This window comes from Watersipora subatra, chromosome 4 (assembly GCF_963576615.1).
Source record: "Watersipora subatra chromosome 4, tzWatSuba1.1, whole genome shotgun sequence".
NCBI classification, from domain to species: Eukaryota; Metazoa; Bryozoa; class Gymnolaemata; order Cheilostomatida; family Watersiporidae; genus Watersipora; species Watersipora subatra.
The window spans coordinates 45,325,929-45,398,017 of NC_088711.1; the positions used below are offsets into that span (position 1 = coordinate 45,325,929).

Here is a 72,089-nt window from a genome sequence, read left to right on the forward strand (position 1 = left end):
AATACTGAGTTGGTCTTCTTAGTAGTGAGAGTCATATGACCCTTCATAGACTATTTAGTTACCGTCAAGATGGGTTGGTCTGGCATGATGCGAGTCATGTGGCCTATGCTTGAGATAAACTTGTTATCTATGACTTTCTATTAATACAAGCTCCAAACACCATTTATCTGCTGATACTCCATGGCCTTTGCTCGCTTCAACAAAAGCTCTGTTTGCTAAGCACCAGGCGTGTGCATAAGATAGCGCTCGTCTAAACTAGTCAGAATATTTTGAGCAACAGTTGGCTTGTGGTGAGAGTCATGTGGCCCATTATAGAGTATCTAGTTATTTTAATACTGAGTTGGTCTTTTTAGAAGTGAGAGTCATATGACCCATTATATAGTCTCTATTTGTTGTAATATTGAGTTTGTCTTCTTTGTAGTAAGAGTCTTATGACCCATTATAGAGTATCTAGTTATTGTAATGCTGAGTTGGTCTTCTTAGTATTGAGAGTCATATGACCCATTATAGAGTGCCTAGTTATTGTAATACTGAGTTGGTCTTCTTAGTGATGAGAGTCATATGACCCATTATAGAATATCTAGTTATTATAATGCTGAGTTGGTCTTCTCAGTAGTGAGAGTCATATGACCCATTATAGAGTATCTAGTTATTATAATGCTGAGTTGGTCTTCTCAGTAGTGAGAGTCATATGACCCATTATAGAGTATCTAGTTATTGTAATACTGAGTTGGTCTTTTTAGTAGAAAGAGTCATATGACCTTTTATAGAGAATCTCGTTATTGTAATGCTGAGTTGGTCTTTTTAGTAGTGACAGTCATATGACTCATTATAGAGTATCTAGTTATTGTAATGCTGAGTTGGTCTTCTCAGTGGTGAGAGTCATATGACCTATTATAGAGTACCTAGTTATTGTAATACTGAGTTGGGCTTCTTAGTAGTGAGAGTCGTATGACCATTATAGAGTATCTAATTATTGCAATACCGAGTTGATCTTCTTAGTAGCTAGAGTCATGTGACCTATTATGGAGTATTTAGTTATTGTAATAATGAATTGGTCTTCTTAGTAGTGAGAGTCATATGACCTTTTTATAGAGTATCTAGTTATTATGATGCTGAGTTGGTCTTCTTAGTAGTGAGAGTCTTATGACCTATTATAGAGTACCTAGTTATTGCAATACTGAGTTGGTGTCCTTAGTAGTGAGAGTCGTATGACCCATTATAGAGTATCTAGTTATGGTAATACTGAGTTGGTGTTCTTAGTAGTGAAAGTCATATGACCCATTATAGAATATCAAGTTAATGTAATACTGAGTTGGTGTTCTTAGTAGTAAGAGTCATATGACCCATTATGGAGTATCTAGTTATTGTAACACTGAGTTGTCGTTCTTAGTAGTGAGAGTCATTTGACCCATTATAGAGTATCTAGTTATTGTAATGCTGAGTTGGTCTTCTTAGTAGTGAGAGTCATATGACCTTTTATAGAGAATCTTGTTATTGTAATGCTGAGTTGGTCTTCTCAGTAGTGAGAGTCATATGACCGATTATGAAGTATTTAGTTATTGTAATACTGAGTTGGTCTTCTTAGTAGTGAGAGTCATAAGACCTATTATAAAGTACCTAGTTATTGTAATATGAGTTGGTCTTCTTAGTAGTGAAAGTCATATGACCCATTATAGAATATCTAGTTAATGTAATACTGAGTTGGTCTTCTCAGTAGTGAGAGTCATATGACCTATTATAGAGTATCTAGTTATTGTAACACTGAGTTGTCGTTCTTAGTAGTGAGAGTCATTCGACCCATTATAGAGTATCTAGTTATTGTAATAATGAGTTGGTCTTCTTAGCAATGAAAGTCATTTGACCTTTAATAGAGTATCTAGTTATTGTAATGCTGAGTTGGTCTTCTTAGTAGTGAGAGTCTTATGATCCATTATAGAGTATCTAGTTATTGTAATGCTGAGTTGGTCTTTTTAGTAGTGAGAGTCTTATGATCTATTATAGAGTATCTAGTTATTGTAATGCTGAGTTGGTCTTCTTAGTAGTGAGAGTCATATGATCCATTATAGAGTATCTAGTTATTGTAATGCTGAGTTGGTCTTCTTAGTAGTAAGAGTCATATGACCCATTATAGAGTATCTAGTTATTGTAACACTGAGTTGTCGTTCTTAGTAGTGAGAGTCATATGACCCATTATAGAGTATCTAGTTATTGTAACACTGAGTTGTCGTTCTTAGTAATGAGAGTCATATGACCCATTATAGAGTATCTAGTTATTGTAATGCTGAGTTGGTCTTCTTAGTGATGAGAGTCATATGACCCATTATAGAATATCTAGTTATTATAATGCTGAGTTGGTCTTCTCAGTAGTGAGAGTCATATGACCCATTATAGAGTATCTAGTTATTATAATGCTGAGTTGGACTTCTCAGTAGTGAGAGTCATATGACCCATTTCAGAGTATCTAGTTATTGTAATAATGAGTTGGTCTTCTTAGCAATGAAAGTCATTTGACCTTTAATAGAGTATCTAGTTATTGTAATGCTGAGTTGGTCTTCTTAGTAATGAGAGTCTTATGATCCATTATAGAGTATCTAGTTATTGTAATGCTGAGTTGGTCTTCTTAGTAGTGAGAGTCTTATGATCCATTATAGAGTATCTAGTTATTGTAATGCTGAGTTGGTCTTCTTAGTAGTGAGAGTCATATGATCCATTATAGAGTATCTAGTTATTGTAATGCTGAGTTGGTCTTCTTAGTAGTAAGAGTCATATGACCCATTATAGAGTATCTAGTTATTGTAACACTGAGTTGTCGTTCTTAGTAGTGAGAGTCATATGACCCATTATAGAGTATCTAGTTATTGTAACACTGAGTTGTCGTTCTTAGTAATGAGAGTCATATGACCCATTATAGAGTATCTAGTTATTGTAATGCTGAGTTGGTCTTCTTAGTAGTGAGAGTCATATGACCCATTATAGAGTGCCTAGTTATTGTAATACTGAGTTGGTCTTCTTAGTGATGAGAGTCATATGACCCATTATAGAATATCTAGTTATTATAATGCTGAGTTGGTCTTCTTAGTGATGAGAGTCATATGACCCATTATAGAATATCTAGTTATTATAATGCTGAGTTGGTCTTCTTAGTAGTGAGAGTCATATGACCCATTATAGAGTATCTAGTTATTGTAATACTGAGTTGGTCTTTTTAGTAGAAAGAGTCATATGACCTTTTATAGAGAATCTCGTTATTGTAATGCTGAGTTGGTCTTCTTAGTAGTGACAGTCATATGACTCATTATAGAGTATCTAGTTATTGTAATGCTGAGTTGGTCTTCTCAGTGGTGAGAGTCATATGACCTATTATAGAGTACCTAGTTATTGTAATACTGAGTTGGGCTTCTTAGTAGTGAGAGTCGTATGACCATTATAGAGTATCTAATTATTGCAATACTGAGTTGATCTTCTTAGTAGCTAGAGTCATGTGACCTATTATGGAGTATTTAGTTATTGTAATAATGAATTGGTCTTCTTAGTAGTAAGAGTCATATGACCCATTATATAGTCTCTATTTATTGTAATGCTGACTTGGTTTTCTTAGTAGTGAGAGTCATTTGACCCATTATAGAGTATCTAGTTATTGTAATATTGAGTTTGTCTTCTTTGTAGTAAGAGTCATATGATCCATTATAGAGTATCTAGTTATTGTAATGCTGAGTTGGTCTTCTCAGTAGTGAGAGTCATTTGACCCATTATAGAGTATCTAGTTATTGTAATATTGAGTTGGTCTTCTTAGTAGTGAGAGTTGTATGACCCATTATAGAGTATCTTGTTATTGTAATACTGAGTTGGTCTTCTTAGTAGTGAGAGTCATTTGACCCATTATAGAGTATCTAGTTATTGTAATATTGAGTTTGTCTTCTTTGTAGTAAGAGTCATATGACCCATTATAGAGTATCTAGTTAATGTAATACTGAGTTGGTCTTCTTAGTAGTGAGAGTCATATGACCCATTATAGAGTATCTAGTTATTGTAATGCTGAGTTGGTGTTCTTAGTAGAAAGAGTCATATGACCTATTATAGAGTCTCTAGTTATTGTAATATTGAGTTGGTCTTCTTAGTAGTAAGAGTCATATGACCCATTATAGAGTATCTAGTTGTTGTAATATTGAGTTTGTCTTCTTTGTAGTAAGAGTCATATGATCCATTATAGAGTATCCAGTTATTGTAATGCTGAGTTGGTCTTCTCAGTACTGCCCTCTGTTGGTAAAACTAGTTACCAGACAAAATTTTAGTATTTTTCCTTGCCACCCCAGAGATTTCAAGCAACTTAGATGATTTTCACAACATACATGTATTACAAGACAAAGAATTCTCATCTTTGTTTAGACTAATCCAAGTCAAACATAATCCTTAATAATCCAATTAAACTAGTTATGCAAGCAGAATGTTGAGTAAGTTGGTCAGGTATTCTGCTGGAATAACTAGTTAGCAACACTTACAGAGTTATGAATGCAGTTATGCAATGAATGAAGCTGTGGTTTCTGCTGGTAAAACTAGTTACGAGGTTTGCAAAAGGTTTTATTATTCATAAATTACATCAAAATTCACATAATCACGATATATAAAATTGAGAGCCATGCCACACTGTCACATCGCATTTTGTGACTCTCCAAACATGGCCGAGAAAAGTACCGTTAGCCGTAGACGTGCGTTAAAAGACAAGCTGCAGCATGGAAGGGAAACACACTGTTTGAAGGAGCCATGCAGTGAGAGTGAGTGTCAGAAAAAATGCACTGCGGTCATTCATCAGCGCCGGAGAATTCAAATTTATATCGAGTTTTGGAGCATTGCTTACGTTGAGCGAAAAAATTTTATTTATCATTCAGTTGACAAAACATCAACCAACCCGGGGATAGGCGGCACACCAAAAAGATCCGTAAGTGCTCTGTTCTACAATATTTTATTACAACAACATCAGCCATGTCTGCATACTGTCCTAAGCAACAACATTTGCCTTCTGTGCAGTCATAATTTTTAGTTGTATAACACATAACATCACAAAATTTGGCAATATTATTTTTGCACTTACAATGTTGATGCACATCAATTAGCCTACAATGTAATTTGTAACACAATCCAAGCTACTCTTAATCAAACCAACTCTTGCAGTAATGTTATATACCAATGTTTATTCTGATGACTTCATGAGCTTTAACTTTTTTTAACGCATATAATATTTTCAACATGTACATGCAAGTTGGATATTCTTATTGTAGGTTTATTACACCTACCACTTGACTGATGATGCTGGCAAACGTCATATTGTCTGCAAGACATTTTTATGCACACCTTGGGTTATCATGTTGGCTCGACAGTGGTAGCGACAGCAACAGCGAGTTGTAATGCTGAGTTGGTCTTTTTAGTAGTGAGAGTCATATGACCCATTATAGAGCATCTAGTTATTGTAATGCTAAGTTAGTCTTTTTAGTAGTGAGAGTCTCATGATCCATTATAGAGTATCTAGTTATTGTAATCCTGAGTTGGTCTTCTTAGTAGTGAGGGTCATATGACCCATTATAGAGTATCTAGTTATTGTAATACTGAGTTGGTCTTCTTAGTAGTGAGAGTCATATGACCTTTTATAGAGATTCTCGTTATTGTAATGCTGAGTTGGTCTTCTTAGTAGTGAAAGTCATATGACTCATTATAGAGTATCTAGTTACTGTAATGCTGAGTTGGTCTTCTTAGTAGTGAGAGTCATACGACCCATTATACAGTACCTAGTTATTGTAATACTGAGTTGGTCTTCTTAGTAGCTAGGGTCATATGACCTGTTATAGAGTATTTAGTTATTGTAATATTGAGTTGGTCTTCTTAGAAGTGAGAGTCATATGACCCATTATAGAGTCTCCATTTATTGTAATATTGAGTTTGTCTTCTTTGTAGTAAGAGTCATATGATCCATTATAGAGTATCTAGTTATTGTAATACTGAGTTGGTCTTCTCAGTAGTGAGAGTCATATGACCTTTTATAGAGAATCTCGTTATTGTAATGCTGAGTTGGTCTTCTCAGTAGTGAGAGTCATATGACCGATTATGAAGTATCTAATTATTGTAATACTGAGTTGGTCTTCTTAGTAGTGAGAGTCATATGACCTATTATAAAGTACCTAGTTATTGTAATACTGAATTGGTCTTCTTAGTAGTGAAAGTCATATGACCCATTATAGAATATCTAGTTAATGTAATACTGAGTTGGTGTTCTTAGTAGTAAGAGTCATATGACCCATTATAGAGTATCTAGTTATTGTAATACTGAGTTGGTCTTCTTAGTGATGAGAGTCATATGACCCATTATAGAATATCTAGTTATTATAATGCTGAGTTGGTCTTCTCAGTAGTGAGAGTCATATGACCCATTATAGAGTATCTAGTTATTATAATGCTGAGTTGGTCTTCTCAGTAGTGAGAGTCATATGACCCATTATAGAGTATCTAGTTATTGTAATAATGAGTTGGTCTTCTTAGCAATGAAAGTCATTTGACCTTTAATAGAGTATCTAGTTATTGTAATGCTGAGTTGGTCTTCTTAGTAATGAGAGTCTTATGATCCATTATAGAGTATCTAGTTATTGTAATGCTGAGTTGGTCTTCTTGGTAGTGAGAGTCTTATGATCCATTATAGAGTATCTAGTTATTGTAATGCTGAGTTGGTCTTCTTAGTAGTGAGAGTCATATGATCCATTATAGAGTATCTAGTTATTGTAATGCTGAGTTGGTCTTCTTAGTAGTAAGAGTCATATGACCCATTATAGAGTATCTAGTTATTGTAACACTGCGTTGTCGTTCTTAGTAGTGAGAGTCATATGACCCATTATAGAGTATCTAGTTATTGTAACACTGAGTTGTCGTTCTTAGTAATGAGAGTCATATGACCCATTATAGAGTATCTAGTTATTGTAATGCTGAGTTGGTCTTCTTAGTAGTGAGAGTCATATGACCCATTATAGAGTGCCTAGTTATTGTAATACTGAGTTGGTCTTCTTAGTGATGAGAGTCATATGACCCATTATAGAATATCTAGTTATTATAATGCTGAGTTGGTCTTCTTAGTGATGAGAGTCATATGACCCATTATAGAATATCTAGTTATTATAATGCTGAGTTGGTCTTCTTAGTAGTGAGAGTCATATGACCCATTATAGAGTATCTAGTTATTGTAATACTGAGTTGGTCTTTTTAGTAGAAAGAGTCATATGACCTTTTATAGAGAATCTCGTTATTGTAATGCTGAGTTGGTCTTCTTAGTAGTGACAGTCATATGACTCATTATAGAGTATCTAGTTATTGTAATGCTGAGTTGGTCTTCTCAGTGGTGAGAGTCATATGACCTATTATAGAGTACCTAGTTATTGTAATACTGAGTTGGGCTTCTTAGTAGTGAGAGTCGTATGACCATTATAGAGTATCTAATTATTGTAATATTGAGTTTGTCTTCTTTGTAGTAAGAGTCATATGATCCATTATAGAGTATCTAGTTATTGTAATGCTGAGTTGGTCTTCTCAGTAGTGAGAGTCATATGACCCATTATAGAGTATCTAGTTATTGTAATATTGAGTTGGTATTCTTAGTAGTGACAGTCATATGACCTATTATAGAGCATCTAGTTATTGTAATACTGAGTTGGTCTTCTTAGTAGTGAGACTCATATGACCTTTTATAGAGAATCTAGTTATTGTAATACTGAGTTGGTGTTCTTAGTAGCAAGAGTCATATGACCCATTATAGAGTACCTAGTTATTGTAATACTGAGTTGGTCTTCTTAGTAGTGAGAGTCATATGACCTATTATAGAGTATCTAGTTATTGTAATACTGAGTTGGTCTTTTTAGTAGTGAGATTCATATGACCCTTCATAGACTATTTAGTTACTGTCAAGATGGGTTGGTCTGGCATGATGCGAGTCATGTGGCCTATGCTTGAGATAAACTTGTTATCTATGACTTTCTATTAATACAAGCTCCAAACACCATTTATCTGCTGATACTCCATGGCCTTTGCTCGCTTCAACAAAAGCTCTGTTTGCTAAGCACCAGACGTGTGCATAGGATAGCGCTCGTCTAAACTAGTCAGAATATTTTGAGCAACAGTTGGTTTGTCGTGAGAGTCATATGGCCCATTATAGAGTATCTAGTTACTGTAATACTGAGTTGGTCTTTTTTAGAAGTGAGAGTCATTTGACCCATTATAGAGTCTCTATTTGTTGTAATATTGAGTTTGTCTTCTTTGCAGTAAGAGTCATATGACCCATTATAGAGTATCTAGTTATTGTAATGCTGAGTTGGTCTTCTCAGTGGTGAGAGTCATATGACCCATTATAGAGTGTCTAGTTATTGTAATACTGAGTTGGTCTTCTTAGTATTGAGAGTCATATGACCCATTATAGAATATCTAGTTATTATAATGCTGAGTTGGTCTTCTCAGTAGTGAGAGTCATATGACCCATTATAGAGTATCTAGTTATTACAATGTATAATGCTGAGTTGGTCTTCTCAGTAGTGAGAGTCATATGGCCCATTATAGAGTATCTAGTTATTGTAATGCTGAATTGGTCTTCTTAGTAGTGAGAGTCATATGACCTATTATGGAGTATTTAGTTGTTGTAATACTGAGTTGGTCTCCTTAGTAGTAAGAGTCATATGACCCGTTATAGAGTATCTAGTTATCGTAATACTGAGTTGGTCTTCTTAGTAGCTAGAGTCATATGACCTGTTATGGAGTATTTAGTTATTGTAATATTGAGTTGGTCTTCTTAGAAGTGAGAGTCATATGACCCATTATAGAGTCTCCATTTATTGTAATATTGAGTTTGTCTTCTTTGTAGTAAGAGTCATATGATCCATTATAGAGTATCTAGTTATTGTAATACTGAGTTGGTCTTCTCAGTAGTGAGAGTCATATGACCTTTTATAGAGAATCTCGTTATTGTAATGCTGAGTTGGTCTTCTCAGTAGTGAGAGTCATATGACCGATTATGAAGTATCTAGTTATTGTAATACTGAGTTGGTCTTCTTAGTAGTGAGAGTCATATGACCTATTATAAAGTACCTAGTTATTGTAATACTGAATTGGTCTTCTTAGTAGTGAAAGTCATATGACCCATTATAGAATATCTAGTTAATGTAATACTGAGTTGGTGTTCTTAGTAGTAAGAGTCATATGACCCATTATAGAGTATCTAGTTATTGTAACACTGAGTTGTCGTTCTTAGTAGTGAGAGTCATATGACCCATTATAGAGTATCTAGTTATTGTAATACTGAGTTGGTCTTCTTAGTAATGAAAGTCATATGACCTTTTATAGAGTATCTAGTTATTGTAATGCTGAGTTGGTCTTCTTAGTAGTGAGAGTCTTATGATCCATTATAGAGTATCTAGTTATTGTAATGCTGAGTTGGTCTTCTTAGTAGTGAGAGTCTTATGATCCATTATAGAGTATGTAGTTATTGTAATGCTGAGTTGGTCTTCTTAGTAGTGAGAGTCTTATGATCCATTATAGAGTATCTAGTTATTGTAATGCTGAGTTGGTCTTCTTAGTAGTGAGAGTCTTATGATCCATTATAGAGTATCTAGTTATTGTAATGCTGAGTTGGTCTTCTTAGTAGTGAGAGTCATATGACCTTTTTATAGAGTATCTAGTTATTGTGATGCTGAGTTGGTCTGCTTAGTAGTGAGAGTCGTATGACCCATTATAGAATATCTAGTTAATGTAATACTGAGTTGGTGTTCTTAGTAGTGAGAGTCATATGACCTATTATAGAGTATCTAGTTATTGTAATGCTGAGTTGGTCTTCTCAGTAGTAAGAGTCATATGACCCATTATAGAGTATATTGTTATATTAATACTGAGTTGGTCTTCTCAGTAGTAAGAGTCATATGACCCATTATAGAGTATCTAGTTATTGTAACCCTGAGTTGTCGTTCTTAGTAATGAGAGTCATTTGACCCATTATAGAGTATATTGTTATTGTAATACTGAGTTGGTCTTCTCAGTAGTAAGAGTCATATGACCCATTATAGAGTATCTAGTTATTGTAACACTGAGTTGTCGTTCTTAGTAATGAGAGTCATATGACCCATTATAGAGTATTTAGTTATTGTAATGCTGAGTTGGTCTTCTTAGTAGTGAGAGTCATATGACCTTTTACAGAGTATCTAGTTATTGTAATGCTGAGTTGGTCTTCTTAGTAGTGAGAGTCTTATGATCCATTATAGAGTATCTAGTTATTGTAATACTGAGTTGGTCTTTTTAGTAGTGAGAGTCTTATGACCCATTATAGAGCATCTAGTTATTGTAATGCTGAGTTGGTCTTTTTACTAGTGAGAGTCTTATGATCCATTATAGAGTATCTAGTTATTGTAATGCTGAGTTGGTCTTCTTAGTAGTGAGAGTCATATGACCCATTATGAAGTATCTAGTCATTGTAATGCTTAGTTGGTCTTCTTAGTAGTGAGAGTCATATGACCTATTATAGAGTATCTAGTTATTGTAATACTGAGTTGGTCTTCTTAGTAGTGGAAGTCATATGACTCATTATATAGTATCTAGTTATTGTAATGCTGAGTTGGTCTTCTTAGTAGTGAGAGTCTTATGACCTATTATAGAGTACTTAGTTATTGCAATACTGACTTGGTGTTCTTAGTAGCGAGAGTCGTATGACCCATTATAGAGTATCTAGTTATTGTAATGCTGAGTTGGTCTTTTTAGTAGTGAGAGTCATATGACCCATTATAGAGCATCTAGTTATTGTAATGCTAAGTTAGTCTTTTTAGTAGTGAGAGTCTCATGATCCATTATAGAGTATCTAGTTATTGTAATCCTGAGTTGGTCTTCTTAGTAGTGAGGGTCATATGACCCATTATAGAGTATCTAGTTATTGTAATACTGAGTTGGTCTTCTTAGTAGTGAGAGTCATATGACCTTTTATAGAGATTCTCGTTATTGTAATGCTGAGTTGGTCTTCTTAGTAGTGAAAGTCATATGACTCATTATAGAGTATCTAGTTACTGTAATGCTGAGTTGGTCTTCTTAGTAGTGAGAGTCATACGACCCATTATACAGTACCTAGTTATTGTTATACTGAGTTGGGCTTCTTAGTAGTGAGCGTCGTATGACCATTATAGAGTATCTAGTTATTGTATTACTGAGTTGGTCTTCTTAGTAGCTAGAGTCATATGACCTATTATGGAGTATTTAGTTATTGTAATACTGAGTTGGTCTTCTTAGTAGTAAGAGTCTTATGACCCGTTATAGAGTATCTAGTTATTGTAATACTGAGTTGGTCTTCTTAGTAGCTAGGGTCATATGACCTGTTATGGAGTATTTAGTTATTGTAATATTGAGTTGGTCTTCTTAGAAGTGAGAGTCATATGACCCATTATAGAGTCTCCATTTATTGTAATATTGAGTTTGTCTTCTTTGTAGTAAGAGTCATATGATCCATTATAGAGTATCTAGTTATTGTAATACTGAGTTGGTCTTCTCAGTAGTGAGAGTCATATGACCTTTTATAGAGAATCTCGTTATTGTAATGCTGAGTTGGTCTTCTCAGTAGTGAGAGTCATATGACCGATTATGAAGTATCTAGTTATTGTAATACTGAGTTGGTCTTCTTAGTAGTGAGAGTCATATGACCTATTATAAAGTACCTAGTTATTGTAATACTGAATTGGTCTTCTTAGTAGTGAAAGTCATATGACCCATTATAGAATATCTAGTTAATGTAATACTGAGTTGGTGTTCTTAGTAGTGAGAGTCATATGACCCATTATAGAGTATCTAGTTATTGTAATACTGAGTTGGTCTTCTTAGTAATGAAAGTCATATGACCTTTTATAGAGTATCTAGTTATTGTAATGCTGAGTTGGTCTTCTTAGTAGTGAGAGTCTTATGATCCATTATAGAGTATCTAGTTATTGTAATGCTGAGTTGGTCTTCTTAGTAGTGAGAGTCTTATGATCCATTATAGAGTATGTAGTTATTGTAATGCTGAGTTGGTCTTCTTAGTAGTGAGAGTCTTATGATCCATTATAGAGTATCTAGTTATTGTAACACTGAGTTGTCGTTCTTAGTAATGAGAGTCATATGACCCATTATAGAGTATCTAGTTATTGTAATGCTGAGTTGGTCTTCTTAGTAGTGAGAGTCATATGACCCATTATAGAGTGCCTAGTTATTGTAATACTGAGTTGGTCTTCTTAGTGATGAGAGTCATATGACCCATTATAGAATATCTAGTTATTATAATGCTGAGTTGGTCTCCTCAGTAGTGAGAGTCATATGACCCATTATAGAGTATCTAGTTATTATAATGCTGAGTTGGTCTTCTCAGTAGTGAGAGTCATATGACCCATTATAGAGTATCTAGTTATTGTAATAATGAGTTGGTCTTCTTAGCAATGAAAGTCATTTGACCTTTAATAGAGTATCTAGTTATTGTAATGCTGAGTTGGTCTTCTTAGTAATGAGAGTCTTATGATCCATTATAGAGTATCTAGTTATTGTAATGCTGAGTTGGTCTTCTTAGTAGTGAGAGTCTTATGATCCATTATAGAGTATCTAGTTATTGTAATGCTGAGTTGGTCTTCTTAGTAGTGAGAGTCATATGATCCATTATAGAGTATCTAGTTATTGTAATGCTGAGTTGGTCTTCTTAGTAGTGAGAGTCTTATGATCCATTATAGAGTATGTAGTTATTGTAATGCTGAGTTGGTCTTCTTAGTAGTGAGAGTCTTATGATCCATTATAGAGTATCTAGTTATTGTAATGCTGAGTTGGTCTTCTTAGTAGTGAGAGTCTTATGATCCATTATAGAGTATCTAGTTATTGTAATGCTGAGTTGGTCTTCTTAGTAGTGAGAGTCATATGACCCATTATAGAGTGCCTAGTTATTGTAATACTGAGTTGGTCTTCTTAGTGATGAGAGTCATATGACCCATTATAGAATATCTAGTTATTATAATGCTGAGTTGGTCTTCTTAGTAGTGAGAGTCTTATGATCCATTATAGAGTATCTAGTTATTGTAACACTGAGTTGTCGTTCTTAGTAATGAGAGTCATATGACCCATTATAGAGTATCTAGTTATTGTAATGCTGAGTTGGTCTTCTTAGTAGTGAGAGTCATATGACCCATTATAGAGTGCCTAGTTATTGTAATACTGAGTTGGTCTTCTTAGTGATGAGAGTCATATGACCCATTATAGAATATCTAGTTATTATAATGCTGAGTTGGTCTTCTCAGTAGTGAGAGTCATATGACCCATTATAGAGTATCTAGTTATTATAATGCTGAGTTGGTCTTCTCAGTAGTGAGAGTCATATGACCCATTATAGAGTATCTAGTTATTGTAAAAAATGAGTTGGTCTTCTTAGCAATGAAAGTCATTTGACCTTTAATAGAGTATCTAGTTATTGTAATGCTGAGTTGGTCTTCTTAGTAATGAGAGTCTTATGATCCATTATAGAGTATCTAGTTATTGTAATGCTGAGTTGGTCTTCTTCGTAGTGAGAGTCTTATGATCCATTATAGAGTATCTAGTTATTGTAATGCTGAGTTGGTCTTCTTAGTAGTGAGAGTCATATGATCCATTATAGAGTATCTAGTTATTGTAATGCTGAGTTGGTCTTCTTAGTAGTGAGAGTCTTATGATCCATTATAGAGTATGTAGTTATTGTAATGCTGAGTTGGTCTTCTTAGTAGTGAGAGTCTTATGATCCATTATAGAGTATCTAGTTATTGTAATGCTGAGTTGGTCTTCTTAGTAGTGAGAGTCTTATGATCCATTATAGAGTATGTAGTTATTGTAATGCTGAGTTGGTCTTCTTAGTAGTGAGAGTCTTATGATCCATTATAGAATATCTAGTTATTGTAATGCTGAGTTGGTCTTCTTAGTAGTGAGAGTCTTATGATCCATTATAGAGTATCTAGTTATTGTAATGCTGAGTTGGTCTTCTTAGTAGTGAGAGTCATATGACCTTTTTATAGAGTATCTAGTTATTGTGATGCTGAGTTGGTCTTCTTAGTAGTGAGAGTCGTATGACCCATTATAGAATATCTAGTTAATGTTATACTGAGTTGGTGTTCTTAGTAGTGAGAGTCATATGACCTATTATAGAGTATCTAGTTATTGTAATGCTGAGTTGGTCTTCTCAGTAGTAAGAGTCATATGACCCATTATAGAGTATATTGTTATATTAATACTGAGTTGGTCTTCTCAGTAGTAAGAGTCATATGACCCATTATAGAGTATCTAGTTATTGTAACCCTGAGTTGTCGTTCTTAGTAATGAGAGTCATTTGACCCATTGTAGAGTATATTGTTATTGTAATACTGAGTTGGTCTTCTCAGTAGTAAGAGTCATATGACCCATTATAGAGTATCTAGTTATTGTAACACTGAGTTGTCGTTCTTAGTAATGAGAGTCATATGACCCATTATAGAGTATCTAGTTATTGTAATGCTGAGTTGGTCTTCTTAGTAGTGAGAGTCATATGACCTTTTACAGAGTATCTAGTTATTGTAATGCTGAGTTGGTCTTCTTAGTAGTGAGAGTCTTATGATCCATTATAGAGTATCTAGTTATTGTAATCCTGAGTTGGTCTTCTTAGTAGTGAGGGTCATATGACCCATTATAGAGTACTTAGTTATTGCAATACTGACTTGGTGTTCTTAGTAGCGAGAGTCGTATGACCCATTATAGAGTATCTAGTTATTGTAATGCTGAGTTCGTCTTTTTAGTAGTGAGAGTCATATGACCCATTATAGAGCATCTAGTTATTGTAACACTGAGTTGTCGTTCTTAGTAATGAGAGTCATATGACCCATTATAGAGTATCTAGTTATTGTAATGCTGAGTTGGTCTTCTTAGTAGTGAGAGTCATATGACCCATTATAGAGTGCCTAGTTATTGTAATACTGAGTTGGTCTTCTTAGTGATGAGAGTCATATGACCCATTATAGAATATCTAGTTATTATAATGCTGAGTTGGTCTTCTCAGTAGTGAGAGTCATATGACCCATTATAGAGTATCTAGTTATTATAATGCTGAGTTGGTCTTCTCAGTAGGGAGAGTCATATGACCCATTATAGAGTATCTAGTTATTGTAATAATGAGTTGGTCTTCTTAGCAATGAAAGTCATTTGACCTTTAATAGAGTCTCTAGTTATTGTAATGCTGAGTTGGTCTTCTTAGTAATGAGAGTCTTATGATCCATTATAGAGTATCTAGTTATTGTAATGCTGAGTTGGTCTTCTTAGTAGTGAGAGTCTTATGATCCATTATAGAGTATCTAGTTATTGTAATGCTGAGTTGGTCTTCTTAGTAGTGAGAGTCATATGATCCATTATAGAGTATCTAGTTATTGTAATGCTGAGTTGGTCTTCTTAGTAGTGAGAGTCTTATGATCCATTATAGAGTATGTAGTTATTGTAATGCTGAGTTGGTCTTCTTAGTAGTGAGAGTCTTATGATCCATTATAGAGTATCTAGTTATTGTAAAACTGAGTTGGTCTTCTTAGTAGTGAGAGTCTTATGATCCATTATAGAGTATCTAGTTATTGTAATGCTGAGTTGGTCTTCTTAGTAGTGAGAGTCATATGACCCATTATAGAGTGCCTAGTTATTGTAATACTGATTTGGTCTTCTTAGTGATGAGAGTCATATGACCCATTATAGAATATCTAGTTATTATAATGCTGAGTTGGTCTTCTTAGTAGTGAGAGTCTTATGATCCATTATAGAGTATCTAGTTATTGTAACACTGAGTTGTCGTTCTTAGTAATGAGAGTCATATGACCCATTATAGAGTATCTAGTTATTGTAATGCTGAGTTGGTCTTCTTAGTAGTGAGAGTCATATGACCCATTATAGAGTGCCTAGTTATTGTAATACTGAGTTGGTCTTCTTAGTGATGAGAGTCATATGACCCATTATAGAATATCTAGTTATTATAATGCTGAGTTGGTCTTCTCAGTAGTGAGAGTCATATGACCCATTATAGAGTATCTAGTTATTATAATGCTGAGTTGGTCTTCTCAGTAGTGAGAGTCATATGACCCATTATAGAGTATCTAGTTATTGTAAAAAATGAGTTGGTCTTCTTAGCAATGAAAGTCATTTGACCTTTAATAGAGTATCTAGTTATTGTAATGCTGAGTTGGTCTTCTTAGTAATGAGAGTCTTATGATCCATTATAGAGTATCTAGTTATTGTAATGCTGAGTTGGTCTTCTTAGTAGTGAGAGTCTTATGATCCATTATAGAGTATCTAGTTATTGTAATGCTGAGTTGGTCTTCTTAGTAGTGAGAGTCATATGATCCATTATAGAGTATCTAGTTATTGTAATGCTGAGTTGGTCTTCTTAGTAGTGAGAGTCTTATGATCCATTATAGAGTATGTAGTTATTGTAATGCTGAGTTGGTCTTCTTAGTAGTGAGTGTCTTATGATCCATTATAGAGTATCTAGTTATTGTAATGCTGAGTTGGTCTTCTTAGTAGTGAGAGTCTTATGATCCATTATAGAGTATGTAGTTATTGTAATGCTGAGTTGGTCTTCTTAGTAGTGAGAGTCTTATGATCCATTATAGAGTATCTAGTTATTGTAATGCTGAGTTGGTCTTCTTAGTAGTGAGAGTCTTATGATCCATTATAGAGTATCTAGTTATTGTAATGCTGAGTTGGTCTTCTTAGTAGTGAGAGTCATATGACCTTTTTATAGAGTATCTAGTTATTGTGATGCTGAGTTGGTCTTCTTAGTAGTGAGAGTCGTATGACCCATTATAGAATATCTAGTTAATGTTATACTGAGTTGGTGTTCTTAGTAGTGAGAGTCATATGACCTATTATAGAGTATCTAGTTATTGTAATGCTGAGTTGGTCTTCTCAGTAGTAAGAGTCATATGACCCATTATAGAGTATATTGTTATATTAATACTGAGTTGGTCTTCTCAGTAGTAAGAGTCATATGACCCATTATAGAGTATCTAGTTATTGTAACCCTGAGTTGTCGTTCTTAGTAATGAGAGTCATTTGACCCATTGTAGAGTATATTGTTATTGTAATACTGAGTTGGTCTTCTCAGTAGTAAGAGTCATATGACCCATTATAGAGTATCTAGTTATTGTAACACTGAGTTGTCGTTCTTAGTAATGAGAGTCATATGACCCATTATAGAGTATCTAGTTATTGTAATGCTGAGTTGGTCTTCTTAGTAGTGAGAGTCATATGACCTTTTACAGAGTATCTAGTTATTGTAATGCTGAGTTGGTCTTCTTAGTAGTGAGAGTCCTATGATCCATTATAGAGTATCTAGTTATTGTAATCCTGAGTTGGTCTTCTTAGTAGTGAGAGTCATACGACCCATTATACAGTACCTAGTTATTGTTATACTGAGGTGGTCTTCTTAGTAGTGAGGGTCATATGACCCATTATGGAGTATCTAGTTATTGTAATACTGAGTTGGTCTTCTTAGTAGTGAGAGTCATATGACCTTTTATAGAGATTCTCGTTATTGTAATGCTGAGTTGGTCTTCTTAGTAGTGAAAGTCATATGACTCATTATAGAGTATCTAGTTACTGTAATGCTGAGTTGGTCTTCTTAGTAGTGAGAGTCATACGACCCATTATACAGTACCTAGTTATTGTTATACTGAGGTGGTCTTCTTAGTAGAAAGAGTCATATGACCTATTATGGAGTATTTAGTTATTGTAATACTGAGTTGGTCTTCTTAGTAGTAAGAGTCTTATGACCCGTTATAGAGTATCTAGTTATTGTAATACTGAGTTGGTCTTCTTAGTAGCTAGAGTCATATGACCTATTATGGAGTATCTAGTTATTGTAATGCTGAGTTGGTCTTCTTAGTAGTAAGAGTCATATGACCCATTATAGAGTATCTAGTTATTGTAACACTGAGTTGTCGTTCTTAGTAGTGAGAGTCATATGACCCATTATAGAGTATCTAGTTATTGTAACACTGAGTTGTCGTTCTTAGTAATGAGAATCATATGACCCATTATAGAGTATCTAGTTATTGTAATGCTGAGTTGGTCTTCTTAGTAGTGAGAGTCATATGACCCATTATAGAGTATCTAGTTATTGTAATACTGAGTTGGTCTTCTTAGTAATGAAAGCGATATGACCTTTAATAGAGTATCTAGTTATTGTAATGCTGAGTTGGTCTTCTTAGTAGTGAGAGTCTTATGATCCATTATAGAGTATCTAGTTATTGTAATGCTGAGTTGGTCTTCTTAGTAGTGAGAGTCTTATGATCCATTATAGAGTATCTAGTTTTTGTAATGCTGAGTTGGTCTTCTTAGTAGTGAGAGTCTTATGATCCATTATAGAGTATCTAGTTATTGTAATGCTGAGTTGGTCTTCTTAGTAGTGAGAGTCATATGACCTTTTTTTAGAGTATCTAGTTATTGTGATGCTGAGTTGGTCTTCTTAGTAGTGAGAGTCTTATGATCCATTATAGAGTATTTAGTTATTGTAATGCTGAGTTGGTCTTCTTAGTAGTGAGAGTCTTATGATCCATTATAGAGTATCTAGTTATTGTAATGCTGAGTTGGTCTTCTTAGTAGTGAGAGTCATATGACCTATTTATAGAGTATCTAGTTATTGTGATACTGAGTTGGTCTTCTTAGTAGTGAGAGTCGTATGACCCATTATAGAATATCTAGTTAATGTAATACTGAGTTGGTGTTCTTAGTAGTGAGAGTCATATGGCCTATTATAGAGTATCTAGTTATTGTAATGCTGAGTTGGTCTTCTCAGTAGTAAGAGTCATATGACCCATTATAGAGTATATTGTTATATTAATACTGAGTTGGTCTTCTCAGTAGTAAGAGTCATATGACCCATTATAGAGTATCTAGTTATTGTAACACTGAGTTGTCGTTCTTAGTAATGAGAGTCATATGACCCATTATAGAGTATATTGTTATTGTAATACTGAGTTGGTCTTCTCAGTAGTAAGAGTCATATGACCCATTATAGAGTATCTAGTTATTGTAATACTGAGTTGGTCTTTTTAGTAGTGAGAGTCATATGACCCATTATAGAGCATCTAGTTATTGTAATGCTGAGTTGGTCTTTTTACTAGTGAGAGTCTTATGATCCATTATAGAGTATCTAGTTATTGTAATGCTGAGTTGGTCTTCTTAGTAGTGAGAGTCATATGACCCATTATAGAGCATCTAGTTATTGTAATGCTGAGTTGGTCTTTTTACTAGTGAGAGTCTTATGATCCATTATAGAGTATCTAGTTATTGTAATGCTGAGTTGGTCTTCTTAGTAGTGAGAGTCATATGACCCATTATAGAGCATCTAGTTATTGTAATGCTAAGTTGGTCTTTTTACTAGTGAGAGTCTTATGATCCATTATAGAGTATCTAGTTATTGTAATGCTGAGTTGGTCTTCTTAGTAGTGAGAGTCATATGACCTTTTATAGAGTATCTAGTTATTGTAATGCTGAGTTGGTCTTCTTAGTAGTGAGAGTCTTATGATCCATTATAGAGTATCTAGTTATTGTAATACTGAGTTGGTCTTTTTAGTAGTGAGAGTCATATGACCCATTATAGAGCATCTAGTTATTGTAATGCTGAGTTGGTCTTTTTACTAGTGAGAGTCTTATGATCCATTATAGAGTATCTAGTTATTGTAATGCTGAGTTGGTCTTCTTAGTAGTGAGAGTCATATGACCCATTATAGAGCATCTAGTTATTGTAATGCTGAGTTGGTCTTTTTACTAGTGAGAGTCTTATGATCCATTATAGAGTATCTAGTTATTGTAATGCTGAGTTGGTCTTCTTAGTAGTGAGAGTCATATAACCCATTATAGAGCATCCAGTTATTGTAATGCTGAGTTGGTCTTTTTACTAGTGAGAGTCTTATGATCCATTATAGAGTATCTAGTTATTGTAATGCTGAGTTGGTCTTCTTAGTAGTGAGAGTCATATGACCCATTATAGAGCATCTAGTTATTGTAATGCTGAGTTGGTCTTTTTACTAGTGAGAGTCTTATGATCCATTATAGAGTATCTAGTTATTGTAATGCTGAGTTGGTCTTCTTAGTAGTGAGAGTCATATAACCCATTATAGAGCATCTAGTTATTGTAATGCTAAGTTGGTCTTTTTACTAGTGAGAGTCTTATGATCCATTATAGAATATCTAGTTATTGTAATACTGAGTTCGTCTTCTTAGTAGAAAGAGTCATTTGACCCTTTATAGACTATTTAGTTACCGTCAAGATGGGTTGGTCTGGCATGATGTGAGTCATGTGGCCTATGCTTGAGATAAACTTGTTATCTATGACTTTCTATTAATGTTAGCTCCAAACACCATTTATCTGCTGATACCTGATGGCCTTTGCTCGCTTCCACAAAAGTGATGTTTGCTAAGCACCAGGTGTGTGCATAAGATAGCGCTCGTCTAAACTAGTCAGACTTTCTTCAGCCATCAAAGTGATAAGCAGCCATCTTGCCGCCCTAGATTCACGCACAAGCATACTCAAGCCAATTTCTGGTAAGTTATTAAGCATAAACTTAACATCCCTGGTCTGTTAAATTTTGATACTAAAATTCATGTAAAGCAGTTGGAATTGTTGAAATATTTTCTCTATTTTTTGCAAACTAATACTTGCAACAGATATAATGTAAATTCGCCCATAAATTGCCTTACAGTATATATTTGCAATCGACAGGTTTGGCTTGGTTTAAACCAATGGTTTAAACCGCTCGGTTTAAACTGAGCGGTTTAAACCCAGTTTGACCCAGCTGAAAAAAACTCGGTTTTTGGTTTTTTTATTTTTTATTTTTTGAAAAACATAATATTTTAAGCTCTTAGAGGTTTATGTGCGATAGAAATGCAATTATATGTAATTATCAGCTGTTGAAGTGTATTTAGGACACATTAGTAAATTGATGGCAAAGCTCAAGTTAAAACTGCATGAAATCCTAGCACAACAATAAATTAGTGAATTTCATTTTCAATTGCTTTTATTAAGTGATATAATGACCTCTTTAGTAATGAAATATAAAAACCATGTGAAATATGCATCCAATCATCGTCTCTAATAATGAATGAATACTCTCTCAAGTCAGGCCAATGAGAAAAGATTACTTCTACTTAGAAATTAAAACAATAACTTCTTTTTGGGCAAAAGCTTTAGGTTTGCAAACCAATATTTCATTTATTGGGCACAAGCTAAAGTAGTTGGATTGTTAGAATTCAGTTTTTCAAGCATTTTGTGTTTTTAAAAGTTAAAGTTGTGTTTCAAATTTCCACCATGCCTCGCACACAGGATTCCATTTGTCAGTTTTTCACTCGAACTGCAAAAGGCAAAGGTTCTAAGGCGAAATGTAATAGGTGTGCTGTCGTAACGCCAAGTCACGCAGATAGGCTTAAAGCTCACGTAGCAAAATGTCAAGCTGACAACACCAACTTAGACAGTGATGCTAGTATTCTGGTGATAGAAGTTGAGTCATCTGCCACTGTTCCAAACACTAGCAATGCATATGCATTATGCTCTGCTCTACACTACCACGCGATTCATAACTTGGATTAAAGTTTCTACTTATACATACATGTATGTAGAACTGTATGTAAAATATTCACTTCATGCCATAAGATTTCTGCTCTGTATTTCATCGATCATGTTTGATTTAAGACTCATTTCGAAATTTCCATGTTTTCTCTCTTTTTTCCCATAACAACTCCCACAGTATCATCTTTAACATATGATTCCACATATGTATGTTCAGTACTCAATCATGCAGCTATAGTAAGTGATGTTAATTAGACTTAAAATGGCAAAAACGTTGGTAAAATTATTAAAACCATAAAAACTGGTTTAAACCATAATAACTGGTTTAAACCAAAAAAACTTTTTTTTCGGTTTTTTCATAAAAACTGTGGTTTTTTCCAACCCTGGCAATCGGACAATTAAACAACTTTTTAAATGGTAAACCTGTTTATTTCTAAACCAATGAATGTGAATGCTATGTTAGTTTAAACCTTGCTCTGTATATATTATCATACACCATATATCTCTATATATAAATTTCTATCTTCCATTTCCAACTCAGGGGTTCAAATAGAGGGTTTACGATATAAGTTTATATATAATATTATGTATATTATGTTATATAATATATAAGGCATTTACCATTCTAACTTTCATATGAAGGTGTTTGTTTATTTCTGTTCAGCCGATGCATAATTCAACAACTTGAAAACTAGAAGCATACCTAAAACAGATTGTTTAACAATATTTCTTACTCATACTACACATTCTTTGAAGGTTTAAAACAGTTTGTAAACAGTGACAGGTAAAACAGTTGCTAACTTATTATGGGCCCAGTTTCTTTACCCAAAGAATTTGAGTACAGTCATACTTCGACTTACGAGCTTGATGCGTTCCGAGACTGAGCTCGTATGTCAATTTATTCGCATGTTGGTGCAATTTATTTATATATAGAACAATTAAATATATATTGACTAGCTGCATTACCCGTCTACAGGAATAGATTCACGCGCAGCATAAGGTTTATTGAGAGTCGTCTTTCATACTGTAAAACAACTCCAAATATGCAGTTACATCTCCCTCTCTCCATCTCTCCCTCTTTTCCCTCTCTCCCTCTTTCTCTCCCTCTCTCTCTCCCCCCCCCCTCTCCTCCTCGCTCTCCCTCTCTCTCCCTCCCTCTTCTCCCTCTCTCTCCCCCTCTCTCTCCCTCTCTCCGTCTCTCCCCTCTCTCTCTCTCTCCCCTCTCTCTCCCTCCCTCTCCTCCTCGCTCTCCCTCTCTCTCTCCCTCTTTCCCCTCTCTCCGTCTCTCTCCCTCTCCCTCCCTCTTCTCCCTCTTTCTCTCTCCCCCCTCTCCTCCTCGCTCTCCCTCTCTCTCTCCTTCTCTCCCTCTTTCCCCTCTCTCCGTCTCTCTTCCTCTCTTCCCTCTCCCTCCCTCTTTCTCTCCCTCTCTCTCTCCCCCCCCTCTCCTCCTCCCTCTCTCTCTCCGTCTCTCCCTCTCCCTCCCTCTTCTCCCTCTCTCTCTCCCTCTCTCTCTCCCCCTCTCCTCCTCGCTCTCCCTCTCTCTCTCTCCCTTTCTCTCTCTCTCCCTTAGTTCAACGCAACACATGCGGATAGACAACATTTTTGGTTTTTCTGTCGGGCGTATGAAGAAACCGTTTTCGGCGTGTGACTACTTTTGAGCAGGCGACGTATAGCTGGTCATGGCTGATGCAGGGTGACAGTAAGTCGATAGCAGCTGCTCTCTTTCTTTTCACAATAGCGTATCACAACGCTCGGAGTACTCGTGAAAGTTCTGTAATAGTATGTTACAGTAGGCCTACTCGTAGCTGGAAAAAAATTAGTAACTCGGCTGCTGAAGGAAATGAACATGACCCACTATCACGAACAGCGGCAAATCCAACGTTATTAAGTAGTGGAGATGTGGCAATTCATAGACAATACAACATCGTATAAGAAACACTTACCTTTTTGATGTGGAAATTTAGTAGGTGAGAAATGCGTTTTTCCAGTGGCTCCAAGAAACAAACGTTTACGTGACCTTCTCGGTACACGTTGGCAGTAAATATTAATTGCATGTAAATAACTACTCGTTAATTTATTTTATTTAATGAATAGTACATTTGTATAGCTGTATAGACACCTTTGTATAGGCTGCAGAACTCAGGAAAGGTGCTTTAAACACGGCAGAAAATTTGCCGTTTAAAAAGCGTGCTAACCGGGGATTTCGGTTAATGCGCTCGAGCAGTGAAAGAAAAACAACAGAATCGCCACACCTTTATATAAGCCGCTTGGCTCAAATCGTCAGAGAAAAGTAGCGGCTAATAGTCCATATTACGAAATTACGATAATTAGTACTCATATTAATTCGGTTGGCTTCGTTCGACCGAATGGTAAAAGAAAGACCGCTCTATAATTTATTTACCGTTACTACACATATTACCTAATTCAGTTTGCTTCGTATGACCGAAATTCGTACGACGATTAAAGGAAAGACCGCTCTATAAGGCGGACAATCAATCAATCACATAGATACACAGACAACGATTGCCGTTTATATAGTAGATTGGTTTCGATATTCTAAAAAAATGCAAATAAAACACTCAAAACAAAATATTGTAACATAAAAAACATGTTGGTTATTGTCCTAACTTACCATAAGCTTTTAAAAAGCAACAAATAAAAAATAATGCAAGAAAATGTGATTAATTAAAATGTAAAATTAAATACATACAATAGCAGCTAACGCTAGCATTTGCCAGAGAGGGAGATATCCTAGGGAGTTATAGAGAGTTATCCTTCATTACAACAGTTGACTTTGATAAATTTGGATTTTATCAAAGTCTCAAAAGACAAACTTAAAAGCAAACCTAAAAGCAAACTTTCATTTTTAACTTTACGTAATTAAAGTTTCTTCGGCGTTCATATGGTAGTTGAAAGTTTCTCGCTGGTTAGCTAATTTTTCCTTTGTTTCGCTTTCACGACTAGCCGGCCGTTTTAAGATAAACCTATCTAAGGACGTTTGCCTTTGTCGCCCTATCAACATGTTGCGATTAGGGCGAACACAGGTGTCGTCACAAACGGTTAACAATGGTCACAACGGACCACTAGCCAACTTGTCCGAATGTTTATAGTTTTGATAGATAGCACCGGCCTTTTCACATAGCATCGTTCAGTTACGCTGTCACCGGCCAATTGTTGATCTTTTATCCAATGCCTGAGCAGTTTCTCCATCAGCGGTCGTGAAGATCGCTGCGCCGTTTAAAAACTATGGTTAGTCCTTTTGCGAACTAAATAAATGCCCAGAATATAATCCTTCTGTTTGATAATTGTGAATGTATTTCTGTCATATTGCTGAGCTAGCTCAATCACGCATACAAACTTCGCACATTTTTCAATAATTTTCCGTTTAATAATTGTTATCATTTGCTTTTTCTTTGCATTTCATCTTTCATTTTACTGGCAAACTTTCGGTCTTTGCACAGTATTTTAATTCACATAATTCAGCACTGAAAATCGCACACAAAAAACACGGTACTAAAGTATAACCTGAGCAGTTGAAAATACAGAGTGATGCTGTTCTCATAAAACACCTCTGGCATACTTGGCAACTGACTCACATGCTCGTATCTCAAACATGGCTCGTATGTTAGTGCTAAAACTTGCTTAAAAGCTGGCTCGTATCTCAAGTTTCTCGTACGTTGGAGCACTCGTAAGTTGAAGTATTACTGTACATTAAACTAGTAACTTGAGCTAGTCTAAATCTTTACTATAATAATAGTCATGTTTGTCTGAAGACAGCATTAAGATAAATGACGGCATCTCACAGGAATCGAACCTGTACATTCAGTGGATGCATGGGTGTTCAATTATGCAGACTACTATTAAACCAGACAATCACCTTCCCAAGGCTTGGAATAATTGTGCATTGAATGTATAATCGTTAAATGTCATCTCTCACACAATCATCATCTTCAAGCTTGTTAATAGTAGCCAATAGTGTTTGCGCAAGTGCTGCAAGCGTATTTCCACTGCAGTTTAATGCCAAAATATAACATGTCAAAGTTTGACAGCAATCTATGCGATAATAATATATAATATACACCCTATTTACTAGATGCTGATTTTTATTTAAAGATGGTCATTCTATATTTTTCTAGGTGGCCATATCCTTTTGAGAAGACCCGTCTGAGTCAGCTGAGATTGTTGTGTGAATCCATTATTTGTACCTCTGGACTGGATCATGGTAAATAACTTATCAATGACGTGTATAGTTGACAAAAGCTCTATACATCTCAATAGCATCCATAAATAGTCTATTTTCCATGCAGATATGTTAGCGTAGGCTACACATCACGCACCCTTCTTTATAGGGATTTGTTTGGATGTTTAGCTAGGCTGTAGCAATAAAAAAACTAAATGGCGCCATGGCCTTCAAATAAAGGATTTCCAGTATGTAATAAAGTTTATTGGTACGTTTGTGGTATTTCATTATCAGGATCATACAGGGAGGACATTAGTCAATTTCTTTTTCGCAATGACCAGTTGTGTTAGACGTAAGACAGCAACTGAGGTCCCAGCATTTGTAGATTGATGGGCTTTGGGTGACCTATTGAACAATAGTACTAAAAATAATGATTATTTTATTTTTTAGTTGTTATGGTAATTCTGTAAGCTGTAATAATATTGGTAGCAGAGAAAATGGCTAAAAATTAAAGTGGATTAATTTGGTATCAAGGTATTTTATCAAGACCATGTGGTTCAAAAGCTATCACAATTTATATGCACCCTTTTCAAATATTATGCTTTACAAAATATTTAATTGGCTCCTGGTAAAAAATTAATTTGGTAGCGAAAGATATAAAGTAAGGAACTTGTAAGTAGGTGTTAGTAGAACTACATGTAATCAATTAGACAATAAACAGATCGGAGATATTTCATACAACCCTAAGCCGCATCTTCTATCTGTGTAAGAAATATTAACTGCAGATCACTGTTTCTATTTGTATTTTCAGACATGATAGCCTCCTCAGTGGAGATATTGATCTTGTGCCAACTACTCAAAGAAACAACAAATCAACTGGTAAGTGGAGTTTTGTATAGTACATAGAGTTGTTGTTTGAAGGAACTTAGTTGAAAGTATTGTGATTAACACAGTTCCGTGAAAATCAATTATTAGCAAGTTGCTCAAGCTGCTAGCTGGCATGCACTAGATAGTTATTAGAGCGTTCAAGTTATCAGAACACTGTCAAGTTCATGTATTTATCAGTAGATACCTGTACATATACAAACTATTTATAAATCAAAAGCATAGATTGCTTGTTGCATGTTAAAGGGCCTCTCATGTAAAGTTTTAAAATATTTTATTAGAAAGTATAGATATTTTTCTATCGCTTGAGATTTGTTTGTTGTTTTAGCTGGTGTGACTGCCAGAACGTTATCAGATTAAATTTGGCAAAACTTGATCGCGGTCAAAACGCTAAGAAAAACAGACATCTTTTTCTTCTGAGCTTTTTAACTGAGATCAATTTTGCCGATTTTAACATTAAACATCTTGGCAGCCACATCACCTAAAACCATAAACAAATCTCAGCTGATAGACAAATATCTCAATTTTTTGATAAATTCTTTAAAACTTGACATGAGTAAACATTTACGACCGATGTAAAAAAACATGCTTTACATCTGATCAGTTGTTTTATTTAAAAAACTTATCAAGTGTAGTCTGTGAATAAGTATTTTGTTGAGGAACATCAGCAGTGTAACTGAGTGTAGGTATGGATTTTGAGCTGTTATTATAGTCCTTGCGCTCTCTCATGTCTATAAAACGTCTGAGGATATCTAAAGCGTTGTTTGCATCAGCCACTGTAGGTGGATCAAGTTCAACAACCTCAACCTCATCCTATTGGAATCATTTAGAGTTACTCAAGATGCGGAAGAAACGTAGGGTTATCTTCCCCTAGAGTGATAACACGCCGCCATATTGCTATGTCGCCATGGAAGCACGGCGACCATCTTGTTTTTTGTGCTCCGGACAAATTACTCAATACAAATATATATGCAATGATGTTTTCCTATGATTGTCACTAAATTGTCAAGTAAAAGCTTTGTTGAAAACGAACACCTCTGAAGAAATATAGACCTAGGCCATTTATTAGTTAGCACATGTATCAAGGGGAGTGATCTTTAAGCCAAACACTGCTAATGTACAATAGTGGAAACTCATTCCTTACAAACAACTGCCACTTAATTTGAATGCTTTACTATAACTAGTTCAGACAGTTGTTACTACTAAGTTAATTCATACACTACAACTATATTTCCATTCTATACTACTACTACTACTACTTCTACATTTGCTTTGTTTATTCTATGACTGTGATCATCACATTAACAGTATGCCATATGATAGTTTGTGTGCAGCCTTTTGCTGCTCCAATTCTAGTAGCAAGACACCAGACAGAAAATTCCATGAGTTAGTTGTTGTAGTTTAGTTAAGTTATTTATTCATTTCTTCTGGTATATTTTTTATTCACACAATAATATCATCATCGGTGAAATTAAAAAGGCTTGATTTAGCTGTATCAACAACTGAAATGAATGATTAGAGGTGTACCTAGCTGTACTACCCGACGTTGCCCGAGTAATAAAAAAGTCTTTGGACAGAAAATTTATTTTTATATAACATACCGTATACAAAATTTACCGCTTTAACCTTTAAACTTCATACCATGAAAAAAATATTGTTAAGCAGTTCAAATGAATTAAGAGGAAAAAGAAAACAACTGTAAAGGTTTTCAAGCTTTTTCAAACAACTACAACTTTTAAATTTCATATCATGAAAGAAGTGTTTTGTTGAAATAAATTAGCGAAAAAATAAAACTGTAAATGTGTTTGAAGTTAAAATAATGAGCAAGTAATGGCTAATTATAATCTGTTTAGCTATAATTACAATGAAGAATTATTTAATAAACAAGGTCATAAAAAGTCTATTTTATTTTTATATAGGCCTAATTATAGTTTAGTATAATTAAGTATAATTTATTTTTATTTAACATATAACAACATTTGCCACTCTAACTTTCAAACTACATGTACATATCATGAGAAGTGTTTTGCGTAATTGAAATAAATGAAGAGAGAAAATAAAACCAACTGTAAAGGTTTTTAAACTTTTTCAAACAACTGTAAATTTCAAACTTAATATCATGAGGAAAAGGTTTTGTGCAGGAAAAACACAATTCTAAAACTAAAATTCGCTATGAAAATCGATGATGTTTGATTTTTATAGTGAACACCCCATAGGGTGTTGCAACATGCCCCCTATCGAGGTACGTTGACACACCAGTTATGCAATTAGTATTTTTGTGATATTTTCCAAAGTATACAACTAGCAGAATTGACATTTGGCATACAAGTGGAAAACAAATTTCTGCATTCTTTGGGATTATCTACATTCTAGTCCAATATTTTCGGAAAACGTTATACTCAAAAATGCATTTTTTGTTGCAACGTGCCCCACCCTTCCCTACCCTTTCCTAGACCCTGTAGAAACTTGTTAGCATTTTTTAATAAAATTGGCCCATCGATAAGTATAAACGTTTCACCACACACCTGTCTACACGTAAACCAAGTCAATAACACACCATGCAAATCATCATGCTACGTTGAACAATTCCTTAGCCTTAATGAACTTTGGTCACATAACGATCCTATCCCTTTCTTTCTGTTTAATTCATTTCGACACTAAACTTTTGGAAGATTTCCTCTTTTTGATATTGCTGATAGCTTTTGTCCTGCTTCAATTCCTTCGATTACTTCAAGTTTATCCGAAGGTTTTCACGCTTTCCCTTGCTTTCGTGAGGCCATCGCAAAGCGGATGTTTGGTAAAATTGGACCTTTTGTGAACCTTTAGAAAAGCCATTGACGAAAATATTTTGCCAGCAGTGTGATGACGCCTAAGAACTACTAAAAGTTAATGTTCATCTTTATGGCTTGGAATAAAATGATATTCTAAAGTGATAATAACCGTCTCGGTGGCCATTGGGCAAAACACTGTTCGAGTTAATGATGTTAAGCTAGAGTTATCTAAAGCAATTAATCATTACGCGGGAATGGACCAAACAAATCCCTTCGAGTTAACAATGCGTTCGAGCTAGCCATGAACGAGTTTTCCGTGTTCAACTGTATAACCTATCACATACTAGCAAAATGTTTGATGTTGCACGGGTATTAAAAGTCAACTGGTAAACAGTGAGAGGTAATGTAGTTGCTTGCTATTTGCCTGGTAAATCTATCAATCTTGTGTAACTTAATTGGTGCAGTATTTGCCTGGCGAATTGGGAGATTCTAAAAACAAATCTTCTGCGATATAGATTTTTCATTCCAATAATTTAATAGCTATAGTTAGACACACACACTCACACACACTCACACGCACACACACACACACGCACACACGCACACACGCACGCACACTTTGAGATTTATATACAGGCCAACTCAGATAACTCAAACTTCACGGGACCAAGAGAAAGTGTTCGAGTTATCAGAGCGTTCAAGTTATCGGAGCACTGTCACAAGTGCGTGTATTTATTAGTAGATACATGTACGTATACAAACTATAAATAAGTCAAAAGCATAAATGGATTGTTGCAAATTAAAAGGCTTCTTATGTAATGTTTTAAAATATTTTATCAGAAAGTATAGATATTTTTCTATCGCGTGATATTTGTTTGTTGTTTTAGGTGATGTGACTGCCAGGGCGTTGTCAGATTACAATTGGCACAACTTGATTGGTGTTGACTTGCTCAGAAGAAAAGACACCTTTTTCTTTTGAGCGTTTTAACCAGGATCAATTTTGCCGATTTTTCCTTAAGTTTATCTGAAGGTTACCTTGCTGTTTCTTGCTTTCGAAGGGCCATCGCAAAGCGGATGTTTGGTAAACTTTGATTTTTTGCAAACCTTCAGAAAAGTTGTTAACAAAAATATATTGGCGATGATGATAATAACGACGGTTAAAAACTACGAAAAGTTGATGATTATCTCTATGGCTTGGAATAAAGTGATATTCTAAAGCGATAATAACCGTCTCGGTAGCTGTTTGGCCAAAAACTATTCGAGTTAATGAAGTTAAGGTTGAGTTATCTAAAGCAAATTATCATGGCGTTGGAACAGACCAAGTTGACCATGTGTTCGAGCTATCTGAGGGCGAGCTATCCGAGTTTGACAGTATATAGATATTTATACAGTTCCACAAGTTCTACTAAACAGTTCTACTGCCAGTTTCTTGCTTACGTAATCATCAGGCTGTAGATCCCAACTGAAACAAGGTAGTGGCTTTTCAAATATACCACTCTATCATGTGTTTGGTGGATTCTGTCGTAGTCTGATTGGCTTATTACTAAAATGACTGAGAAGATAACTCTTAGAATGAGGACAGGATGAGACAAATTCAGTTCTTTTATTAGGTGATGACATACCAGGTTTTTTAATAATGTAGTATTTTTTTGAAAGACACAAGTGGCACCTTTCGCTCCAGTTACGGTAGGATTTAGCATTTTTTCGTATAGTAATAGTGATAGCTGGACACACGAATTCACAGACACACAAACACTGAGATTTATATATATATAAATCAATATATTATATATCTATATATAAGTTTATATATATATATATATATATACATGTATATTCCCTTATTGAATATATACATATATATTCCCTCATTGAATATATACACATATGTATATATATGTGTATATATATATATATATATAGATATATATATATATATATGTTTGAGGGAATGTCAGCTTGACTTTCACTGAAGCTGAAGATTTGGTTGCGTAGGTTCGGAGAAATGGTGATGATGTTCTTTGAGTAGCATGAGTATATATATGTATATATATACATATATATATATATATATATATATATATATATATATATGCTCTCTCTCAGCTTATTTCTTATTAGTTGAATCAAAAACAAAACCGGAACCAAATATGTGATATAACTTTAGCTAATGGCAAAGTTGAAGTTTAGTAAATTACATACTAAAACTTAGCTTTAAGTGTGTGTTTAGTAAACTGAATTCATTTAAATTAAGTTGAACGTTTATGTTATACGTCTGTCTCAAAGATAAGAACCTCCTACAGTACGTACTGCCAATAATACATTGTGATGTTACATTTTATTGTAGATCATAACCACTAAACACACTAAATTTGCTGTAGGTAACTATAGTTGCTAAGGTTAAATGCTATTCTTTTACTAATTTTGAAAATGTACAGTACGTGTATCAAATTTAGATGATTGTACTAAGGAATGTTTGCATTAGATAATTACTAAAGGTTTTTAAACCTCTCTGTCCCACATTTTCGTCTCACAACGCCAACACTGGAACAAAGTAAAGTTTTATGGTGAGGGTCCATGTAACAGGGCTCACATGTGTATTAATTAATATTACCTTTTGTGTTAGTTACTTTTTTGAAATTTTTTAAAAACAGAATCGTTTTATTGTAACATCCTTTTTTATTTGCAATTTTTAAATGGGCCATTTCAAACGGTCGTTACATTTTATATTTCGGGTTTCGATAAATTTTTAAAAAGCAAATAGCTTTTTACGTGTGCAACTGCATTCTCTGTAGTTGGAATCGCCTTTACATTTTCTCTTCGTCTGGTCTGACATAGTCTCAAGCTAAGAAAGTCTGATATCTCATTTTTACGTTTGTATCAGTATCGAGAGGTACTAGTACCGTCCATCAAAACTTGGAACACAACAAGCATCTGCTGAAACAGTAGCCGTTTTATACACACACTTCCATGTACTCATTTTTTCTCTCTATTTGTTTGAACTGGAAAAAATGGTTTGTACGTAATATGCAGTTTAAACACTAGAATTGTAAATGTTATATATTACATAAAATAAGTTTTTTGTTTGGACTTTTTTATTACTCGGGATATATATATATCTAATTGTTTTTTTACATTCACTTTGTGCATAGCTTCATATTACGACTTTTACCTGTAATGATTCCAGTATTTGTTGAGAAATTCTTCAAAGCTTTGGAATGAATTAACTGAATTGTAATGTATTTTCATTGTAAGTTTTTGCTCCAACAAACTATGATTTCAACGGATTGAGCAGATCTCAAAACATTAACTTCATATTTAATGAATATTATTTCATAATGGCACAAAAAACAAATGTCAAACTAAACTTCAGTATATTTTATGGGAATGTTTACTTCAACATACAAACTCTAACAGTTGAACTCTAAACTTAAACTAGATTTCAGAACATAACTTCATATTTAAAGGTTTGTCTGTGTAATGTTTTAGTGAAAGACTGGCTGTAATGGCTACTGCTAGTAATAGAGGAGATAGTTCTGGAGATGAGCTGAGTAAAGAAACAGAGGATGTAGATTGGGACAGAAGTAAGTATATATTCAGAGTCAACTGTGTGCATGTAATAACTCTCACTATATGTTATGACCCTTCTTTTATCACTTGTATCACTTTCATAACTGACCTTTAACTACCTGAGCAAACATTGGCTGGTTTCAGGTTTTTATCAGAGTAGAAATTTCAATCTATGCCTTCATTGAATACCAACTAGTCATTAATGTAATAGTTGTAATTAATATGTGTAATTAATCTAATAGCCATTCCAAGTAATGTAATTTTTAAGGTTTTAAAGATAGATTGAAATAGTGGAATATACCAACATGAATAGTTTAATTATCACTAATAAAAAAGAATTGTTACCAATATTATAAATTCAGATAGAGCAGCTTCAAAGTCGGATAACTCAACTTCGGGATTTGCGACTTAACCATGGTTTCTAAGATCACGACCCAATTAAACAATTGCTTATTTAATGCTAGACTACATCATCATCATAGCAGTCTGTCGATGCGTCAATGACTCCTCATTTTGGTCTGATCAAACAGCTCCAACCATCTTTATTCTTAGCTCTTTCTTGCCAACCATTCCTGTCCATATCCAGCTTCTTTATATTTCTCTTCACCGTGTCTTTGGATTGCAACCTGGGCCTCCCCTGGTTACGCTTTTCTTCACAAAGCTGAAAGTAGAGAAGTTGTGGAGGCAAGCGGGCATCATCTATTCTCTCGACATGTCTAAGCCATCTAAGATTCATCTGTATTAGAATGGACTTAAGTGGTGTTATGGCTGCTCTTCTCAATACCTCAGTATTGGTGATCTTGTCCCTCCATTAGATAATCATGATCGATTGAAGATGTCGCATCACATATGCCTTCAGCCTGTCAGATTGCATACTGTATACTGCCCATGTCTCAGCACCATACAGTAAAGCAGCCAGCGCAGTAGCTCGATATACCTGGCACTTAACCTTGATTGGTACATGGTGGTTGTTCCAGAGTCTAGACCTCAAGTTTCCATACACCGCATTCGCATTTCCCAATCTCAATCAGATTTCATTATCCAGCCTAGCATTATCATGCAGCTACAGTGCTTCCAAGGTACTTGAAAGATTTACACTGTACCAAAGGTTCGCCGTTTATAGTAACTGAGCAGTGTTGGAATACTCCGCTGAGGAACTGTGATGGCTGAAAGAGACATTCTGTCTACTTTTAGTTATCATAATAGCGATTTTTAGTTATCATACTACATACAAAACTAAATATATAAAATACTAATCAATAAAAAGAGGTTTTATTGCCTCTACCTTTATAATAGAGACATCTGACAAACTGTAATAATAAATAAATACTCTATATTTGCTACGTGATTAGAGAGTTACGATTCCCATCACATTTGTGCATATTGTAAGTACTTTTAAACACTTTAAACCAAATAAAAATTATTCATCATTATCTTTTATTATTACTAATCTGAACATATATGAATGTTCAAATAAAACGGAAAAATATTGTCTGAGCAAGGTAATGGAGAAGAGAAAAATTTGATGTTATAATGAGAAGAAAAAAACCAGTTTGACAAACAAAAAGTATCTAGAACATAGAGTTAGTTCAGAGGGAAGAAAACTATTGTCCCTGCTTTTACATTCTTGCACAGTAAATATTAGGCAACCCTGATTTAAATCAAGTGATTTAAATCAATGGTTTTTTCGAGACAAAATTAATGGTGTTTTGATTTTTCACAATACTGCAAAAATCTTTGTTCTTTGACAATCATGTTTCGACGTGTGTAACAAATCTGTAAACACTTTTCAGTTATAAATTAGCAAGTGTGGGGGAGATAGTTGACTGCATGTGTAGTACTATGCTTGCAGAAGGACCTTTGATGTTGGGACCTATGTGGTAAACCTGAAAGGGGGATTAATTGTGAGGTGGCAATTGTAACTCGTACAGTTTTCCTTCACTACTGTGTTTAATAAATGACATTTTGATATTAAAGTCTTTACAGGAATCAGCTCAAGTGCAAGCAGTGAAAGAGTATTCTCCACCCTTGGTTTCACTCATTCAAAAATCAGAAACCGCTAGGTACTGAAAAACCCTGCAAGCTGGTAATTATATTTTGCATGATCAGCTGTATCAGCCACACCAAGGACGAATACACTTCAACATTTCGTAGTGCCTGTTTATATCTTTGGCTTTTATTCATCCTTTTTGTGAACCTGCTACTAGATCTACTCCACTGATTTACATGTAGTTTGTATATTATAGTTTTATATGGCTGTTGAATGCAATTAGCATACCCTACAGGATGAATTTATTCGCGGAGTTAAGTTTCGCGCAAGTCGCCTTTTTCATGTATATTCGCGGACTAAAGGCTGTTGAAAAAGTATTTGTTAAGTTGATCAATCTTAAGCCAAGGTTTCACTGTTACTATTTGACAAGCTAACCATAAGCGATATATTTTAAATTAACCGAAAAGAACTGAAATATTAAATTAACAAAGAACTGGAATATTAAAGTATATTTATTAGAATCAATAAAGTTAGTGAACTGAAAATGTAGCACTGTTACTTGCTTCCACCCAATATTATGCACTGGCAGCAAAAAACCAGAGTCAAACCTATCGTATGAAATACCCGAAGCTGCCAGATATTGTAAGTCGTATTTCAACATATATTGTTCACATCTACATGCACTTTGCAATGTGGAATACACTAATTATTTGTGAACTTATTGTAGAATATGAAGTCAGATACAGACATTCTGGTGAGGATGAGCCTGAAGACTGGGGGCCATTATTTGGTTTCAAAAATATGAACGTTAAAGAGATTCTTGATGACATTAAACCCTATCACATAACTCACTTGTACTGTAGAAGAGATATTCCACCACTAGGACTCATCTCCCCACGTCTGAACACACTTGATGTGAGAGACCTACATGATCCATCACAGTGGGAAAGGTAAGAAGTTAGGTAGTTACTGCTATACAACAGAAGTTGTCATACCTTTCTCAACTTTCTACTTGCTGTCTCAAATTTTACTAACTTAGATAAACAGGCTGGTGGAACTGAAACAATAAGCTCCCACATAAATGAAGTACTTAGATATCAGGGTAGTAGTTTTTGAAAGTGTGTCTACACAGTTCACATTATATTCTATAGGATAACAGATCCGCACCTTCATTCATCATTTTATAAAACAATTTTGTTTGTTAAAGTAATTCATTTATATAAAAACAGGTATAAATTTGTAAATTGCCCAATCTGTTCCAAGATCTTTTCAAACTCATCTCTTTGGCAATAAGCAAAAAGTTTGGTTAACTCATTTAATTTGTAGATTGTCCCACGACCAAACACGAGCGAAGCGATTGTTTGGGAGCTTTATGATAAATGCATATGCGCACACAACTCCCAAAAAATTATCCGTCAACAGCCGTTACCAAACCCTTGTATCGAAATCCCATCAAGAAATTTAACAATTTTTGTGTAGAGTCGTTTAAGTATAATAATGATACAAAACACACAAACATATTTAAATACGTTACCAAGTCTTTGAAAAGTTGACGTAATATCCTAAAACTAACCCACCTGATCGGATTATACATGAACAGACAGATTAGTTTGACCTAAAATCGCAATAAAAACTTGACAAGCCTTTTTTAATCATAATTAAAACTGGCCAACGAAACGCCGATAAAGCCATGCGACAGAGAGTAGAACCATTAAGTCGCGCGCATTTCACGAGAAACACATGTACATTTCACCAGTCTATGGCATTGTCCAATTGCCGAAGGTTTCTGTAATAAACGTATAGAAGTACTGAAAAGTAATCGTTTCTTTTTTGCCGATTCTACCGGACTCTGACATTTTGGGCACTTATAATGAGTACTTTGGTATTCCAACTGATGCCCAAAGCAGCGAAAGTAAAGGAAATGACAATGATATTTTTCTAACGATTCTTATAAGATCATTACAATATTTAATTTAAGAATAATTATTCGATTTTATAAGATTATTATAAGACTTAGTTATAAGAATAAGCATTCAAATTTACAAAATCAAAGTTTATAGTGACCGATGGTGTGCAATATTTTACTGTTATTATTTTTCTAAAGATTTTGTTGATGATACTGCGGCTGTGCCCAATATGACGGTACTGCCAAGCCGTTTGTAATATCTGCAAAATTAAGTGATAGGCCTACATTTTCTTATAGATATACATCTATTTCTATGACAACCAGCTAAAATCTATTTAGATTTTTAAATTCAGCATAACTTTTTTAGATATAGATACAAAAATCTAGATAAATGCCACATCTTCTTGATATTGGTTGCTATGACCAATGATATACAGCCCTCTCCAGTCTGTGTATATTACGCAACAGCTCGCCATTTTACTTCTAATTATGCATTCCTCCTATTGCAGGGGAGAGATATAAAAATATAATCTTTTCCTTTCATTATTGCTGTTTGTTGTACATAATAACACCCAGTACATTACAGCTACCATTGCAGCTGCCATTGCAGTTCTCCTAATGCACTGCAGTGCCATTTGACTGTTAATATTGCATTTCTCAACCGGCAGTACCCTTTCTTTTTCCATTATCACTTTGGTCATGGGCTGTATGACAGGGGAATTTCTAGTACCATAACTGCAGTGTTATTGGTTTGTATCGATAACATTTCTCCTTTTTCTGATCAATCTCACCGGTTTTAAAGACCATGATTGCGGTAATTTTTACAAAAAAGTTTTTGGTTAGCGCACATTTTTAACGCTCATTTACAACGAGTTGCCTATTTTTTCTAAACAGCAAAATCTATTCTGCAAGGTAAAACTAATAATAAATATTTTATACAGCTACAATAATGCAAAACAACAAAATGTTTTTATTATAAAAAAGCAATACTACCTGTTCCTCGTCTATTTGTATCCAGGGGTCAAGGTCAGGATAAAAAAGAACTTTTGACAATGCTCCAACTCATCAGATTCAGATTGGTGGGCTGAAGTCGTATCACTTGCACCAATCAATCACCTTTGTGTTTATAAACAATTGCGCAGCTATCCTATTTTCTTTTTGGCCAAACATCTAACGGTCTAAAATGACAAAAGTTGCATATATAATAGATATAACACTGTATGCATGTAGTTTTTTTGCAAGTGCGGTGAAATAGATTAACATTCAAATAGAGTTTGAAAACTCCCTTGACTTGACACTTTACGTTACATGGAATTTTCTACGTAGCACAAAGCAAAACCTTCACATAAATTCTTTACGTTATCTGGAATTTATGTAATAGGAGGTATATGTTATAGGAGGTATATGTTATAGGAGGTATATGTTATAGGAGGTATATGTTATAGGAGGTATATGTTATAGGAGGTGTATATTATAGGAGGTATATGTTATAGGAGGTATATGTAATAGGAGGTATATGTTATAGGAGGTATATGTTATAGGAGGTATATGTTATAGGAGGTATATGTTATAGGAGGTATATGTTATAGGAGGTCTATGTTATAGGAGGTATATGTTATAGGAGGTATATGTTATAGGAGGTCTATGTTATAGGAGGTATATGTTATAGGAGTACTGTAATGAGCAAGTATGTTCACCAGAAATATCCAATCTTTAACATAAGAATATATTTATGTTATTCGTGGAGATTGTAAAAAGTTTATATTATCTCACATAATTTTAATTAGAAAGAAGAGATGAAAGACTCCGAACTCTTCTGTTGTCTGTAGATATAAAACACTTGAGTCAAGACATTGTGTACTATTGCTCATCATTATGTATTACTTCATTATGATTGGTCAAAATCATATTTAGGTTAAAGCAATGATTTTAGTCATTTATTTTCATAGCTAGTTAAAAACTACATACAGATTCTCTAAGTTGCATAAATCACATCGATGTAAAAGAGGCTATTTACATAGACAATTGATTTTTGTTAAAAAAATATACAACAAATACTCTAATACGTTGCAACAACAATTAATTTTTGAGCACTAAATGTTTTACATTTATTTTACGTTTTCTTAAAAATGAAAAACAAAGATAGACAAAAGAGCTTTTTCCATGATAATCAATCTATTGAAAATGTGGAGCGGTTTTTTGTAGCATATTCATTTAATTACAGTGTTATAGCAGTATTCTCATTCAAAGAATGTTTTTTTATTTTGGAATTGTTCTATTACTAAACTTTTACAGTCACATTTATTATTCACTGGAAGTCATTTTGTTTTTTCTTTAATGCAGATGTGTTTTTAAATTATTAGTTCCTTAATAGTGGCTAGTACAGTGCGCCCTCGGGTTATGATGACCATGTTAGACAGTTTTTTTTCACCCTACGATGGGAAACATGATGCTTTTTGTCTTATACGATATCAACCAAACTTTTTCTCAAAGTTCAAATTTGGCAGTTAGCGCGCTGAATACGTTCGAACAAAAATTATGCTAATAAGCTATTTGCTCTTCCACAACGCATGAAAGAGATACGATGCTCAATCTTTCTCACTCTAAAATTTCTGTAGGTAACTATAGTTATTAAAGTTAACATGTTTGATACAGTTATTAAACATGTTAACATGTTAATTTCTGTAGGTAACTGTAGTTACTAAAGTTAACATATTTAATACCGTTATTAAACAAACCTTTATTAATACAGTCGAGTTAAAAAACTAATTAGTCATTCCTAATCTATTGCCTTGAAGAATGGAATTGTTAAGCTCTCTTAGCATGTAAATTTTGCTTGTTTTTACTCCATCTATTAACTGCATAGTCAAGTCTACCACTAGAAATGGTATAAATCTCAGAATTACAATAATACTGCTGTCAGTGTAGTTCAGCTGTCATTGATGAAGTTCTGCAGTAGGCTCAATATAATAACTCGCTGTATTCCAATATTTGTCAGGAACATATATCGGAGTCTACAAGTACTGCTCGAATACCATCTCTATTTGAATGCCACCTGTATTTGACCAGCATTATAAGAGAATGGTTGAAAAATAGAGCACCACCCTTTATTTGAACGCCACCTCCATTTGACCGCCACTTTGACAATCTTTGATCTTTTTGAACCCATGATATCAAGTGATCAGTAGGAGTGTCCACCAAATCGTATTAATAATAATTCGATTACATCAATGACAATTAATTCTCTCTTTGTTCAACTACAATACTTTTCGCTTTTTTTCTCTAAAACTTTGAAAGCAAGTCCATATAAATAATTAATAAGTGTCTCAGGCTAATAGTAGTTCTTTGTTCAACGCGGTCTTGATACTTCGAAGTACATGTACATGAAAATGTTTACGTTTACGATGGTAGATCACAAATTTAGATCCAAGGTTACGTTTAGCGAGCTAAACTTTTATGCAATACTTTTGTGTTAAATGTAACGCGTAAGAGTTTTGCTTTGTCCAAAATTGTTTGGACATTAATATCGACTAGTTCAGCAGTGCAAAAAGAGACTTAAGGTCGGAAGACATTGTGGAAGGTATTGGACAATCAGAAAATGTTCGTTCTATTGAAAACAACGATCAGAACGCAGCTATCCGAGCAAACGATGCAAATGTTTTTGTTGTAAAAATGTTGACCTTAGTTTCTGCATGTAACATAAGTATGGTTTATTTATATCACCTGTTCATGAAGACATATTTGTAGCATTTGATAGATTATCATTATATAACTTATAAATCTGCAAATTTATAGCATATTATTTGATAGCATCATTGCTGTAATTTGATCTTACAATTGATGGATGCTCGTAACTCTTCTTCTATCGCACATAAAAAGCTAGTTTTGGTTGCAAACTGTAGCAAACTTATCAATGAGTGCAATGAGTTTTTATGCAACATTGGTAGATCGACTTAAAATCTTGAAATGACGAATCCGTATTGCTGAAGATTTGATTTGGAACCCCCTTCCCCCATTCACTGGTCTTATCTCTCACCAATTAAGCCACAGGAGCTTAATTAGGCAATATATGTCGCTTTTGTGGGTGAAAATACGCTACCGCTCTCCTCTACCGCTCTCCGTTATGGTGCAATGTCACGGAGAGCGGTAGAGTAATTTTATACATGCTCAATCGTTAAAGCAAGTAGTTAGCTCCTATTTGTAAGCTTACTCGAATTAGCCATTGGCAGTGTGCCAGTCTAATGGCAAGTAGTAGGCAACTACATTACCTCTCATTGTTTATAAGCTGGTCTTAACACCTGTGCAACGCCGGGAATTCCGCTAGCATGGATATAAAATAAAAATATATCTTCAAGTATAGAATGAAATAAGAATTGAAAGCGCCAACATATACAAAGCGGAACACAAGCTATAATATCATCGCAGGTCAATTGCAAGCAATAGATATCAACTGGTAGAGATATTTCTCGGTTTCTTAGAACATATTTATTGAGAGTTTTTTGACAAGTTGGAGGAAAGTTAGCAGATTTATTGCATCCAAAATGTTTAATATCGAGCAATTAAAGGGAAAATATAGGAGACATCTGATTCGCCCGCAAAAAGGCTAAATTTATCTTCCCAAGATTCTAACGAGCCATTTGAAAAATATAACACTAGCCTCTATTTGAACGCCACCTCCGATTGACCACTATTATAGAGGAAGGGTTAAAAAATAGAGCGACATGGCGTTCAATTAGAGGTTTTATGGTATATAAGTAAGTTTATTTTTCATTTTCAAAAGCAAATTTTAAAATAAGCTCTTGTTCAAGCCCATGTTTAATTGCGATACATATATATATATACAGTGAAACTCGGATAAATCGCCCTCGGATATATCGAACACATGGTTATTTTGCATGGATTTGCTTGGTCTGTTCCCACGCAATGATAAATGGCTTTAGATAACTCGACCGAAACTCCGTTAACTCGAACAGTTTTTTGCCAAACGGCTACCGAGACGGTTGTTACTATCGCTTTAGAATATCACTTTATTCCAAGCCATAGAGATAAACATCGACTTTTAGTAGTTCTTAGGCCTCGTTATTACCAACATCGACAAATATTTTCATTAACGACTTTTGTAAAGGTTTGCAAAAATCAAATTTTACCAAACATCCACTTAGCGATAAGCCCTCCGAATGCAAGAAAAGCGAGGTAAAATTTGGATAACTTTAAAGTAATATCGGCAAAATTGATAATGGGTTTTTAATAGTAAAGCAGTTTTGTAATAACTGACTTACTGCAGAATTGATCTTGGTTAAAACGCTCGGTAGAAAAATACGTATGTATTTTTTTTTTTTCTGAGCGTTTTAACTGCGATCAAGTTTTGCCAATTTTAATCTGAGAACGTCCTGGCAGTCACATCACCTAAAGCAACAAACAAATCTCAAGTGATAAAAAAATATCTATACTTTCTGATTAAAAATATTTAAAACTTCACACGAGAGACCCTTTAACTTGCAACAAGCAATCTATGCTTTTGATTGATATATAGTTTGTATATGTACATGCATCTACTAATAAATACGTGCACTTATGACTGTCCTGATAATTTGAACGCTCTAATAACTCGAACACTTTTGCTCGGGCCCTTGAAGTTTGAGTTATCCGTGTTTCACTGTATATACATATATATATATATATATATACAGTGAAATATATATGTATATATATATATGTTTATGTATATACATGTATATATATATATATATATATTTCACTGTATATATATATATATATATATATACAGTGAAATATATATATATGTTTATGTAAAATTGGGTAAAAATGAAAGTTAAAGTTAAGTTTAAAACAACTTTATTACTAATAGTTTCATATTGCCATGCAATAATCATCAGATGATGATTATTGCCATGCAATAATCATCATTTCTGATGATTATTGCATGGCAATATGAAACTATTAGTAATAAAGTTGTTTTAAACTTAACTTTAACTTTCATTTTTACCCAATTTTACATCGCTCTATTTTAATATTGAGCACTTTCATGCAAGAGACTGTTCATACTGCATCTACTGTATATATGTTTATGTATATACATGTATATAAATAAGTCTCAGTGTTTTATTGTCGTTCATCTGTCGAGTGATTAAAATCTAGAAATGAAAAATCTGCATTGTGCTGGATTTGAACTTGGAACCTCCGAGTCTACAGACAGTCGCATCTAATCATCACACTAAACTGTTTTCATTAATTTTAGTAATATTATCTATCGTTATCTAGTAGCTATTGGTTCGGTATTGTTTTCCCACATGACATCGGTTCGGCATATCAGAGTTTTATGACCACTTTTGCTTCTAGCCGGGAGTGCAGGTTACAACCTGCGTTTGTACTTTTTATTGATAACTAATATTACCTTTTGTGTTTGTTTTTTGTTGAAGGTGGTTAAAAACATTATATTTGTTGCCTACTTTTTCAGATTGTCATTTTCAAATATCCAATTTCTAATTTACATTTTTTAAATTTTCGGTTCCACTAGCATTTATTCCTAAAATAATCATTTAAGACTTTGAAAAACTAAAAGCTTTTTTCTCTATTCGGTCAGACAAATTACCTTCATGTGCTACACTGCTTCAGACAAGGTACCTTCATGCGCTACACTGCTTCAGACAAGGTACCTTCGTGTGCTACACTGCTTCAGACAAGGTACCTTCGTGCGCTACACTGCTTCAGACAAGGTACCTTCGTGCACTACACTGCTTCAGACAAGGTACCTTCGTGCACTACACCGCTTCAGACAAGGTACCTTCATGCGCTACACTGCTTCAGACAAGGTACCTTCATGCGCTACACTGCTTCAGACAAGGTACCTTCATGCGCTACACTTCTTCAGACAAGGTACCTTCATGCGCTACACTGTTTCAGACAAGGTATATTCGTGCGCTACACTGCTTCAGACAAGGTACCTTCGTGTGCTACACTGCTTCAGACAAGGTACCTTCGTGCATTACACTGCTTCAGACAAGGTACCTTCGTGTGTTACACCGCTTCAGACAAGGTACCTTCATGCGCTACACTGCTTCAGACAAGGTATCTTCGTGCGTTACACTGCTTCAGACAAGGTACCTTCGTGCGCTACACTGCTTCAGACAAGGTACCTTCGAGCATTACACTGCTTCAGACAAGGTACCTTCGTGCGCTGCACTGCTTCAGACAAGGTACCTTCGTGCACTACACTGCTTCAGACAAGGTACCTTCATGCGCTACACTGCTTCAGACAAGGTACCTTCATGCACTACACTGCTTCAGACAAGGTACCTTCGTGAGCTACACTGCTTCAGACAAGGTACCTTCGTGCACTACACTGCTTCAGACAAGGTACCTTCGTGCGCTACACTGCTTCAGACAAGGTACCTTCATGCGCTACACTGCTTCAGACAAGGTACCTTCGTGCACTACACTGCTTCAGACAAGGTACCTTCATGCACTACACTGCTACAGACAAGGTACCTTCGTGCGCTACACTGCTTCAGACAAGGTACCTTCGTGTGCTACACTGCTTCAGACAAGGTACCTTCGTGCGCTACACTGCTTCAGACAAGGTACCTTCGTGCGCTACACTGCTTCAGACAAGGTACCTTCGTGCGCTACACTGCTTCAGACAAGGTACCTTCGTGCGCTACACTGCTTCAGACAAGGTACCTTCGTGCACTACACTGCTTCAGACAAGGTACCTTCGTGCGCTACACTGCTTCAGACAAGGTACCTTCGTGCGCTACACTGCTTCAGACAAGGTACCTTCGTGCGCTACACTTCTTCAGACAAGGTACCTTCATGCGCTACACTGCTTCAGACAAGGTAACTTCGTGCGCTACACTGCTTCAGACAAGGTACCTTCATGCACTACACTGCTACAGACAAGGTACCTTCGTGCGCTACACTGCTTCAGACAAGGTACCTTCGTGTGCTACACTGCTTCAGACAAGGTACCTTCGTGCGCTACACTGCTTCAGACAAGGTACCTTCGTGCGCTACACTGCTTCAGACAAGGTACCTTCGTGCGCTACACTGCTTCAGACAAGGTACCTTCGTGCGCTACACTGCTTCAGACAAGGTACCTTCGTGCGCTACACTGCTTCAGACAAGGTACCTTCGTGCGCTACACTGCCTCAGACAAGGTACCTTCATGCGCTACATTGCTTCAGACAAGGTACCTTCATGCGCTACACTGCTTCAGACAAGGTACCTTCGTGCGCTACACTGCTTCAGACAAGGTACCTTCGTGCGCTACACTGCTTCAGACAAGGTACCTTCGTGCGCTACACTTCTTCAGACAAGGTACCTTCATGCGCTACACTGCTTCAGACAAGGTAACTTCGTGCGCTACACTGCTTCAGACAAGGTACCTTCGTGTGCTACACTGCTTCAGACAAGGTACCTTCGTGCGCTACATTGCTTCAGACAAGGTACCTTCATGCGCTACACTGCTTCAGACAAGGTAACTTCGTGCACTACACTTCTTCAGACAAGGTACCTTCATGCGCTACACTGCTTCAGACAAGGTACCTTCGTGCACTACACTTCTTCAGACAAGGTACCTTCATGCGCTACACTGCTTCAGACAAGGTAACTTCGTGCACTACACTTCTTCAGACAAGGTACCTTCATGCGCTACACTGCTTCAGACAAGGTACCTTCGTGCGCTACACTTCTTCAGACAAGGTACCTTCATGCGCTACACTGCTTCAGACAAGGTACCTTCGTGCGCTACACTGCTTCAGACAAGGTACCTTCGTGCGCTACACTGCTTCAGACAAGGTACCTTCGTGCGCTACACTTCTTCAGACAAGGTACCTTCATGCGCTACACTGCTTCAGACAAGGTAACTTCGTGCGCTACACTGCTTCAGACAAGGTACCTTCGTGTGCTACACTGCTTCAGACAAGGTACCTTCGTGCACTACACTGCTTCAGACAAGGTACCTTCGTGCGCTACACTGCTTCAGACAAGGTACCTTCATGCGCTACACTGCTTCAGACAAGGTACCTTCGCGCGCTACACTGCTTCAGACAAGGTACCTTCATGCGCTACACTGCTTCAGACAAGGTACCTTCGCGCGCTACACTGCTTCAGACAAGGTACCTTCATGCGCTACACTTCTTCAGACAAGGTACCTTCATGCGCTACACTGCTTCAGACAAGGTACCTTCGTGCGCTACACTTCTTCAGTGATATCATAAGACGCTTCTGATATTCATTGTTACGTTTGTAGCAGTTTCATTGTATTAAAAATTTGATGAATAGTCTCTGCTGCAACAGTAACCTTTCTATACACACACTTCTATGTACTCATTGTTACTGTTACTTTAACATGTTCATCAATTTTATTTTGTTTCTTCAGTTCATATTAATTGTATCAGTATCTAATAATTTTTCATTGTAGTAGAACAGACTATCCATCCATTACTCATTATTTTACATTTAAACACCTTTACTGTTGTTTTATTTTTTCTTTAAATTTATTTAAACTGCAAAAAAACACTTATCTCAGGATATTAAGTTTAAAAGTTAGATTGGTAAATGTTGTATACGTTGGATAAAAGTAAATTTTCTGTGCAAAGACTTTTTATTACCCCGGGCATTCACCTAGTACCTTATATGAAACGCTGTTCCATTCTGTTGTTAAAGTAGGTATTTCCCCCATAGTAATATACAAATGATTATAACTTTTTATAACTTTAATTCTCTGAGTGTCTCTCAGGAGTTATCTGTATGCTCACCAGTTTGAAATCACATTCACATTTTCACAGCGTAATTCACATTTTCGATTCTAGTTTGTATTATAAATGTGGTTGGGGAGGGCTACCCTAGGTCCCATGTTGGCACCAAGTTGGCACTGTTCTAGTGAGCATCTATATTTGATAAGGGCCTAATGCTAGAACCCGAAGCATTTGTCATAAACTAGTGCTACGAGAAGTTTTATATCGAGCCTTTTATTGGTCTTTCAAGTTACGTGAGAACATCATGTATCAAAACAATAACCAAATGGAATGATTACGTCAGAGAAATAAACTGATTTCAATCTGTGATTAACGATTAACTGTTCATTTTTGAGCTTTTAAGAGCTTGTAATCACATTTCCACATGTTTTGCACCTACAACACGGCGGAGTAAGACATAGTAAACCTTTTGATACCAGATAACTAATGTGAATTTTGCTGCAAGTCAACCTTTAAGGTCTGATGATTTAGTTCTGTTAACATTTAAATTTTGATCACTTCAAGTTCATCTGGTAACCTAATACTCTGCTTAATACTCCTCTTAATACTTTAATAATACTCAGTATTTCTCATTTTTACAGACTATCACAGCTTTCTCATCTTGAAATCCTCAAGCTCAGTAGTAATGACTTCTCTGAGGGTCTACCAGAAGTTATCTGCAACCTCACCAGTTTGAAATCACTTGATGTTGACAGATGTGAAATTTCACAGCTACCAGAGAGGTGAGTCATAATAATAGTTACTGTTATGTTCTATCCTAAAGTAGTTCTTTATTCCACAGTAATATACAAATAAATATAACTTCTTTATTAAATTCTCCCTTGTTACTAGTTTAAAGATGCTCATCAAATCTTGTCAAAATTGTATTCAGGTTAAATCAATGACTTAGGTAATTTTTGCTTGGTTAGTTAAAAGCTACTTACAGATTCTCTAAGTTACATAAATCACATCAATGCAAAAGAGGTTATTTCCATAGACGATTGATTTTTGTTAAAAAATATACAACAAATACACTAATACGTCGCAACAACAATTAATTTTTGAGCATTAAGTGTTTTATATTTATTTTATGTTTTCTTAAAAATGAAAAGCAAAGGTAGACAAGACAGCTTTTTTCATAATAATCAATCTATTGAAAATGTGGAGCGGCTTTTTGTAGCATATTCATTTAATTACAATTAGTGGAGAAGCAGCCTAGAGCTATCTTTCACTCTTATTTATATAAATATGGAGAATAAAGTAAGATCAGATTCTTGGCCAGAATTTTATGCTGAGTTCAATTATATAGTTTCTACACCTATAACTGGTCACATTTAGAAGTTCTAGGACGATTTTATTTTGAGAGAGGACAACTCCTAAAATTTCGGAAAATTGGTATTTTTCCGTTTGAAATTACTGCTATAAGTCAAGTTTTCACATTTAAGAGTTAAAAAAGCATGGAGGATAAGGATTGTGTCTTCCATTGTTTGGAAAAATTGTGGGGAAACCTTGGTTAGAGTCACAGCACAGCAGTGAAAAACTGCTCAGGGGTACACACAGAAGTGAACCGAGTTGGATGATGAACTTAACATAGTAATTGCAGCAAACATTCTTGAACATGACTCACACACAAACCTTGTCTGTCACTATGCATGCCACAAAAAATACTGCAATAAGTTATTCTTGGAAAGAGCTGAGGCCAGACATACGAAGAGAAAATCAGCAGAGGATACTGTCAGCTCTGAAGAGGTGGGTACTGGGGTGTCAATCCATTTCACCACTGGGCACTGAATAGTGTTGCTCCTCATTGTTTTTATTGCCATTGTGATACACATAAATTATATATTTATCATTAATAAATCTCTATGTTCACATTGTTTTACAAATTTAGTAAGAGCAGAGCAATGTCATTTGTGCCCCATTTGTGTTAACTTATTTGAAAGTCTACATGGTGTTTGGTGACCAGGCCTGCCAACCCAAGAATGGGGCAATGCGTGAGATTTGGTTTTGGGGCAATTGATGTATCAATGATAGTATGTGTAAAATTGTGGAAATTGGGGCAAAAATCTCACGTATTTTCATTTTTTTTTGGGGTGATTGCGTGAGTCTCACGCCCAATGCGTGAGAGTTGGCAGGTATGTTGGTAACTTCCGTCCATGTTATAGTAATGCACTGTTACAATGACTGATTATTTGTGTCATGGGTTTATTCTAGACAACCACAAAAAATTAAGGTCATTTGGCACTGTTAGAGGAACTGGTCCTCTTTTACCACAGTTGTACATCATGTCAGAAGATAAATAGTTGAAGAAATCGGGAAAGAAAACTGTAAGAGATACGCTAGTCAAAGCACAAACCTTGACAGCAGGTGATGCATCAAGTCTTGTTACTAATAAGCTGCATAATTATGACGACCTACTCAGCCCTCTATTACTTCCAAAGTAACCAAACAACATAAATTTTTGGCATTCACTTTTTTATAGGATTGCTGATTGACTCCGCCAGAAGACGGCCAGATGGACAAAAGGTATTGGATTTAATTGGTCAGGACCCTGACTTGGTAGCTATGGAAGTGAGATATCACAAAGTATGTTTCAGAGAATTCATCCGCCAAGACACTAGGACAACACAGCCAGCCGTACAAAGGTAAGCCATTTTGTTTGTCTGCAATCAATCTAACTTGAACATATACTGTATATCTTATATTATCTTAGAATAGAGCTATCTAGCAATGGCACATTACCTTGCCAAATAGACTGATTATTCTGGGCTTTTTGTGGTCATTGGTGAAAGTTTTTCATTGCTTTTTATATTGATGCTTTCAGAGAATCAGATCCATACAATGAAACGTACCGGAAATACTTTATGCCATTCTTGAGTAAAGAGGAGCAGTGCACAGATCAAACAGGATCTTGATGTATACATAGCATTTTCTTCCAAGTGCAACAAAATCAGTTTTCAAATTGATGGGAAAACCAGTTAACAAAAATATAGTGAGTCTAGCATCAGATCATGAGGAAGCTGACACAAGAATGATAGCACATATAATGTCCATCATGGAAGACAAAGGATCGAACTGTACGGTGATGATAAAGTGTCAAGATACAGATGTGTTTATGATTCGTATATCTTGCGTACATGAGCTTCCATCAGATCAATTCTACTACTTCTGTGGGAAGAAAGAACGAATGCGATGCATACACATTGGAAATGTATCAGGTATTCTAACACCGCCCTACTACCAGGCACTTCTGGGTCTACATGCACTCAGCGGTTGTGATAGTATCAGCGCATTTTATTCAAAGGGAAAGAAATCCTTTCTGAATTTGCTCAATCAGAACCCTGAGTTCATCAATGTATTAAGCTCTTTGGGCTTGGAGTTTGAGGTAAGTGATGATACTCAGCACTCTATAGAGAAACTCATATGCAGGCTTTATAATATTGACACAACTGAAAAGGTCAATGAAGCAAGATATTTGGTTTATTGCTCTCCCTCAAGGATTTCCCAAGCTAACCTTCATCCAACCCAAGATGAATTGAGGCTGCATGTAATGAGAGCTGGTTACCAAGCAGCCATATGGCGTAGAGCTGTGCAGCCAACAATTGATCCACCCCTACCCACTAATCATGGCTGGACTTTGTATAATGGAAATCTCAAAATCACATGGATGACACAGACCCATCGCCTTCTGGTGTGATGAAAGACATTTTATGTCGCTGTAAGACAGGATGTTCATCCAAATAAATGGTTATATAATATTGTGTATATGTTAAACTCTATGCAACTTGGAAAGATATAAATATTAAATCTGAAATATGTCACAAATTCTGATCTTGATTGATGTATTGCAACCTCTTTGCCTTCCCAAAATGATAAACTGGCGAAATTTGAAATTATATCATTAAATTCATGTATTACATAATACATTATGAAAATGTTGTGGTAAGTTGAGAGAATTGTCAATTACATCCTCGGAACAAGCTCCAAATTTTGGTCCAAAAACACATGGAATTGAGTGGTATTCACAATTATATTTAATACATACTTCAAGTTATGCATATAACTTACATAATAATATTATGTAATATAAATTCAAATCCATCCGTTTTTGAAATCTCAAAATATGATATTTGAAATTAGCTACAAATTTGGATCTAGTTTGATGTATCACAGTCCCGCTCTGTACTGGTCGAACTTGTAAATTATAAAAATTATATTATTAATTTATTGTATCACGTAATACATTATAATTAGTCTGGTGGCTAGTTTAGAAGTGTAGAAACTAGATATTCAGAATCAGCATAAATTTCTGGTCTAGAACATTATTTCAGCATATTGTCCATCCTAATATAAAATAAATCACTTTTTTTGAGCACTTTATGGTAGGCTGCTGCTCCACTAAATGTTATAGCAGTTTTCTCGTTCAAAGAATGTTTTTTTATTTTGGAATTGTCCTGTTACTAAACTTTTACAGTCACATTTATTAATCACTGGAAGTCATTTTGTTTTTTCTTTAATGCAGATGTTTTTAGATTATTAGTTCCTTAATAGTGGCTAGTACAGTGCGCCCTCGGGTTTTGATGACCATGTTATACGGTTTTTTTCACCCTACGATGGGAAACATGATGACTTTTTGTCTTTTACGATATTAAGAAAAAAATTTCTCAAAGTTCAAATTTGGCAGTTAGCGCGCTGAATACGTTCGAACAAAAATTGTGCTAATAAGCTATTCGCTCTTCCACAACGCATGAAAGAGATACGATGCTCAATCTTTCTCACTCTAAAATTTCTGTAGGTAACTGTAGTTATTAAAGTTAACATATTTAATACGGTTACTAAACAAACCTTTATTAATACAGTCGAGTTAAAAATACTAATTAGTCATTCCTAATCTAATGCCTTGAAGAATGGAATTGTTAAGCTCTCTTAGCATGTAAATTTTGCTTGTTTTTACTCCATCTATTAACTGCATAGTCAAGTCTACCACTAGAAATGGTAAAAATCTCAGAATTACAATAATACTGCTGTCAGTGTAGTTCAGCTGTCATTGATGAAGTTTTGCAGTAGGCACGATATAATAACTCGCTGTATTCCAATATTTGTCAGGAACATATATCGGAGTCTACAAGTACTGCTCGAATACCATCTCTATTTGAATGTCACCTGTATTTGACCACCATTATAAGAGAATGGTTGAAAAATAGAGCACCACCCTTTATTTGAACGCCACCTCCATTTGACCGCCACTTTGACAATCTTTGATTTTTATGAACCCATTGATATCAAGTGATCAGTAGGAGTGTCCACCAAATCGTATTAATAATAATTCGATTGCATCAATGACAATTAATTCTCTCTTTGTCCAATTACAATACTTTGCGCTTTTTTTCTCTAAAACTTTGAAAGCAACGCCGTAGAAATGATTAACAAGTGTCTCAGGCTAATAGTAGTCTTTGTTCAACGCGGTCTTGATGCTTCGAAGTACATGTTCATAAAAATGTTTACGTTTATGATGGTAGATCAACAACTAGTCTTAGGTCCAAGGTTACGTTTAGCGAGCTAAACTTTTATGCATTGCTTTTGTGCTAAATGCAACGCGTATGAGTTTTGCTCTGCCCAAAATTGTTTGAACATTAATATCGACTAGTTCAGCAGTGCAAAAAGAGAATTAAGGTCAGAAGACATTGTGGAAGGTATTGGACAATCAGAAAATGTTCGGTCTATTGAAAACAACGATCAGAACGCAGCTATCCGAGCAAACGATGCAAATGTTTTTGCTGTAAAAATGTTGACCTTTGTTTCTGCATGAAATATAAGTATGGTTTATTTATATCACCTGTTCATGAAGACATATTTGTAGCATTTGATAGATTATCATTATATAATTTATAAATCTGCAAATTTATAGCATATTATTTGATAGCATTGCTGTAATTTGATCTTACAATTGATGGATGCTCGTAACTCTTCTTCCATCTCACATAAAAAGCTAGTTTTGGCTACAAACTGTAGCAAACTTATCAATGAGTGCAATGAGTTTTAACGCAACATTGTTAAATCTATATTTCTCAAAGTTTGTGTGTCTGTGTATGTCCAGCTATAGCTATTAAAGTCTTTGAATTAAATTGTGCAATCTGCAAGATTTGAACTCACGCAGATCGCAACTGCAGGTTAGTAATCCAATTGCCACCAGTCTACGATGGCTCTTACGATATACAGCCCTTACTATATAGTGTATACACTCTTTTCTCGATTGCTTACGCCAAATGACATATTAATTAAAACTATGAATTCTATTAACTCAATGAAACACAATCGTTTTTCGTGTATCCATGAATTCTATTTTAGGTTTTCCGTAAGGTTCAATTGCTAAATCGCTGTCAAGGTCAATACTTTTCATGCTGAGAATTGTATTTTCTCGAGTAGGAATAGCATCTACAGTAGACCTACATTCTCTCTCTATTCGGTCAGACAAAGACAGTCTGATATCTCATTTTTACATTTGTACCAGTATCGAGAGGTACAGTGCCGTCAGAAATTATGAGACCACCTCACATTTTAAGAGACAATTGGTGGTAGCAATGATTTACTGACTTAGTTTTACAAAAACTATCATAAACCATATACCATTAGATGCGGAATTTTCTACTGATTAATATGAAGTAAATTTCCATCACATAACAATCCATACTTATTTTTTATCTCAATCGAAAGGCATATGCAACTGACATGAATAAAAAAACGAAAAGATATTTTCATTTTTTTATTCATTTTATTATTTTATTCATTTTTTATTTTTTTATGCCAAACTATTTGACTTTGTGAGATTACAGAATGCACAACACATAGTGATGCCATCACATTTTACCACTAACAAGTTATGTGGTCGGACACTGAAGAGATAACTTGATGACACTAATTCTATCACCAATGCTGTAAAAGAAGAATGAAAGACTCCTGATTTACTTTACTAGAACAAGGAAAAAATTCTGCATCTAATGATGTACAATATGTGGCAAATGAATGAATTAATATGGTGCCAGCAGAGGTGCAAAGTTGAACAAAGGCGAAAATTATTGGTGGTCTCATAATTTCTGACAGCACTGTACCAGTATCATCGTATTCAAAGTTTTGATGGATAGTTTCTGATGAAACAGTAACCTTTTTATAAACATACACTTCTATGCAAGAATTGTTATTAATAATTCAACATATTCAGGATTTTTATTTTGTTTTTTTCAGTTCGTAGTAGTTGTATCATTACCGAATCATGAAATTATTTTTATGTAGTGAGACAATTGGTTTTTAGATCAACAACTAGTTTTAGGTCCAAGGTTACGTTTAGCGAGCTAAACTTTTATGTATTGCTTTTGTGCTAAATGCGACGCGTAAGAGTTTTGCTCTGCCCAAAATTGTTTGGACATTAATATCGACTAGTTCAGCAGTGCAAAAAGAGAATTAAGGTTAGAAGACATTGTGGAAGGTATTGGACAATCAGAAAATGTTCGTTCTATTGAAAACAACGATCAGAACGCAGCTATCCAAGCAAACGATGCAAATGTTTTTGTTGTAAAAATGTTGACCTTAGTTTCTGCATGTAATATAAGTATGGTTTATTTATATCACCTGTTCATGAAGACATATTTGTAGCATTTGATAGATTATCATTATATAACTTATAAATCTGCAAATTTATAGCATATTATTTGATAGCATCATTGCTGTAATTTGATCTTACAATTGATGGATGCTCGTAACTCTTCTTCTATTGCACATAAAAAGCTAGTTTTGGCTACAAACTGTAGCAAACTTATCAATGAGTGCAATGAGTTTTTATGCAACATTGGTAGATCGAATTAAAATCTTGAAATGACGAATCCGTATTGCTGAAGATTTGATTTGGAACCCCCTTCCCCCATTCACCGGTCTTATCTCTCACCAATTAAGCCACAGGAGCTTCATTAGGCAATATATGTCGCTTTGTGGGTGAAAGTACGCTACCGCTCTCCTCTACCGCTCTCCGTTATGGCGCAATGACACGGAGAGCGGTAGAGTAATTTCATACATGCTCAATCGTGAGAGCAAGTAGTTAGCTCCTATTAGTCTACTAGAATTAGCCATTGGCAGTGTGCCAGTCTAATGGCAAGTAGTAGGCAACTACATTACCTCTCATTGTTTATAAGCTGGTTTTAACACCTGTGCAACGCCACGCATTCCGCTAGCATGGGTATAAAATAAAAATATATCTTCAAGTATAGAATGAAAAAAGAATTGAAAGCGCCAACATATACAAAGCGGAACACAAGCTATAATATCATCGCAGGTCAATTGCAAGCAATAGATATCAACTGGTAGAGATATTTCTCGGTTTCTTAGAACGTATTTATTGAGAGTTTTTTGACAAGTTTGAGGAAAGTTAGCAGATTTATTGCATCCAAAATGTTTAATATCGAGCAAATAAAGGGAAAATATAGGCGACATTTGATTCGCCCGCACAAAGGCTAAATTTATCTTCCCAAGATTCTAACGAGCCATTTGAAAAATATAACACTAGCCTCTATTTGAACGCCACCTCCGATTGACCACTATTATAGAGGAAGGGTTAAAAAATAGAGCGACATGGCGTTCAATTAGAGGTTTTATGGTATATAAGTAAGTTTATTTTTCATTTTCAAAAGCAAATTTTAAAATAAGCTCTTGTTCAAGCCCTTGTTTAATTGCTATATATATATATATATATATACAGTGAAACTCGGATAAATCGCCCTCGGATATATCGAACACATGGTTAACTCGAATGGATTTGCTTGGTCCGTTCCCACGCAATGATAAATGGCTTTAGATAACTCGACTGAAACTCCGTTAACTCGAACAGTTTTTTGCCAAACGGCTACCGAGACGGTTGTTACTATCGCTTTAGAATATCACTTTATTCCTAGCCATAGAGATAAACATCGACTTTTAGTAGTTCTTAGGCCTCGTTATTACCAACATCAGCAAATATTTCCATTAACGACTTTTCTAAAGGTTTGCAAAAATCAAATTTTACCAAACATCCGCTTAGCGATAAGCCCTCCGAATGCAAGAAAAGTGAGGTAAAATTTGGATAACTTTAAAGTAATATCGGCAAAATTGATAATGGGTTTTTAATAGTAAAGCAGTTTTGTAATAACTGACTTACTGCAGAATTGATCTTGGTTAAAACGCTCGGTAGAAAAATACGTATGTATTTTTCATTGTATTTTTTTCTGAGCGTTTTAACTGCGATCAAGTTTGGCCAATTTTAATCTGAGAACGTCCTGGCAGTCACATCACCTAAAGCAACAAACAAATCTCAAGTGATAAAAAATATCTATACTTTCTGATTAAAAATATTTAAAACTTCACATGAGAGACCCTTTAACTTGCAACAAGCAATCTATGCTTTTGATTGATATATAGTTTGTATATGTACATGCATCTACTAATAAATACGTGCACTTATGACTGTCCTGATAATTTGAACGCTCTAATAACTCGAACACTTTTGCTCGGGCCCTTGAAGTTTGAGTTATCCGTGTTTCACTGTATATATATATATATACAGTGAAATATATATATATGTTTATGTATATACATGTATATAAATCTCAGTGTTTTATTGTCGTTCATCTGTCGAGTCATAGTGATTAAAATCTAGAAATGAAAAATCTGCATTGTGCTGGATTTGAACTTGGAACCTCCAAGTCTACAGACAGTCGCATCTAATCATCACACTAAACTGTTTTCATTAATTTTAGTAATATTATCTATCGTTATCTAGTAGCTATTGGTTCGGTATTGTTTTCCCACATGACATCGGTTCGGCATATCAGAGTTTTATGACCACTTTTGCTTCTAGCCGGGAGTGCAGGTTACAACCTGCGTTTGTACTTTTTATTAATAACTAATATTACCATTTGTGTTTGTTTTTTGTTGAAGGTGGTTAAAAACATATTTGTTGCCTACTTTCTCATTTTTTCATTTTCAAATATCCAATTTCTAGTTTACATTTTTTTAAATTTTCGGTTCCACTAGCATTTATTCCTAAGATAATCACTTAAGACTTTGAAAACCTAAAAGCTTTTTTCTCTATTCGGTCAGACAAAGTACCTTCATGCGCTACACTTCTTCAGACAAGGTACCTTCATGCGCTACACTGCTTCAGACAAGGTACCTTCGTGCATTACACTGCTTCAGACAAGGTACCTTCGTGCACTACACTGCTTCAGACAAGGTACCTTCATGCGCTACGCTGCTTCAGACAAGGTTCCTTCGAGCGCTACACTGCTTCAGACAAGGTACCTTCGTGCACTACACTGCTTCAGACAAGGTACCTTCGTGCGCTACACTGCTTCAGACAAGGTACCTTCGTGCGCTACACTGCTTCAGACAAGGTACCTTCGTGCACTACACTGCTTCAGACAAGGTACCTTCGTGCGCTACGCTGCTTCAGACAAGGTACCTTCGTGCACTACACTGCTTCAGACAAGGTACCTTCGTGCACTACACTGCTTCAGACAAGGTACCTACGTGCACTACACTGCTTCAGACAAGGTACCTTCATGCGCTACGCTGCTTCAGACAAGGTACCTTCATGCGCTACACTGCTTCAGACAAGGTACCTTCATGCGCTACACTGCTTCAGACAAGGTACCTTCATGCGTTACACTGCTTCAGACAAGGTACCTTCGTGCGCTACACTGCTTCAGACAAGGTACCTTCGTGCGCTACACTGCTTCAGACAAGGTACCTTCGTGCGCTACACTGCTTCAGACAAGGTACCTTCGTGCGCTACACTGCTTCAGACAAGGTACCTTCGTGCGCTACACTGCTTCAGACAAGGTACCTTCGTGCACTACACTGCTTCAGACAAGGTACCTTCGTGCGCTACGCTGCTTCAGACAAGGTACCTTCGTGCGTTACACTGCTTCAGACAAGGTACCTTCGTGCGCTACACTGCTTCAGACAAGGTACCTTCATGCGCTACACTTCTTCAGACAAGGCACCTTCATGCGCTACACTGCTTCAGACAAGGTACCTTCATGCGCTACACTGCTTCAGACAAGGTACCTACGTGCGCTACACTGCTTCAGACAAGGTACCTTCGTGCGCTACACTGCTTCAGACAAGGTACATTACCTTCGTGCGCTACACTTCTTCAGACAAGGTACCTTCATACGCTACACCGCTTCAGACAAGGTACCTTCGTGCGCTACACTTCTTCAGTGATATCATAAGACGCTTCTGATATTCATTGTTACGTTTGTAGCAGTTTCATTGTATTCAAATTTTGGTGAATAGCTTCTGCTGCAACAGTAACCTTTTTATACACACACTGCTATGTACTCATTGTAACTGTTACTTTAGCATGTTCATCAATTTTACTTTGTTTCTTCAGTTCATATTAATTGTATCAGTATCTAATAATTTTTCATTGTAGTAGAACAGACTATCCAGCTATTACTTACACATTATTTTACATTTAAACACCTTTACTGTTGTTTTATTTTTTCTTTTAATTTATTTAAACTGCAAAAAACACTTATCTCAGGGTATTAAGTTTAAAAGTTGGATTGGTAAATGTTGTATACGTTGGATAAAAGTAAATTTTCTGTGCAAAGACTTTTTATTACCCCGGGCATTCACCTAGTACCTTATACCCTACAGGATTAATTTATTCGCAGAGTTATATTTCGCGAAAATTGTTTTTTCATGCATATTCGCGGATGAATTTATTCGCGGTAGAAAACTGCCACACTCTAGGAAAAGTTAACTGTAGTGCGGCTAGTAATAGATATTCCTACGCATGCGCACCCCATGTGTTCCGGTTTATATTTAGCTTACAACTGCGAGGCGATCATGCTATTCTACGGTAAACAATTTTTGCCGCGTCCAGAGGTTTTCACGAATATTCATCGCTTTGGAGGCCTTTGATAAGCCAACAACTTGTGGTAAGTAATGAGTTTTTTACATTTACTAAATTAGTTAAATTTTACTTAGGTTCTTCGGTAAAACGCAATGCTAATTTTTTCCATCCCTACTGCTTCATTATTTGTTTTAGTGTGAGAGAGAGATTTTTCATCATACACCGAAGAACAATGATTGCAAGGGTGGTAGATGTCATTCTTAGAAGATCACCAATCATTCAGGGAGGTCTGGAAATTGAGGTTGAAGTGACCGCAGCTACTTACGAGAAGAATATATGTTTTTAAAAAAGGAACGAAAACGACTTTGCGAGCACAAATCTTTGGCCAACCGGCAGAACTTTGCAATAGTAAGCCACGAGGAGAGTTCTGATGATAACTTCCTTACCAGCCATGTAGTAGCGAAAGAATCGCCTTCAACACATACCCAAGACAGTGACAGAGCTGCTATTACCAAAATAACTAGTCAGAAAGCACCATTACACGCTAGTATTCACATATCAAGAGTACCAGTTTAATTTTATTGCTAGACAACCGCCATATGGACTAAACTGTTTATATTTACTCCATTCATCGTTTGTAAAATTTTATTTGTAATATTTTATTTTGTGCACTCAAGTTTGTAATAAATTATAATACATCTATACATGAAATAAAATATATAATTTAATCACGTTTGCTACAGCGATACCAAGGAGTTGTTGTCGATGAAGGGGGTCTAGGTTGACTGGTTGCCTCTCTGCCAATATTCCTGCCTTGATGAATATTATTACTACTTGTCTCTAGTTTTCGTAGTCAATCTGCAGTAAACACAAAAAGAAAAAATATTAATGAGTGTTGAGTAAGTACAAAAACAATAGCTGAAGTATTTGCTGAAAGCGATCAGTTTTTAAACAAAAAAATTAACTAATGCAGTTGATTATTAAAAAACGTATCTGCACTGCAAATCAAATAAATACTATAATGTCCAGATCAGAATCATGATCGTCCTTGACTTTGGTATTAGAGATTGATGGAGTTGATTCTAATGTAAAAAGATTAGGAGAGCTTTTTTGCTATGCTGAAGCCATGCCGAATAACTTGTAAAAACTTGAATAATTTTGTAAAGTTTGACGCAATGGCAATAAAGCTCGAAGCCTGGCGATGATTTTAAAAAAGTTTTGGAACTCGGCTGCGTTTAGTACTTCTGCCTCGCGGCTATTTTTTGCGATGACGCCATTCTGCATATCTTGTGACAACCTTGAATAATTTTGTAAATAAATGTGATGCATTGCCAATGGTGTTAGCTCAAAGCTCAGGCAATGATTTTAAAAATGTTTTGGAACTTAATTATGTTTAGTATTTACATTAAAAACTAGGCTAGCGACTAGTTTTAAATTTGATGCAGTAGTTATTCTCTCTTGTGATTAAAAATAGAGCTAATTATTCACTGAATTTAATAATTCGTGGGATTGACTGTTCGCGAAATCGCGAATTTTTATGACCAACGAATATTTTCATCCTGTAGGGTATGAAACGCTGTTCCATTCTGTTGTTAAAGTAGGTATTTCCTCCATAGTAATATACAAATGATTATAACTTTTTATAACTTTAATTCTATGAGTGTCTCCCAGGAGTTATCTGTATGCTCACCAGTTTGAAATCACTTCATGTTACAAGGTGTAAAATTTTGCATCTGCCAGGGAGGTAAGTTTTATACAAACGTCAATGAAACAGTCACACCTACTTTGTGTGTGCATGTATATGTGTTTGTGCAAGGTGTATTGTGTGTGCATACGTAGGTGTGTGCACATTGGGTATGTAGTTTATACTTTGCTATGACTCCATAGCAAAGTCATAATAAAACACTGCTAGATGATTCCAAATTCACTCGTTTGTTTCTTCCAATGACTCTTATAATCTTGGTTTAAAACTGTCGTCACTCAACTCATTACATACCAGAAGCTGTGTAGTGTGACTCAGTACAGTGTTTACTTCTGGCCAAGAGCCATGTGGAGGGCTTTAGCATGCTTTGCACAAAATGTTTCTGATTACTGAGTAGTTCATTTCACTGCTTTGCTTTAAATTGCCGAATTATCCTAAACATATTTGTTCCTACAAAGATAGAATTTTGTTAACAACTCCCATATCAGTGAGTAACAGCATAAAGTATATGATGAGGTATTTGTTATGGTTAATACTCTTATACTCAGTATTTCTCATGTTACAGACTATCACAGCTTTCTCATCTGGAAGTCCTCCAGCTAAGTTGGAATGACTTCTCCAAGGGTCTCCCAGAAGTTATTTGTAACCTCACTAATTTGAAATCACTTGATGTTGCTGATTGTAAAATTTCACAGCTACCAGAGAAGTGAGTCATAATAATAGTTACTGTTATGTTCTATCATAAAGTAGTTATTTCTTCCATAGTAATATACAAATGAATTTAACTTCTTTATTAAATTCTCCCTTTTTACTAGTTTAAAGATACTCATCAAATCTGAAACACATCAGTGAATATGAAATTTTGAGTTCTCTTAAATGAATCTCGAAGGAAGCAATTTTCAATTCAAAAAGAACGAATTACAAAGAAATTATATTCTGTCCAATGAGGACCACTCATTTTAACGTATTAAAATGTACATAAATTACTTCTCATTCATCAATTACGAAGTCTTATGAACGGACAGCGGCAGCGCCATTTAACATGACAGTAATAATAAAGAAAAATACTAGTAATGATCCTTTGCTTAAATTATAATAATAAAGAAGCTGAGTGATAGTAGCTATCATTCAGCTTGTGAAATATCAAAGGCGATGCGAGTAAATATATTCTTTTATCTGTCTTGACATTGATTTAGTTTTATTCTGTAAGATAATTGAGAAGTTCTATCAGTTTTTGTATGATCATTCTATATATATGGCTCAAATGCTGTCAGTTCATTGGTCAGATGGCCTAAACAATAACACACAATTCTTCATATATGTCATTAAACGGCTGGTAGAGACCGTAGTGTCTTTAGGCTGTGGTCAAATACGCATGTACACTTTAGTTAAAAGTAAACTAATTCTTCAAGACGTAAAATTTGGTGGTTCAACATAAAAGACTCTCCTTAAAGATGTAGTTGCGTCAAAAATGAAATTAGAACCCATAAAAGGCTAAAACATCAGCTACAATTTGATGCCATTTTTGTCTTTGTAGACCAACCCTGTCCAGAGATATATGCGTTTGAATGAGGCCCTCTTTTAAAAAGCTCACGTTCCAGCGGGTGGCTATTTCGTGATGTCACAAGCTTGTTATCTGAAACGAAACCACAAGCGATAAATATGAGGTCGCTTCGTTAGCCAATCACGAGCGCGAAATTTTTATATAGGCCGTAATAAATGTTATCACTCGTAAAACGGGTTGTCTGTGATCTCGAAGATTCTCCAAATTAGATCTCATTACTCGTTACTGATTCAACGCGTTTCAACAATTACTAAGTTATACGCAGTTTTAAATGGCTTCAAGTTCGAGCGACCGCTACTCAGAGTTATCTGAGCAACTTTTAGTAAAAGATTAGAGTAGACAGCCTATGGCCAAAACTGACAGGCGTCAGCAGCGTTTTGCTGCAGAAGAAGACGGAATGGAGGTAAATTAACTTAGAGTCTTCTATACTTTAATAAATGTAATATTTTTTATAGTCATAAATACATATACTAATTAATAATATGATAATTCTTTGCTATCTCCAATCATCGTTTCATTGCTTATCTGCCGTTTTACCTAGCTGTAATATTTTTTTCGAATTTTCTTTGGTAAATTAGAGTCATGATTACAAATTATTTTCACTCGTAGGAAGTGGGTAAAATCGATTGATCATTGCAAATCTTTAATTTCCAGAACCAAAGCTTCGAATCGTTGGCTTGGCGTACTTGTGCCTTTATTAAATGTTTATTCGTTTTTAAAATTACACTCGCAATCTATTTAACTCCCAATTTGGAAGCTGTCAATAGATACGCTTTAGAATGACATATATTTATTGCATTGTTTTTACTGATTACAGGATGTTTATGTCGTCCCACCAGCCGAAGAAGCTTTGTCAGTGTGGAAACTGCCATAAAGTGGAAAGAGAGACTTGAATGCGTGCTGCATAAGCCATGATGTTTTGTTTGAGTTTGTTGCAGTAGATGAATTTGTCTTATTGTATCAGCTAATACTATCTGAGTGGCCACGACTTGATGAATATTTTTAATAAAAGTTTTATGCCAAGATGAAAATATTTTTGCTTGTAAAAATTATATAATAAAATAATATTGTTGAAGATAATGCAAAACATGATTTGCAAAATATTGTAGTGAATCGGATATGGTATATGGGTGTCCGCAGAACTGGAGAATGTGAGTTCAAATCCAGTTTGCAGCAGACTTCTCATTCTTAAAACTCTATCCCTGTCTATATTCTTTTCAAAGAGGTGGCTTGCTTATTTCACTTTTCTAGTATTCAGTAAGAATACTACTAGCAAGAAACGAGTACGTAGGCAATAGGTAATAGGCGACATAATGTGGGCGGGGCTTATGGGAGGCTGTATATCGTTTATATGGGTAGCTGCAGAACTGTGCTGATACAAAGACCGCGTTCTACATAAAGTGACTAGACAGAATTACCATAGACCGATAGAATTGGTAGTCGGTACCCAAATGTTTACACAACATTTGGAGAAAGTGAGTAGAACAAATTTTCAATTTTCGTTATTTGAGGCCTTTTAAACATTCATAATAATGCATCTGTAGCAGGATTTAAAATTTTATTCTAGCCAACATGAGCAAATACAAAATAAGATATATGCCAATAGAGCCGCGTAAGACTAGACTTTTATCGCAAATAGCCGATGTGAATACGAGAGATAGAGACAGGTTGCCAAACGCGTGACATCATTTTTGGCGAGGCTGGGCACGTTTTTGTGGCCTGAGCGTTTTTACGGCGATCAGATTTTTTCGGTTTTAATCTTCAAATATCTTGGCAATGCGATCGCGTAACGCAACAAACAACATATCAACTGATAGAGAAAAAAAAATGCTTTCTTTTAAGATCAACTTAAATTTTGACGCAACTACATCTTTAACACCAGAGTGTTAACAGTTTGTTTCACCTGAAAGTTATTCAATAAGACTTTAGGTAAATATGGCTACTCATCAGCATGAAATAGGATGAATATGTAAAGTGGATAAGGATGATAGTAAAATTACTAAAGCTTAAAACTATGCCGATAATGTTTACCAAAACTTGACATTTTGGAGTCAGACATATTTGTTCATAGACGTATTTCCTAACACACAGCTGTAAGTACTTATAGGCTAAATCTATGAATAACTATGTAATTCCTAAATTTAGTAGAGCATTGGCTGGACTGCCAACTTTGTTCCTAACATAACTTCCTCATTTAGTCACCACGCTACTGTATGTTATTATGGTTACCTTGTGTGGTAGATACAGTAATCACCTTTACAAGGTAATTAATCCATTCCTAGAACTTTGAGTTTTTGCAATGCAAAATGCATGCTCTTGCTCATGCTGAGCATGGCATGCTCAACTGCTAGGGTACTAGTATATATCATAGAGATACCCCTATACATCATTATCTCTCTTCAAAGCCTGGTAAGAGAGATAATGATATTATTAAAGCTCACCATTACATGGCCATAATCTTTATCAAATTTGAGAACTTATACTAATATATGAAACTTTTTATGTAGCGCGATGCGAAAATTTTATGCAATTTCCTTGCAGTTAGTGAAATTTACATAAAAGGAGCGTCAACTGTAATTATAATACAAGGTCGAAGCAGATTCCACAAATACAGAAAGTCTGCACCATATTTATACATCCAGCATTAACTTTCTATTGTTGTTAGAGAATTACACCAGTCTGTTTGTGTTACCTCTTGTGATGTGCACTAGCAAATAATTTGTTTCTTACACAAATAGGAAATTTAAATGTTTGTCGGTAAAAATTAGCTGTTCTCGGAAGTCATCTGTTTTAAACCCGTTAAGTCTGCTCCGCCTTCACGGATATTTTGTTAATAATTTATAGACTAGCTCCACCAGTGAGCTCCATGCTCCCTTTTCTTCAGTAATGAAACCTTGTTGCTGTTGTTTAAGCTCCTTTACTTTTTGCTTCTTGCGCCGGTCATTGTTTGTATGGGTGCTGTTTGATGGGTCACGCCACCTCGACTAATGGTGTAACATGGTTGGTCACATTGGTTCGGCTCAAGTCAGATTTTGAGTTGCTGAACATGTATAGATACATGTCAGCATCTGGCAGCCTTTTGAGGAGATGAATACATATTGGTATCCTATTCAGCACCTACCAGGCTTTGTATTGGTCTCTTCCTTCTACTCCGCTCTTCTGGATCAGTTCTTGCAAGTTGAGGTAGTTTTCAGTTAGTTTCTGCGGGTGTAACTGGTTCTACTGCTATTCAGGTCTGCTTGCGTGTAGCGATGCTTTGACCAGCTAGTTTTTATTATCGGTGTATAATTTATTATATCATATATTCTAATAAATGAAGTACATTTAAAAACAATAGTTTTTTTCTATTTTTATCATTATTTCAACCTGTCCTAAGTGGTAACTCACCCTGCATCGCTTGTGGTGCAGGTTCTCGTTAATGCGTACATTGCTCAAATTTAAAACGGTCAAATGAATTTTTAAACTTGTCATTCATGGAACATAGCTTGGTGTAGTTTTTGTTCAAGTCTGATGCAAATTGTATAATTCGGCTTTCTGAATAAAGTTTCATCGTGTTTCTGTGATCACTGTGTTTTAGCCTGATTTTAATCCAATCGGAAGGTAGTCAAACTGCCCAATCATATTATTTCTTTGATAATTGGTTGATTCCTATTACAACTAATGATTGTCAAGAGCTGTATGGAGGAACTTTAGCTTGCTTTGTACAAAATGTTTCTGATTATTGAGTAGTTCATTTCTGTGCTTGGCTTCAAAATGCCAAATTATCCTAAACATATTTGTTCCTACAAAAAATAGAATTTTGTTAACAACTCCCATATGAGTAAGTAACAGCATAAAGTATATGATGAGGTATTTGTTATTGTTAATACTCTTATACTCAGTATTTCTCATGTTTACAGACTATCACAGCTTTCTCATCTTGAATTCCTAGAGCTCAGTGGTAATGACTTCTCTGATGGCCTTCCAGAAGTTATCTGTAACCTCACCAGTTTGGAATCACTTCACGTTACAAATTGTGAAATTTCACATCTACCAGAGAGGTGGGTCATAATAATAGTTACTGTTATGTTCTATCATAAAGTAGTTATTTCCTCCGTAGTAATATACAAATAAATATAACTTTATTATTAAATTCTCCCTTTTTACTAGTTTAAAGATACTCATCAGATCTGAAACACATCAGTGAATATAAAATTTTGAGTTCTCTTAAATGAATCTCGAATGAAGCAAATTTCAATTCAAAAAGAACGAATTACAAAGAAACTATAATCTTTCCAATAAGGACCACTCAATTTAACATATTAAAATATATAAATTATCTCTCATTCATCAATTATGAAGTCTTATGAATGGGCAGCGGCAGCTTTCATTTAGTATGACAGTAATAATAAAGAAAAATACTAGTAATGATTCTTTACTTAAATTATAATAATAAAGAAGCTGAGTGATAGTAGCTATCATTCAGCTTGTGAATTATCAAAGGAGATTCAAGTAAATATATTCCTTTATCTACCTTGACATTGATTTAGTTTTATTCTGTAAGATAATTGAGAAGTTCTATCAGTTTTTGTATGATCATTCTATATATATGGCTCAAATGCTGTCAGTTCATTGGTCAGATGGCCTAAACAATAACACACAATTCTTCATATATGTCATTAAACGGCTGGTAGAGACCGTAGTGTCTTTAGGCTGTGGTCAAATACGCATGTACACTTTAGTTAAAAGTAAACTAATTCTTCAAGACGTAAAATTTGGTGGTTCAACATAAAAGACTCTCCTTAACACCAGAGTGTTAACAGTTTGTTTCACCTGAAAGTTATTCAATAAGACTTTAGGTAAATATGGCTACTCATCAGCATGAAATAGGATGAATATGTAAAGTTGATAAGGATGATAGTAAAATACTAAAACTTAAAACTATGCAGAGAGTGTTTACCAAAACTTGACATTTTGGAGTCAGACATATTTGTTCATAGATGTATTTCCTAACACACAGCTGTAAGTACTTATAGGCTAAATCTATGAATAACTATGTAATTCCTAAATTTAGTAGAGCATTGGCTGGACTGCCAACTTTGTTCCTAACATAACTTCCTCATTTAGTCACCATGCTATGTTGTTATGGTTACCTAGTGTGGCAGATACAGTAATCACCTTTACAAGGTAATTAATCCATTCCTAGAACTTTGAGTTTTTGACATTATGGGGATTTTGCATTATACGAACCATAAAATATACATGTAAATGGTTTAATCAGTTTCAAAATCTTTCTGACAATCTCTCATGGCATGCTCAACTGCTAGGGTACTAGTATATATCATAGAGATACCCCTATACATCATTATCTCTCTTCAAAGCCTGGTAAGAGAGATAATTATATTGTTAAGGCTCACCATGACATGGTCATAATCTTTATCAAATTTGAGAACTTATACTAATATATGAAACTTTTTATGTAGCGCGATGCGAAAATTTTATGCAATTTCCTTGCAGTTAGTGAAATTTACATAAAAGGAGTGTCTACTGTGATTATAACACAAGGTCTAAGCAGATTCTACAAATACAGAAAGTCTGCACCGTATTTATACATCCAGCATTAACTTTCTATTGTTGTTAGAGAATTACACCAGTCTGTTTGTGTTACTTCTTGTGATGTGCACTAGCAAATAATTTGTTTCTTACACAAATAGGAAATTTAAATGTTTGTCGGTAAAAATTAGCTGTTCTCGGAAGTCATCTATTTTAAACCCGTTAAGTCTGCTCCGCCTTCACGGATATTTTGTTAATAATTTATAGACTAGCTCCACCAGTGAGCTCCATGCTCCCTTTTCTTCAGCAATGAAACCCTGTTGCTGTTGTTTAAGCTCCTTTACTTTTTGCTTCTTGCGCCGGTCATTGTTTGTATGGGTGCTGTTTGATGGGTCATGCCACCTCGACTAATGGTGTAACGTGGTGGGTCACATTGGTTCGGCTCAAGTCAGACTTTGAGTTGCTGAACATGTATTGATACATGTCAGCATCTGGCAGGCTTTTGAGGAGCTGAATACATATTCATAGCCTATTCAGCACCTACCAGGCTTTGTATTGGTCTCTTCCTTCGACTCCGCTCTTCTGGATCAGTTCTTGCAAGTTGAGGTAGTTTTCAGTTAGTTTCTGCGGGTGTAACTGGTTCTACTGCTATTCAGGTCTGCTTGCGTGTAGCGATGCTTTGACCAGCTAGTTTTTATTATCGGTGTATAATTTATTATATCATATATTCTAATCAATAAAGTACATTTAAAAACAATAATTTTTTTCTATTTTTATCATTATTTCAACCTGTCCTAAGTGGTAACTCACCCTGCATCGCTTGTGGTGCAGGTTCTCGTTAATGCGTACATTGCTCAAATTTAAAACGGTCAAATGAATTTTTAAACTTGTCATTCATGGAACATAGCTTGGTGTAGTTTTTGTTCAAGTCTGATGCAAATTGTATAATTCGGCTTTCTGAATAAAGTTTCATCGTGTTTCTGTGATCGCTGTGTTTTAGACTGATTTTAATCCAATCGGAAGGTAGTCAAACTGCCCAATCATATTATTTCTTTGATAATTGATTGATTCCTATTACAACTAATGATTGTCAAGAGCTGTATGGAGGAACTTTAGCATGCTTTGTACAAAATGTTTCTGATTATTGAGTAGTTCATTTCTGTGCTTGGCTTCAAATTGCCAAATTATCCTAAACATATTTGTTCCTACAAAAAATAGAATTTTGTTAACAGTTCCCATATGAGTAAGTAACAGCATAAAGTATATGATGAGGTATTTGTTATGGTTAATACTCTTATACTCAGTATTTCTCATGTTTACAGACTATCACAGCTTTCTCATCTTCAAGACCTCCATCTCAGTGGTAATGAATTCTCTGAGGGTCTCCCAGAAGTTATCTGTAACCTCCCCAGTTTGAAATCACTTGATGTTGCTGAATGTAAAATTTCACAGCTACCAGAGAAGTGAGTCATAATAATAGTTATTGTTATGTTCTATCATAAAGTAGTTATCTCCTCCATAGTAATATATAAATGAATATACCTTCTTTATTAAATCCTCCCTTTTTACTAGTTTAAAGATACTCATCAAATCTGAAACACATCAGTGAATATGAAGCTTTGAGTTCTCTTAAATGAATCTCGAATGAAGCAATTTTCAATTCAAAAAGAACGAATTACAAAGAAATTATATTCTGTCCAATGAGGACCACTCATTTTAACGTATTAAAATAAACATAAATTACTTCTTATTCATCAATTACGAAGTCTTATGAACGGACAGCGGCAGCGCCATTTAACATGACAGTAATAATAAAGAAAAATACTAGTAATGATCCTTTGCTTAAATTATAATAATAAAGAAGCTGAGTGATAGTAGCTATCATTCAGCTTGTGAATTATCAAAGGAGATTCAAGTAAATATATTCTTTTATCTACCTTGACATTGATTTAGTTTTATTCTGTAAGATAATTGAGAAGTTCTATCAGTTTTTGTATGATCATTCTATATATATGGTTCAAATGCTGTCAGTTCATTGGTCAGATGCCCTAAACAAAAACACACAATTCTTCATATGTGTTATTAAACGGCTGGGAGAGATCCCAGCCGGGGTTTAGGCCTTGGTCAAATATACATGTACATTTTAGTTAAAATTAAACTAATTCTTCAAGACCTGAAATTTAGTGATTCAACATAAGAGACTCTCCTTAGCACCAGAGTGTTAACAGTTTGTTTCACCTGAAAGTTACTCAATAAGACTTTAGGTAAATATGGCTACTCATCAGCATAAATTAGGATGAATATGTAAAGTTGATAAGGATGATAGTAAAATTACTAAAGCTTCAAACTATGCCGAGAGTGTTTACCAAAACTTGACATTTTGGAGTCAGACATATTTGTTCATAGACGTATTTCCTAACACACAGCTGTAAGTACTTATAGGCTAAATCTATGAATAACTATGTAATTCCTAAATTTAGTAGAGCATTGGCTGGACTGCCAACTTTGTTCCTAACATAACTTCCTCATTTAGTCACCACGCTACTGTATGTGATTATGGTTACCTTGTGTGGTAGATACAGTAATCACCTTTACGAGGTAATTAATCCATTCCTAGAACTTTGAGTCTTTGGCATTATGGGGATTTTGCATTATACGAACCATAGAATACATGTAAATGGTTTAATCAGTTTCGAAATTTTCCTGACAATCTCTCATGGCATGCTGGACTGCTAGGGTACTAGTATATATCATAGAGATACCCCTATACATCATTATCTCTCTTCAAAGCCTGGTAAGAGAGATAATGATATTGTTAAGGCTCACCATAATATGGTCATAATCCTTATCAAATTTGAGAACTTATACTAATATATGAAACTTTTTATGTAACACGATGCGAAAATTTTATGCAATTTCCTTGCAGTTAGTGAAATTTACATAAAAGGAGCGTCAACTGTAATTATAACACAAGGTAGAAGCAGATTCCACAAATACAGAAAGTCTGCACCATATTTATACATCCAGAATTAACTTTCTATTGTTGTTAGAGAATTACACCAGTCTGTTTGTGTTACTTCTTGTGATGTACACTAGCAAATAATTTGTTTCTTATACAAATAGGGAATTTAAATGTTTGTCGGTAAAAATTAGCCGTTCTCGGAAGTCATCTGTTTTAAACCTGTTAAGTCTGCTCCGCCTTCATAGATATTTTGGTAATAATCTATAGACTAGCTCCACCAGTGAGCTCCAGGCTCTCTTCTCTTCAGTAATGAAACCCTGTTGCTGTTGTTTAAGCTCCTTTACTTTTTGCTTCTTGCACCGGTCATTGTTTGTATGGGTGCTGTTTTATGGGTCATGCCACCTCGACTAATGGTATAACGTGGTGGGTCACATTGGTTCGGCTCAAGTCAGATTTTGAGTTGCTGAACATGTATTGATACATGTCAGCATCTGGCAGCCTTTTGAGGAGCTGAATACATATTGGTATCCTATTCAGCACCTACCAGGCTTTGTATTGGTCTCTTCCTTCTACTCCGCTCTTCTGGATCAGTTCTTGCAAGTTGAGGTAGTTTTCAGTTAGTTTCTGCGGGTGTAACTGGTTCTACTGCTATTCAGGTGTGCTCTCATGTAGTAATGCTTTGACCGGCTAGCTTTTATTATCGGTGTATAATTTATTATATCATATGTTATAATCAATAAAGTACATATAAAAACAATAATTTTTTTCTCCATTTTTATCATTATTTCAACCTGTCCTAAGTGGCAACTCGCCCTGCATCGCTTGTGGTGCAGGTTCTCGTGAATGCGTACATTGCTCAACTTTAAAACGGTCAAATGAATTTTCAAACTTGTCATGCATGGAACATAACTTGGTGTAGTTTTTGTTCAAGTCTGATGCAAATTGTATAATTCGGCTTTCTAAATAAAGTTTCATCATGGTTCTGTGATCACTGTGTTTTAGCCTGATTTTAATCCAATCGGAAGGTATTCAAGCTGTCCAATCATATTATTTCTTTGATAATTGATTGATTCCTATTACAACTCTTCTCTCTGTCACCTCAGACTCTTATCAGTGTATCCTTAGCATCACGTGGTTTTTTGCAATTATTTGTTTTCTGTTTTCTTTAATCAAAAAATCAGTTCATCTATTTATAGAAGAGTTACTACATGTAGATTGGTAATAATTTATTATTTCTCTGCATTGCTTAGAAAAAAATATAAATTTGCTAATAACTTACAAAAGAGCACATAGCAGCATATTAATTCAAGGGTGGCTAAGTGAGTGTTCCGAGAGCATTTGGTGTTCATCTTAGTCTATGTTATGAGAAAGTAGCAACATAAAGTATATGATGAGGTATTTGTAATGGTTAATATTCTTATACTCAGTATTTCTCATGTTTACAGACTATCACAGCTTTCTCATCTTGAAGACCTCTGGCTCAGTCGTAATGAGTTCTCTGAGGGTCTGCCTGAAGTTATCTGCAAACTCACCAGTTTGAAATCACTTGGTGTTGCCGAATGTGAAATTTCACATCTACCAGAGAGGTGAGTCATAATAATAGTTACTGTTATGTTCTATCAAAAAGTAGTTATCTCCTCCATAGTAACATATAAATGAATATAACCTTTTTATAAATAATTCTTTGAGGGTCTCTTTAGAATTATTTGTAAGCTCACCAATTTGAAATCTTCTCAGGTTATCTGGTGTAGAATTTCATATCTGCCAGGGAGATA

At 35.1% G+C, this 72,089-nt stretch overlaps 1 protein-coding gene across 1 annotated transcript; it reads left to right on the plus strand.

The window, feature by feature from the left end:
- The first annotated feature begins 20,468 nt into the window (after positions 1-20,468).
- Positions 20,469-49,582, plus strand: LOC137394290 (uncharacterized). Its single transcript, XM_068081006.1, has 8 exons — positions 20,469-20,586; positions 25,744-25,829; positions 26,599-26,666; positions 32,933-33,027; positions 35,731-35,953; positions 47,270-47,410; positions 49,172-49,312; positions 49,492-49,582. Exons 4-8 carry the CDS (start codon positions 32,949-32,951, stop codon positions 49,580-49,582), a joined length of 675 nt encoding a protein of 224 aa, XP_067937107.1. The 5' UTR covers positions 20,469-20,586; positions 25,744-25,829; positions 26,599-26,666; positions 32,933-32,948.
- The last annotated feature ends 22,507 nt before the right edge of the window (positions 49,583-72,089 follow it).

Excerpts from the sequence above, each read along its gene's own strand:
- LOC137394290 (XM_068081006.1), top strand. The coding sequence starts at position 32,949 with ATGGCTACTGCTAGTAATAGAGGAGATAGTTCTGGAGATGAGCTGAGT. Across the intron at positions 47,411-49,171 it reads ATTTCACAGCTACCAGAGAG|AAGACGGCCAGATGGACAAA; the intron begins GTGAGTCATAAT and ends TGACTCCGCCAG. Across the intron at positions 49,313-49,491 it reads ACACAGCCAGCCGTACAAAG|AGAATCAGATCCATACAATG; the intron begins GTAAGCCATTTT and ends TGATGCTTTCAG.